Source organism: Gossypium hirsutum, chromosome D05 (genome assembly GCF_007990345.1).
Source record: "Gossypium hirsutum isolate 1008001.06 chromosome D05, Gossypium_hirsutum_v2.1, whole genome shotgun sequence".
NCBI lineage: Eukaryota > Viridiplantae > Streptophyta > Magnoliopsida > Malvales > Malvaceae > Gossypium > Gossypium hirsutum.
Genome location: NC_053441.1, coordinates 59,284,031 through 59,356,119, shown reverse-complemented (window position 1 = coordinate 59,356,119; position 72,089 = coordinate 59,284,031). Strand labels below are relative to the sequence as shown.

Below are 72,089 nucleotides of genomic sequence, written 5' to 3'. Positions count from 1 at the left end.
TTTGAGTTCTTTTTAAAAGGCCAAATTAAGAACTTATTGACAAAATGACCAAATTCCACGTTATAGCAAATAAATTTGAGACCATAATACTTGAAAACTGTTAAAATGAAAAAAGAAAAGAGAAAAAACCAAAGTAATCCAGCTATACGAAATTGAAAACAACTTATTGGGCAATTACAACAATTTTCTATACTAATTATTCGAGTTAATCAAGTTATAAATTTCAACTCAACTTGAACTCAAAAACCCAATTTACTTATTTGAGTTGATTAGGAAAATTGAAAACTAAATTCAATTAACTCGAAATTTGAAAGAGAAATCAACTTGTCAATTCAAGTCGAGTTCTACTCACCCTAAATAGATATGATGCTCCAAACTTATATATGAAATGTCTTGATGCTTCTTTTTTATTCTCCACAACAAATAAATAAATTATCTCGCTGATCCAAATCTAAAATATGAAATATATTAAAATTCCACTTCTGATATATGAGATATTTCCGATACTGAAACAAGATGCATGTGCTATGGAGTTACGCAATAAACGGAGGCTCGCAAGGTAGGGAATTCGTCTCAAACATTGTCACAAGTCACACATGCAAACAAATAAAGCATTAGGCTACCTTAATAAAAGACGCACCATGAGGGGAAAAAGTTGACAAGTTTCGAATTTCATAATGCACCAAATTTGAACTTGCATTGAAAACAAAGTTTAACCTTGAATTGTTACCTAAGTTATACCCTTTTTACATTTTGATACCTAAATAAATTTTTTTTTAAATCGGTATTTTTGTTAGTCAAACCGTTAGCCAAATTGATAAGTCTATTTCTAAAAAGAGTCTTAACTAATAAATTGATACCTAAACTATGTCATTTTCCACTCTTGGTGCCTAAACATTTTTTTAATCATAAGTAGTATCTAAACTATTTTTTTTTCATGTTGTACCTTTGTTAATTCAATAGTTACTCAAATCGTTAAGTTTCTTTAAAAAATGATAATCCATTAAAAATAGTCATACAATAAAAAAAATAAAAAATGTTATTTTCTTTATATATATATATTTAAAAATTATTAAAAAATCATAAAAAAATTAAAATAAAGAAAATCGACTTTATGCATTGTAATGCATATGAGACCATGGTACCATTTGGAAGAAGAAGAAGAAGAAGAGAGCAATTTATACTATATAATGCATGGTAACATTTTTGGTTCATTCTCATGATTTTCGTTCATGAAGGACGCCCAATAAGACGACGATTTTCATGGATACTGTGTGTTGCTAATGGGAGGCGCACGAAATACATTATATATATTTATTTACATGGAGTTTTTTTTTTTTGGTTCAATTATTTACATGAAGTTGAAATAGGTATATTTAAGAAAAAAAAATTGTCCTCAACATTTTGACCTGAATAATTAAAGGTGTCAATTATTTCAAAATTTCAACTAATCAATTATTTCAAAATTTCAACTAATCAATTATTTCAAATTTTCAACTAACTAATGATATTATCTAGTGGAACCAAATTTTATCAATTTAAAGAATAGATACTAAATTTTAAATTTAAACATAGTAGAGAGACTATAATCATAATCTGACCTAAAACAATATATGCCTAATATTATTGTTCGTCATTTTATTTAAAAAGGGTAATTATTTGGAACATAGGGTGAAAAATTTTAACTCCAAAAGCAAGACCAAGATTTTACCATATGTCCTATTGATATTTTTATAGAAAATTATTTTTAATTTAATTTAATTGGTATAAATTATTATAAATTTACCGGAAATGAGAAACTAAAAAATAAAAACTTATATATGTATATGTATATGCATATGCCTTGCAAGTTTAGCCCAAATATTTCATATTTTTGTTAATTAATCCAAATAGTTAATATTGTTAACTTTTCGATTAAAACGTTCTGTAATTTGTAGTTATATCTAATTTGAATACCTTAATAGTCTTAAAGACTGACATGCAGCTTCCAGTTTTGCTCTCTCTCTCTCTCTCTCTCTCTCTCTCTCTCTCTCTCTCTCTGCCTCTGCATTATATAGGAAAATGGTCATTTTTCAAGTTTAGCCCCTATCCTATACTCAAAATTAAGATTATAATAATGGTTCAATTTCAATTTTGATCTTTATAATACACTCAAATTTAAGATTTAATCTTTATACTTCAACTTTTGACATGATTTGGTACCTCAATTTTTACAATATGTCATTGATCAACTCAAATACTTTAATTTGATTAAAATGTTCATGTAACATCTAATAGTTGTCAACACTATTAAAATTATATTAAATTCAAGCCATTGTAATGTCTTTTTTTTTTGTTACATGACTACTAAGTGAGTATATTTTCTTTTTTATTTCAAAATGTCATACCATCGATTTGAGCATAAGAATTTGATGGTGTTAACAATTGGATCTAAATTTTTAAATTCGAAAAATAGAGAGATTGAATTTTTAAAAATAAAAGTATATGAAGACTAAATTTTAAATATTCAAAAAATGTAGAGACTTAAAGGATATTTTAATATTCAGTTATTTATTCTATAATTTAGTCCAAAGGAAAAACCTCTTATAATGCCATTAGGTAGTCTAAATACTTTATTTCGATTAAGATGTTGATGTGAATTTTTAAGAATTGCTAACACTGTTAAATTTTCTATTAAATTTAAGCCCATTACAATGTCATTTTATTACATGAATACCGAGTGAGTATTTTTTATAATTTTAAATTATCACAACAGCAAATTTAACAAATAAATAGAGGATATGTCTACTTAAAATTTAAAAGAAAATATCGTATAACATAGATAAAAACCATTACTAAAATCAATTACAGCACCATAAAATATGTGTATATTCTCCCCCCATTATACAAAAAATACATGTAGATAACGAAGTGTTATTCATAATCAAAACGGCCCCTAGACAAAGCATTTTCGATTGGCAAATATATTTTGATAAAAACCATTATAATACTTAGACCTAAGCATAACCACAAAATCCATTATCACACTGAACTCCAGACGAGCACTGATTGCCACACTTGCCACAGTGGTTGACGTTGTTAGCAACATTAGTACAAACTCCACCGCAGCAACGTTGCCCGAACTTGCACCGGTTGCCACATTTTCCGCAGTTGTTCCGATCACTAAGCACGTTACGACAATGCGTCTTACAGCAATACAGTAGACTGGTCCCGTTGTTTGCGGAAATACCCTTGCATATGTTTAGAGAAGGGTGAGGATCACAATCGGCACCTTTCCTGATCTTATCTTTCGTCGGCGAGGTCTTTAAGAACCGGCTTCTCGATCGAAGGTTAGGGATAATGACAGGATGATCGAGCACATATTCTTCGTCGCCGTCGAAATCTTCCATTTGGAATGAAATGGCTGGTTGAGGATACAAAGATAAGAGGATTGAGATGGTAAGCGAGAGGATGGCAATGAGGTTGAGAGTGTTAGAAGCCATTGTTTCTCAAATGGAAGGGAATATTTGCACAAAAGAGTACAAGCTAAGGGAAGGTGGAGAGGGTGTTTAATTTAAGCTGCATATTTATACTAGATTACCCCATAAATTTAGGGAAAGGAAGCCATGTTCTTCAATTACAAAAGTCTTTGATAAAAATAGTACTTGTTTATACTCGGGTTAGGGTTGAATTCTTATAATGGGAAGCTAGACACAAATTATCATATTTTTAGAAATTAATTATAAGGTTAAAATAATGGGTAAAGTACAAAAATAGTCTACTAACTATTTAGTTTGTTCTATTTTGGTCACCCAACTATTAATTTTTTATTTAATTAGTCACTCAATTTTTCTAAATTAAATATTTTAGTCACTCTTATCGTTTAATGAAAGTCTAATATGGGTTTTCTTATTAGCCTAATAACAAATTTAGCCCTCCAGTATTTACAAATTATTTCAAATTTGATCCTAAATCTAAAATTTTCAACAAGTCTAGCCATGAATGTTTAAAAAAAATTCATTTTAGTCCTAATTCTAAAAATTATAAATATATTTAAACAATCTTAAAAATATTTTTATATTTAATTTTTAAAATTTATATTTACTTTTTCTCATCAACCATGCTCATTTTCTCATCAATCAAACACATGAAAAACCCATAAATTAAAGATATTTTTTTGATTCAATCTCTTTTAATTTAGTCCCTTTTTCTTTTGTCATATTGTTTGTTCAAATGCCTAATCAAAACCTAGAAAGAAGCTCAAAATTAACAAATTTATAAACCCAAAAAAATGATTGGATTAATGACACTAACTTCGACAATCTTACTCTTTGCTACAAAAATAGCATTTAAGGACATGACACTTGATATTTTTCAACTTCGTCAATTGAATCAAAGAAAGAACAAAGTGGAAAATATTGTTGAAATTCGTTTTGGGTACAAATTTCTTTAAAATATTATTATATTTTGTTTTTGAAATATTTAAAATTTATATCTACTTTTTTACTTTTTTAAAATTTTTATAATTAGAATTAAAATAACAAATCTTGTAAACACTGTAGGGCTAAATTTTTTATTAGGCCAATAAAATAGAACCCATGTTAGACTTTCATTAAGCATCTGACGGAAGAATAGCTAAAATATTTAATTTTGAAAAGTTAAGTGACTAAAACGAAAAATTTAATAGTGAGATAACGAAAATAGAATGAACTGAATAACTGAATAGTAGGCTAACTATTCTCGTAATTTACCCTAAAATAAAATTTTAAGAAACCTCAAAAGATTTAAATGAAAATTTACAAATTCACCCTTGCTTGTAGGGAGGCATATATACATATTGATATTTCCGTTTAGCTTGATAAATGTTTTACCCCCTCTCTCTCTCTCTCTCCCCCCCCCCCTTATTTTGTAGTGTCCCAATGTGCAAAAAGTATAAGGTATATATATATGTTATATCATCATGCGGTTTAAAAGGTAAGTCACATTAAATTTTTTAATGGAACTAAACATGAGGGAAGTCAAAAAAAAAAATTGGGGTCGAAATGATAGTTTATTATCTTTATAACTTTTAAAAGATTAAATTAAATTTTAATAATTTTAGAGATGGCTAAAATGCAAGTTTAGATTTACTATTTTGAAATTTTGAAATTTTCTAAAGAGCTAAAATAATAATTTTTTATTTTAAGGGGCCGGGCCCCTACCATCCCTCCTACATTCTCCTCTGGAGCTAAAGAAAATATTGGTCAAAATATTGAATATACACATTTCGAAAAATAAAGCTTAAAAGCAATCAAATTATAATAGAAAAACTAAATCAACCATAAACAAATAGTATATATATGGAGCTTCTATACAAAGAGATATCTCGATGCTCCAAACCAACATATGGATGTCTTGATGCTTAACTTTTGATGTTCCACAACAGATATATGAAATATCTTGATGTTCTAATTTTGAAATATCGAATATCTTAATTATATCTAACTTTTTAATGCATAAGTTATTTGGATGTTAAACAAAAAGCGAAATCGCATGAAACGCATGCAAAATAATGCATGTCAAAGTGTCAAAGATTGCATGTGAGGCCATGGTAACATTTGGAAGATAGCAATTTATAATGCATGGATACTGGGTGTATGGCTAGGGACCATTAATAAATTCTTGCCCTAAGAATATATTTTATCTAGAAGTACGCTGCTTTGAATTGGTGCATTTCAATGACCCAAGTATGCTAAATTTGTATAATGGTTGGGTTGACAAATCTCATGGGGCTATAACTCCTACTCGGACTTTAAGTGAATGAAGCTTAATTCTTAATTAATTAACAAATAAAGCTAATATCCAAAGAAAGTCAAATTGAGTGGGATGGGCTTAATTCAAGTTGAAGTACAGAACCATGAGCTTGCTAAATTAGTTGGGGGGTTTTCAATACAATGTTCCTGTCATCATGGCAATTCATATTGAACAAAGGATGACGTCAAAAACTTTCAATATAATCAAGTGCAATGTGCACATGAAATTGTGATTCAAAAGCAAATCGAAATTTCACATTTCAAGATAAAAAGTATTATTTTCTTTATATATATTTAAAAATATCATATTTTTGTCCCCCACTCACCCATGTGTCCCACATGACCCAAATAGCCAGCTTGTGTGGTCCACACAACCTCACACACGCCCGTGTGATCCACATGGGCGAAATGGCCCAAACCATGTGTCATACATGCTTAACACATGACCTGTCACATGGTTGTGTGTCACACACGACCTACCACACAATCGTGTGGCATTGACAGGATGCCTTTTTGACTTTCATCGATCACTAATTTTCGGTTTTCTCATTACATATCTAGTTAAAATTCGATGAGAATGCAACCAGAAAACTCCTAAGACCTAAATACGACATATAATACGACTAATAACAGTAATGAGACACGAAATAACCAAGAATTGAACTCTTCCAATACACCAAAACACCTCCATACTCTTACCATTAAACAAGCAACAACCTCACAAAATTACGATGCTGAAGTAAGGCTAAGCGTTTCAGAATTATCACCTAACAATGAAAACCCTACTAAATTAATCAAGTCTCAACAAACCTCTAACCGAACTACAATCACTATCCCCATAAAAACAAAATTTCTACATCAAGATTTGAAACAGAACTCCCAAAATTCGAACTTACTAAAGAAAGCACAACAATTTACCTGACGAAACTCAAAAGTAAGAACAAATAGGAAGCAAGATCGTCAATGGAGAATAGAGTAGAATCCACGAATAAAAACACAAAGACAGCCCAAAAGATTAAAGGAAATTCAAGCAAGAAACAAAAGAAATGAAGAAGAATAAAATCAAATAACAAAATTATGGATTGGTAGCGTGGGTTTAGGGGAAAATTAGAAGCAGGGAAGGTGGGTTTTGTTTTCAAAAATAAAACAAAATGAAATTTATTTCAAAAGTAGCAAGATAAAAACAACCTATTTTATTTATTTTAAAACAAAACCCATTTAAAACCAATTCAGAATTTTTATAAAAATCAAATTTTTTTCCTACAGATAGAGTTCAATTAGACCACAACAGTTAAATGATCAGCCCAATCAAAAATACCAAACAATACTACCAACTTGCTCACACAAAGAAGTAAACACAATACCACAAAGTAAACTAACAAACACTTTACTACCCAAACCAACAGGCTTATTCTAATATAAGTCAACTAAAAACAACATTTAAGCCCAACGAACAAAGATAGGCCTAGATATAAAAAAAATTGAATTTTGAGATTTTAACCCAAGACCCTAAACACATAATTAAAGCCCTCAATCACCGAAACAGATACTTACTAATAATAAAATCTAACAAACCATAAATACTAATTTTGGGGCGTCACACTAATTTTGATTGAGGGACATGTTGGACAATGACTACCCTTGTGGTCAATTTTTGTTTCCCTTCAATAGTGATATCACGACCTAGAGCCTGGTATCACGATATCTACAACAGTCTTGAAATGGGGGTCCTTGAAAGTTTTGGGTATCACGATACCACAATTGGCAACTCAATCTTCCTTGTTTTCAACACTGTTAAGGGTATCACAACTTTCATGCTTTGATATCGCGATATGCTACAGCCCGATTTCAACCCTAATCGAACATAGTGGTTTCAGGACCACGAATTTGAATCAAAAAATATTTTAATACTATTTTCTGTGTTTATTTTGTGTTAATTTGCATGTGTGAAAGTTTCGTGAATTAATTTTATTGTTTGTGTACTTAATTTAATAAAAGGAGTTAATCGCGTAAAAAGTGAAATTGACTAATTAATGTGTAAAATGCTAACTTGCTAATGTCTTTATAATGTGAAGTCCTTAATAGGAAATTAGGCCATTAATCAAGATAGTGGACGGCATTATGCTTATAAATTATAGTTTTTATATTATGTATAAAGGTTATAATAATATATTATATTATAAAGTTAATATATTAAAAGACAAACAAATTAAAAGCCACATTTTCATCTTATTTTGACCGAAACTAGAGAAAAGAAAAAAAAAAGGAAACCTAAGCTAGGTTCAGCCATCTTTTGAAGCTTAATTCAAGGTTAGTTTTTGTTTGGTTTTTGATGATTTTTACTTTTTTGAAATCGTTGCTTTGAATACTTCAAAAACCATGTCTTAATTTTGTGAATTGTTGATGATTTTGAAATGTGCCATTGATGAATGCTTGCGCTTTATGATAGTTGATGATGAAAAATGAAAAATATGTGAAAGATTAATATGTTTTGTCTTTGAAATTTTGGTGAAATTGAGTAATTAGGGCTAAATTGTGAAAATAAATTTTTTAGGGACTAAAATGTGAAATAAATAAAAAGTGTGGACTTTTATGAACACTTGGAACATTCGGCCCTAGTATGGTGTGATTAAATTTTGTGTATTTTGTGTTTTGTGCAAAAAGCTCTAAATTGCAAAAAGTGTAAAATGTTAGGGGCAAAATGGTAATTTTCCCATTTATGTATTTTTGGATTTAATTGAATCATTTGATGAATAAAAAGGATAAATTTGAATATGTTTAGATCAAGAAACGAAGAAAATGGAATTTGATTGGGGAAAAACGAAAGTAGTCGAATAGTCGAACGTGTCCGTCGATATCCGAGGTAAGTCAATTAACAATTAAATGTTATCTAAATTAAATATATACTTATTATATTTATTTTACATATGATAAGCTGAAACTTAATATATTCAAATTGTACGAAACTTTAAATTTTATTATTGATAGCCGAATACGAGAATTTACTTTGGTAAGTTGATATTAATGATGCAAATTACATGTATGTTAGCTAAAGTTTGTTTAAAGTTAAATAATATAGAACTACTAGTGGATAATATATGTATATACATGTATAAGTTCTTGAACTTAGTTAAAAGTATGTATGTTATATTTATATATATAAAGTTCGGATATATATGTATATACATGAATAAATTCTTGAATTTATTTAAAAGCATGTATGTTATATTTATATATATAAAGTTCGAATATATATGTATATACATGAATAAGTTCTTGAATTTAGTTAAAAGTATGTATGTTATATTTATATATATGAAGTTCGGATATATGTGTATATACATGAATAAGTTTTGAATTTAGTTAATGTTGAATGTTATATATGTTTACAAGAGGTTTGAATAGGTATGTATATACGAGTATAAATTCTTGGATTTTATTAAAAGTATGGATGTTACATATATATATATATGTATAATATATTTGTATATGTTTGGATTGAATTAGCATGTATATATATGTATAATTGCTTATATTAAGTATAAGTATGACATTATATATGTATATGTTAAATTCAAAAATGTATGTGTATACAAGTATAAGTACTTGTTTCGAATGTAAGTATAAAATTATATATGTATATATGTTAGATTCGAATGTATATATGTACATGTATAAGTTTTTGTATTGAAATGGGGTATGAATTTATATAGGTATATGTGAGATTCGAATGTTAAATGTACATAGTAATAAGTTAAATAGTATGATATTAGTAGTAGTATCTAAAGTATGAAGTCATATATAAATGTGTTCGGTTGAATCATTGAGATATTAATGTTGGGTTTGGTGATTGAACTTTATATATATCCATGTGGTTCAAGAATATAAGTTACAAAATTTGGGTTGAATTTTTATGTATGGATTTTATATACATATATAGTTTGAATATGAGTTACGACTTATGTGAAATGAGATTTCAGGCTCAGTGTCTAGAAGGTTTATCGCCAGTGAGATAATTCAGACTTTATGTCTAGCAGGCTTGATGCCGGTGAAACATTTCGAACTATAAGTCTAGTAGGCAAAAAGCCGGTGTACTGAATCAGGTTTTAAAACCTAACAGGCTAAGTGTCGGTGATCTGAATTAGGTTATAAGCCTAGCAGGCTAAGTGCCGGTGATCTGAATCAGGCTTTAAGCCTAACAGGCTAAGTGCCAGTGAATCTGTTTAAATTAAGTGATTATATACATTGGGTATATATATGATTTTGGTTATATGTGATGGATAAATATATGAACATTTGTTTCTGTGTATTTGGTGAGTATATAAACGTTCGGATCTTTGTGTTTAATGAGTAAGTACGTATATTGGTTGTTATGAAATTGTTGGATATATATATATATGTATGCATTCGGCATATGTGGATTATAAGTATATATGTGCATTCGGCACATGTAATTGATAAGTATAAATATATGCTTTTGGCATATGTATTTGAATAATTATATATATAAATGCATTTGATGAAGTGCAATCAACAAGTACACTAGCAATTAGTATATGCAGTTAGTGAGTATGTTTATAACTTGGTTATATGCATATAATGAATATACATATGTTCGTTTATATGTATTAATTAAATATACATTCTTTTAGATATCAACAAAATGACTTAAGATAGCAATGTTTGAATAGTAATTATATTTGGTATTTGTGATCTCAATAAATTTACTTAAGGAATTATATGATTCTTTTATATGTATTATAGATATGCTAAATACTTAGTAAGCGATAAAAGCTTACTTTGTTAGTTTACGTCCATTTGTTTTATAAATAAAAACAAAGCTGCAGGCTCGGGGATCATCAACAAAGATCATCACTCTATCTATTGTATCGGTATTGAAATGTTTAAATTTTAACTTATGGCATGTATAGGCTAGATAATGTTTTGGAAGTCGTACTTTTATGTACTGTATATATAATTAATAGTCATACGAAAATGGCTTATTTTCTTATGGTTTAACAGGATTGAAATGTTATGTTTTGTTTTAAAAAGGTTAAAGTAGAATTTATAATTATACTTACTTAAAATTTGACTAAGCTTAATATATTTCAATTTATATATATATACAATGCTTATATTTTGATTTGGAAATAGTTTATTTAAACTTGTATTCAAACGAATTGCATATAAATGTTAAATTTTTGAATTTTATTGAACGTCTGTATTGAGTTGTGTTTTGTCCAGTAATGCCTCATAATCCTAATTCGGCGACAGATACGGGTTAGGGGTGTTACATGATACCCCCTTCTCGGTGATTTCCTCGCTCTGTTCGGGTCACCGTGGACTCTCTGCATCACTCACCAACCTTGTTAGATGCCCTAGATGCCAATTGGCCATCTTGGTTCTCAAAATAGCATAAAATGCAAACTAATTTACTTATTGGTGCAAAGAACTAAAACTAACTAAAAATACGATAAAGACATTTAAATTGCTCGAAAGCAAGCTTGTTAAGTGTAATGAGGAGCCTAATTTGACATATCAACTTACGACAGATAAATAACAAATTACCTCTACTCTATGCCAGAATAACAATATTGAAAACTTATGTTAAACTTGTTTTTTTTTTGTTGTGTTGGTGTGATTAAAGCCCTACCAGTGCCATTTATTTATAAAGAGAGATGGAAAAATCCTAGCTGAACTAGTAGAATAAAATAATGTTTATTTTTGTATTATGATCCGACCACGTAATATTGCTTAGTATCAATTAAATATTAGGTAATCAATGAGTCAGTATTTATTTTAATTTTTCTTTACGTACAAAAATCTTTGAGGACTATATATTGAGTATATTAATGAAATTGATGAATATTCTATTAAATCAATTTGTTCGAAAAATACATATAGATGAAACTACTACACTAAGGGCACTAGATCCAAACACCCATGCATCTCTCTCTCTCTCCCTCTCTCTCTCTCTCTCTCTCTCTCTCTCTCTCTCTCTAATTTATCATCCTAGCTTATTTGAATTTTTTCGAATCAAGTCAGTTGAAATGAAATTTAAGTCGAGTCGAGTCAAATTGACAAATATGTTTAAGTTCTTTTTAAAAGGCCAAATTAAGAACTTATTGACAAAATGACCAAATTCCATGTTATAGCAAATAAATTTGAGACCGTAATACTTGAAAAATCTTTTAAAAAAAAGAAGAAGAAGAAGAAGAGAAAACCAAAGTAATTCAGTTATACGAAATTGACAACAACCTGTTGGGCAATTACGACAATTTTTTATACTAATTATTTGAGTTAATCAAATTATAAATTTCAACTCAACTTGAACTCAAAAACCCAATTTACTTATTTGAGTTGATTAGGGAAATTGAAAACTAAATTCAATTAACTCGAAATTTGAACGAGAAATTAACTTGTCAATTCAAATCGAGTTCTACTCACCCCTAAATAGATATGATGCTCCAAACTTATATATGAAATGTCTTGATGCTTCTTTTTGATTCTCCACAACAAACAAATAAGTTATCTCGGTGATCCAAATGTAAAATATGACATATGTTAAAATTCCACTTCTGATATATGAGAAATTTCCGATACTGAAACAAGATGCATGTGCTATGGAGTTACGCAATAAACGGAGGCTCGCGAGGTAGGGAATTCGTCTGAAACATTGTAACAAGTCACTCATGCAAACAAATAAAGCATTAGGCTACCTTAATAAAAGACGCACAATGAGGGGAAAAAGTTGATAAGTTTCGAATTTCATAATGCACCAAATTTGAACTTGCATTGAAAACAAAGTTTAACCTTAAATTGGTACTTAAATTATACACTTTTTACATTTTGATATTTAAATAAAATTCTTTTTTCAAATCGATATTTTCGTTAGTCAAACCATTAGCTAAATTGATAAGTCTATTTCTAAAACGAGTCTTAACTAGTATATTAGTACCTAAATTTTCTAATTTTGGTGCCTAAACATTTTTCTAATCATAAGTAGTATTTAATTTTTTTTCCATGCTGGTACTTTTGTTAATTCAATAGTTAGTCAAATCGTTAAGTTTATTTAAAAAAAAAGAATAATCCATTAAAAATAGTCATACAATAAAAAAAAGATAAAAAGTATTATTTTCTTTATATATATTTAAAAATTATTAAAAATTCATTAAAAAATTTAAAATAAAGAAAATTGATTTTATGCATTGTAATGCATGTCAAAAGTCAAGGTGGCGAAGTGCTAGGCGGGTATACATGGTTTAATCAAGTATGCATATGAGACCATGGTAACATTTGGAAGAAGAATTTTAAATATGCAAAAAATTTAGAGACTTAAAGTATATTTTAATATTCAGTTGTTTACTCTATAATTTAGTCCAAAGAAAAAACCTCTTATAATGCCATTAGGTAATCTAAATACTTTATTTCGATTAAGACGTTATGTGAATTTTAAGAATTGCTAATTAATTTTTTATTAAATTTATGTCCATTATAATGTCATTTATGTTAAGTGAGTATTTTTTATAATTTTAAATTATCACAACAATAAAATTAACAAATAAATAGAGGATATGTCTACTTTAAATTTAAAAGAAAATATCGTATAACATATATAAAAACCATGACTAAAATCAATTACAGCACCATAAAATATGTGTATATTCTCCCCCCATTATACAAAAAATACATGTAGATAACGAAGTGTTATTCATAATCAAAACGGCCCCTAGACAAAGCATTTTTGATTGGCAAATTTATTTTGATAAAAACCATTATCATACTTAGACCTAAGCATAACCACAAAATCCATTATCACACTGAACTCCAGACGAGCACTGATTGCCACACTTGCCACAGTGGTTGACGCTGTTAGCAACATTAGTACAAACTCCACCGCAGCAACGTTGCCCGAACTTGCACCGGTTGCCACATTTTCCGCAGTTGTTTCGATCACTAAGCACGTTACGACAATGCGTCTTACAGCAATACAGTAGACTGGTCCCGTTGTTTGCGGAAATACCCTTGCATATGTTTAGAGAAGGGTGAGGATCACAATCGGCACCTTTCCTGATCTTATCTTTTGTCGGCGAGGTCTTTAAGAACCGGCTTCTCGATCGAAGGTTAGGGATAATGACAGGATGATCGAGCACATATTCTTCCTCGCCGTCGAAATCTTCCATTTGGAATGAGAAGGCTGGTTGAGGATACAAAGATAAGAGGATGGAGATAGTAAGAGAGAGGATGGCAATGAGGTTGAGAGTGTTAGAAGCCATTGTTTATCAAATGGAAGGGAATATTTGCACAAAAGAGTATAAGCCAAGGAAAGGTGGAGAGGGTGTTTAATTTTAGCTGCATATTTATACTAGATTACCCCAAAAATTTAGGGAAAGGAAGCCATGTTCTTCAATTACAAAAGTCTTTAATAAAAATAGTACTTGTTTATACTCGGGTTGGGGTTGAATTCTTATAATGGGAAGCTAGACACAAATTATCATATTTTTAGAAATTAATTATAAGGTTAAAATAATGGGTAAAGTACAAAAATAGTCTACTAACTATTTAGTTTGTTCTATTTTGGTCACCCAACTATTATTATTTTTTATTTAGTCACTCAACTTTTCTAAATTAAATATTTTAGTCACTCTTGTCGTTTAATGAAAGTCTAATGTGGGTTTTCTTATTAGCCTAATAACAAATTTAGCCCTCCAATATTTACAAATTATTTCAAATTTGATCCTAAATCTAAAATTTTCAACAAGTCTAGCCCTGAATGTTTAAAAAAATTCATTTTAGTCCCACTTCTAAAAATTATAAAAATATATTTAAACAATCTCAAAAATATTTTTATATTTACTTTTTTAAAATTTATATTTTCTTTTTTCTCATCAACCATGCTCATTTTCTCATTAATCAAGCACATGAAAAACCCATAAATTAAAGATATTTTTTTGATTCAATATCTTTTAATTTAGTCCCTTTTTCTTTTGTCATATTGTTTGCTCAAATGCCTAATCAAAACCTAGAAAGAAGCTCAAAATTAACATATTTATAGACCCAAAAAAATGATTGGATTAATGACACCAACTTCGACAACCTTGCTCTTTGGTACAAAAATAGCATTTAAGGACATGACACATGATATTTTCAACTTTGTCAATTTAATGAAAGAAAGAACAAAGTGGAAAATACTGTTGAAATTCGTTTTGGGTACAAATTTCTTTAAAATATTGTTATATTTTGTTTTTGAAATATTTAAAATTTATATCTACTACTTTTTTACTTTTTAAAAAATTTTTATAATTAGGATTAAAATGGCAAATCTTGTAAACACTGTAGGGCTAACAAAAGAGTAGCTAAAATAAAATAACGAAAGAGTAGCTAAAATATCTAATTTTGAAAAGTTAAGTAACTAAAACGAAAAATTTAATAGTGAGATGATGAAAATAGAATGAACTGAATAGTTGGGTGACTATTCTTGTAATTTTCCCTAAAATAAAATTTTAAGAAACCTCAAAAGGTTTAAATGAAAATTTACAAATTCACCCTTGCTTGTAGTGAGGCATATATACAAATTCACCCTATTTTGTAGTGTCCCAATGTGCACAAAAATATAAGGTATATATGTTATATCATCATGCGGTTTAAAAGGTAAGTCACATTAAATTTTTTAATGGAACTAAACATGAGGAAGCCAAAAAAAAAATTTGGGATCTAAAAGAAATTTTAATTTTTAATAGCCTATTATTTTTATAACTTTTAAAAGATTAAATTAAATTTTAATAATTTTAGGGAAGGTCAAAATGTAAGTTTATATTTATTATTTTGAAATTTTAAAATTTTCTAAAGAGCTAAAATAATAATTTTTTATTTTAAGGGGGCCGGGCCCCTACCATCCCTCCTGAATTCATCTCTGGAGCTAAAGAAAATATTGGTCAAAATATTGAATATACACATTTCGAAAAATAAAGCTTAAAAGCAATCAAATTATAATAGAAAAACTAAATCAACCATAAACAAATAGTATATATATGGAGCTTCTATACAAAGAGATATCTCGATGCTCCAAACCAACATATGGGATGTCTTGATGCTTAACTTTTGATGTTCCACAACAGATATATGAAATATCTTGATGTTCTAATTTTGAAATATCGAATATCTTAATTATATCTAACTTTTTGATGCATAAGTTATTTGGATGTTAAACAAAAAGCGAAATCGCATGAAACGCATGCAAAATAATGCATGTCAAAGTGTCAAAGATTGCATGTGAGGCCATGGTAACATTTGGAAGATAGCAATTTATAATGCATGGATACTGGGTGTATGGCTAGGGACCATTAATAAATTCTTGCCCTAAGAATATATTTTATCTAGAAGTACGCTGCTTTGAATTGGTGCATTTCAATGACCCAAGTATGCTAAATTTGTATAATGGTTGGGTTGACAAATCTCATGGGGCTATAACTCCTACTCAGACTTTAAGTGAATGAAGCTTAATTCTTAATTAATTAACAAATAAAGCTAATATCCAAAGAAAGTCAAATTGAGTGGGATGGGCTTAATTCAAGTTGAAGTACAAAACCATGAGCTTGCTAAATTAGTTGGGGGTTTTTCAATACAATGTTCCTGTCATCATGGCAATTCATATTGAACAAAGGTGACGTCAAAAACTTTCAATATAATCAAGTTCAATGTGCACATGAAACTGTGATTCAAAAGCAAATCGAAATTTCACATTTAAAAATATTATAAATATGATTAAATCTTGAGACAGCATTTGTATAGGAAGAATTTTTCAAATAAATTATTAAGCACAACTTTACGAAGTGCATAAGTTGACTGAAGAGAAGATTTTAATGACTAGAAGCTATCTACAAAATCCCAAGAAATCTGTAAATAAATAAAGGAAGAAGAAATTCTAAATAATTCTCAAAAAGGTTGCTCTCAATTTTTTAGGTCTTATTTCGACCTGAAATTTGTGTGTACATTAACCTTAATGCTCTATTATAGTGAAGAGAAATTTGAGCCAAATTCTATGATTTTAAAAACATCTAAAGAGGTGTGCAATTCTTTGATATTATTGAAGTCTTGGAAGGTAATTTCATATAAACTATGTGCACCTAGTAACAAACAATTTCGCCTTAAATACAAACGGTTCAATCCTTGGCAACAAGGCTTAGTTCTCAATCATTCAAATCTTTTATTGATGAGTACTCATCATATAGATGTAATTGTATACATTTAACTTAGATTTATGTGAGTTTTTAAGTAAACTATTGCATTTAGTTATCACTAGGGCTTTTCTACAAGTTCAATTATTAAATTAGTTATTTTATTTTATTTGTTTTTACTTATTTACTTATTTTATTTTCTTAATGATTGTTTTATCTCTTCTTAGTTAATTATTAGATTTATATTAGTTTAATTATAATCTTGTGTTGAAGTTGTAACACCCTGTACCCGATCCGATTCACCGAACCCGGATATAGAATGTCACTATACTTAAATACTTAACAAAATTTTACAAGCAAAAACCATATTGAGCATATACTTCTTATTTATTTATTTTCTTTTCTAAGTCAAAGGATTTTGAAGAAAAATTTTATCAATTACAACATATTCTCAAAAGCAATATAAGACATTACAACTTAATTTCTTTTTGTAAAACAAACTTAATTGTGGCGTAATATATTGTTCATCATATTCCTAAGAGTGCCCCTCTGTATGCATAATATTGCTCTACAAATGATCATATTGTCTGAATCTTGACTTGGTCCCTTTCAGTGTGTTGGCCCAATTCCAAGAACATCCATTACAAATAGACGCCTGTAAGTTCATCAGAACTTAGTGAGTCTCAACTAATATTACCTTTAACATTGTTGTTGAATTCCTCTACTTGAAGATTCTGGACTTCCTTTCAGACTTTGATGGATACTTTTCTGATTTTTGGTGGATAACTATACATCCATCTCTCCCCTCAACCACCTTATACACATTTTGCCTAATGAGTTGATCACAAACTACACACCGTAATGCGTATCCTATTTCACAACCCCATTTGAAGATAGAAGTTGGATATATTTCTCAGAATGATATACATGTGATTACTACTCTTGGTGGATTCTTATATTGGCTCTAGCAGCTAATAGAATTCCAGTCACATCGTATCTTTAAGTCGATCCAGACAACAAACTAATTTCGATAAATGTAATGTTTTAGATCATCCAATAGAATCCCAGATGACCTCATACATTATGTAAGAACTTCCAAGTTTGGTAAGCACTTACACCACCTATAATCACAGATATGCCAAGCTCTCTATCCTAGCGGGTTACTATGGGGAGATCGCCCATTAGGTAAACTATCGAGAACTCTTTTAGAAAATGCCTCAAAGACATATCCAGATCTCACCACAAAGGCAGACTAACATCTCACACTTAGGTGTTACAAAATTTACCATATAAGCTTTCCCAATAATATGCTATTTCTAAGATTGCATGCAACTCCACTCAATTAAGCTGGATTTACTCTTAAACAATGACTTTTGCTCCAATAAATTAAGCACATTAAACATGAATTAATATCCCAGAAATACTAAAACAAGAAATAAGTATACATAATTGAGAATAAGAATCAAGTATTTATCGCGTAAATTAAAAATCAAATAATAAGATTCATCATAGGTTTCATCTTCCCTAGGTATCTAATAAATTAGTTCATAATCCTAAATGAAAATATCTTAAAGTCAGAATAACCACAAGATATAAAGAAACTCATAAAAATTTTGAAAGAAATTAAAAAGAGATCTTCAATCTTGATGGAGATTCACTTTTGAGTTGGCTTTGATGGTATTCTTTGAGTGTTTTCTTCGATCATCTTTGATGGCTCCCTTCTCTCTTCTTCTAATTGCTATTTATAGGCTTTAGAATGCTCAGAAAGCTTAAAAATTGTGTTTTTCCATGTATTTGGGAAGCAGGGTGCGAAATCAACACGGGCTGGCATGGGCTGGCACATAGGTGTGTCCAGCTGGTGTGGAAAGGCCCAGGCCATGTGATTCATGAAAACAACTCTATTTGTCTGCTTTTGGCTTATTTTTCGCTCCTTTCACTCCCAAATGCTCTTCTAAGTATAAAAACATAAATTTTAAATGATTAGGGCATTAAATTAACTAATTTGCATAATTAATCATCCAAAAATGCATTAAGAATAAGATTAAAATATGTTACTTTTATAGCTTATCATCCATATTTTAAGGAAATTAAAGTGATCAACTTATTGAAGCTACACACTACTTATAAATAGAAAACTTTATTCTTTAGTGTTTTGTATAGGTTGAGTGAGCTTAATATAGTTCATTGTTATGAACATTTTATTTGTGCAAACCTTTTATTATATGGGACTGAGTTTTTACAATTCTCAGTAGGAAAAGCTGAGTAAGGGAGTGAATTCACACTAGAAGTGCAATTGTGTGATTGGTTGGGTTTCATTTATTGTATTGTGTTTTAGTAGAAATTTATCTCTAGGTATGTCTCTCTAAAAATATGTTTGTACAAACTATTAAAAAATCATTGGTGTTGGTCTTGTGTTTCTTCTCTTTTTTATTGTCACACATCATAACACCTTTAACCTATATCTGTCGCCGAAACAGAGTTACAGAGTATTACCAGACTAACAAAATAATAAATTATTTAATTCATACATAAATGCAAACATAATCCAATTATATTCAAATACATTTATAATGTCCCTTAATCGAGCCTTCAAGGTCCTAAAAATACATTGAAAATAGTTCCAGACTAAATCGAAAACATTTGGAAATTTAAGAAAAAATTTAAAAATTTTGAACTGTAAGGGTCACACGACCAAGAGACACGCCCGTGTCTTAGCTCGTGTGGGCATTCGAAATAAGGACACAAGGTCGTGTCCCAACCCGTGTGAGTATACTGACTTAGGTCACATGGCCAAACCACACACCTATGTGCCAAGCCATGTGAGTATACTGACTTGGGTCACATGGCCAAGCCACACTCCCGTATGCTAAGCCGTGTAAACATATTGACTTGCAACCCTTTAGAAGCTACAACAGACACACGGCCAAGTTGCATGGTCGTGTGTCACACACAGCCGTGTTGTATGGCCGTGTAAGCCTAAAATGTACCTTTTTCAACAAGTTTACCATTTCAAGCCTACTTGGAACCTAAGCAAACCATTTACCTATCAAAATACCCATTCAATTTGACTTTATTCAAGCCGAAAACATACCAAAATCAACATAATTCAATGCTTAACCAATGTACCCTCATTGGTACCACAAATATATGTATAATTTATATTAAAACATAGCATTAATTCAACCTATTAATTCATTCAAGACATCAGCTATCAACACCAACTCAAGCATGTCATAACTTGGCTACTTAACAACCAATTCATCACATACTTTTTTAACCATTCCAACAAGTGTCAAATGACCATATACACATATAAATAAGGATCAAAAATACTGAAAGAAGATCAACCAAAGCAATTTGTACAACCAATTTCATACTTAACTATTTACATATCCAAAACATTAGTAACATCACAACCTATTACATGTAATATAATCTGATATAAATGTTTCAAAAGCTACTGAATTAAGCTGGATAGTGTGACTTGAGTGCTGATCTGATTGTCCAACCAGCCGATTATCTACAATGACATTAAACAACACAAATAAGCTTAATGAAGCTTAGTAAGTTCGATGAGTTAAACGATAAATCTTATCGAATTAACTATAATAATTCAAACAATAATAACCATCCAAAAGAACTACCTGTCGTTCACAACTTCAATCAATAAATCCATCTATATTCAGATTAATATGAAATAAACAACATATCTTTCAAATTCATAACTAAATTACCATACCGAGATTTTCCATTTGAAGAACAACTTATGGGTAAGAGTACATCATCAATAGAAGTTCATAAAAGTTTATCCTCCCGAGTATTCCAGTAGAAGCTCGTAAGAGCTTAACAGAAGCTCGTAAGAGCTTATCCAACCGATTTACTTGGGTAAAATACCGAAATCTCCTTCTGATATCATCTCCGAGTCAAACACCAAAACACAAATGTACTCAAATCTCGCGTTCAATTCAAATCAAGTTTTTAAATCAATAGTATAAATCCAACAATAATTCATTTCCAACCACATAATATACATAATATACATTAAAAATTTATAAAAATGTTACATTTAACCGTACGAACTTACCTTGACCAAATTGTAGAAGTTGCAAAAGTGCAGGGGCTATTCCATAATTTTTTCTTTTCCACGAGTATCTACGAAATCTTGATCTAAAATGTAAAATTATTTATTTATGAGCATATATTTCAATCCTAATTCATTTTACAATTAATACCCTTTTATTTTCCAAAATTACATAATTACCTCAAACTTTTACAATTTTTACAATTTTATCCCTTAGCCCCAAATTCATCAAATTAACCATTCTTTTCTCAAAAAAATATTTATATAAATATACTATGCAAAGATAAGAGGACTGAAATAGTAAGGGAGAGGATGGCAGTGAGGTTGAGAGTGTCAGAAGCCATTGTTTTTCAAATGGAAGGGAATTTTTGCACAAAAGTGTATAGGCTAAGGGAAAGTGGAGAGGGTGTTCAATTATTTATAATAGATTACCCCATAATTTTAGGGAAAGGAAGCCATGTTCTTCAAATACAAAAGTCTTTGATAAAAATTGCAAGTTATGTTATTAGGATACTAAGTTTAAGTGTCGGATACTAAAAGAAATTAAATTAGGTCCATTTTTGCTGTGAATAATGAGAAATTTTTCCTCATTTTCAACGTCAACCTCAATTGTTTATACCTTAATTCGGGTTGAAGATTAATTCTTATAATATTAATTTAAAATATACATTAGAAAAAATTAGATTTCCAAGCTATTTTTTATACAATTTTAGGTAGAATGGGGTAACACAATTTGAACCTATGTTAAAAATAAATGTGTAATAAGAGCTTTAATCACTACTCTATACAAATCATGACAATAACTTAATTTCTATTTGCTCTTATAACATGAATTTCTCAAGCTTGAGCTCAACTAAATAATAATCGAGTTGAATTCAAGTTTTTTTCAAACTGAATTTAAGTGGTTTGTGAATATTGATATCTCATTTACACCCTTCATATTTCACTTAGAATCTAAAGTGTGAACTAATGGGCATTGTTTTTGTTTATTATTTTTCATTGTTTGAGGAAGATTAGTGTGGATCATGTCTTTTTTATATAATCACGAGTATGTTCATTCATTTTATGATTTGAGTATAGTTATGGTTGGACTGAATTGGTATTTAAATAAAACCTTCCTAATAATGGTGACTTCAACATTCAAATTCAGTCCAAATATTTAGAAATGTGATGTGACTTTTTTTCTTTTCTTCTGTTAAATTCTATAAAAGAAGGCTTTGTAATTTTTTTTTTTTGTAAATTTAGCTTTTCTAAGTTAAATTAGAAAATTATATTTTAGACCCCAAAATCTATAAATTTACAAGTCAATATAAGGTAAATTATAGTTTTGCCTTATAAAAGGTTCTTTTGGTAAGATAAAGTAACGTTACAACCTAGCAAAATGAGAAGTCGTGGAGAGATAATGGATAGAAAGATTGGAGCAGACCTTAGAAAACAAGTGTTGTGGTAGGCGATGGTGATAGACATAATAAGGGGATCATGAGAAAGATAAGAGCTACGGTACCTGTTGTGTAAAAAAAAAGTTACGGAGAGAATTTTGCAATGCTCAATTTGCCCAAAAGATCGAAAGTTATACCCATTAAACATCTTGACAAGAGAGGATTTAAATAAAGTGTATCACTCGTTTAATGAAGAAATAACGAAACACTTATATTTTAAAGAAAGATTAAGAAATTAATTTCTTAATTATATCCATATTTAAACTTCCAAACCATAGTCTCTAATATATCCCAAAAATACAATAGTATCATTATATTTTAGATGTGATAAAAATATATAACATAATCCGGCAGGACCGCTAAAAAAATTTCTCGCTTCCCCCAATTTCTAGTATAATTTTGTAAATTGTAATTGCTAGTTCAAAATGTGTAATTTGAGTCTTAAAACCAATTTTTTTCAATAATTTTGTCAAACAATTATATGGTATTTTAAAAGAATGTGGTGATGTTGCATATACACATTAATTTTTCTCTCTTTTTTGTTTTTGAAAAACGCAAAAAAAATGCTAAACAGTATATATTACATTATCATATATTTTAAAAAATAATCATGTTAAATTATTTAACAAAATTAACGTTAATATTAAAGATATACATTTTAAAAAAATAAAAAATAATTAAATTATAATAGAGAGACTATATCCAGCAAAACCAAATAATGCTATAACTTCGTTAGAATTAGATTTAGTTTCAAGGGTTACTTTAGATGGACGTTGATTTTCAGTGCGGTACGTTTAGTTTTTTATTTTGTCTTATGCTATAGTATTTAATCTCATCACCACTATTATTTTTACACTAACCGTAAATAAACGCACCATCCATCTAAAAAGACCCTAAATGAGAAAAGATTCCCTCTATTCTCGATTAAGGCATACTATAAGCCTTACAAATGACTCGTAGTGATATTTATAAATCTTAAGATTTTTTTTTATAATTTTGTCAATTACGTTATTGGATATTTCTACTTGTTTTACTTTTTAAAATGTTTATTTTTAATTTTGAGATTAAATTTTTTTATTAATTTTATGATTTATTTTTTAAAACATGAGGTGATGTGGCTTTCACCCCATAAATAAAAGGAAAAAACGAATTTGAGTGCATTCGAATGATCGAATCTATATCTTCCTACAATGACAACAATATTAATGTCAACCGAACTAAAACTCAATCGGCACAAAATAATTTTTTAAATATACAAGAAAAAGCTTTATTGTATATGTCAACTTATTATATGTTTTAGAAAAATAAGTCAATAAAAAAGATATCTCAATAGTAAAAATACATATCTTGAAAAATAAAGAATTTTTTTTGAACAATATCTCATTATAAGTTCTGATCGTATTTGGGGTGTTTTTTTTTTGCATAATACCTAGAACTACCTATAGCCCCTCCCCATCCTATAAATAGGGGATAATGCGTTTTAGCGCACTCGAACCCACGTCCTCCTACATTGGCAACCATGCCCATGCCTCAATCCGCAAAAAATAAAGAAATTAGACATGGTCAAGTTATAGTAAAAAACTAAAGGATAAATTTTTCTATTAGTCCTTATATTTTACAAAAAAAACTTATGGGTTTAATAGCTATATTTTTTGTCAATTTAGTCTCTATACTTTTTAAATTTTAAAATTTTAGTCTTCACCAAACAATACATATTAAATTCATTAAGTTATGTTTTGTTATTTACAAAACCTGATGTGGTAAATATATTATCATATGTGTAATGTCATGTCAGCTTATTATTCCACATATTAGTCACTAAAATCATGTTAATGAATTAACGATTGTCATTTGTATCAACACTAAACTTTCAAAATTCGAGAAATATAGAGACTTAGAATGATCCAATTGGAGAATATGGGCTAAATCTACAATTGAACGCATATTACAAGACTAGTAATTGAATTTAACCAAACAGATTTAATTGCTATTGTTTGGGTCATGATTAAAATTTCAAATTTTGAAAAGTATAGGGACTAAATTTGACTAATTCAAAAAGTAGAGTGACTAAACTTAATCAAATTAAAATACAATGACTAAATTCATAACTTTCATAAAGTACAAAGACTAATAACAGAATTTAACCAAAACTAAATCCTCTAACAATACATAATATAGAGACTTATTACTTGAACTTTCATTTTAGCACATTCGAACACAAATTTTCTCATATTAACAATAATATCTATACCAGTCGAATTAAGACTCAATAGCAACCTTACAGAAAATTTTAAGTACTTAAAATTGTTTGAAAACTTCTCAAAAATGAAACTATCGTATATAAAATTCGAATAATGTATATAAAAACAATGGCTAAAATCAATTACAACAAGCTCAAGATCCACCGTATAAAACTCGTTTTTTACATAAATATATATGTGTATAATCTACATATATCCTTCCCCTCATTATACAAAAATATATCGATAACGAAGTGTTATTCATAACCAAAACAGCCCCAAGTAAATTTGCCAATATATTTTGATAAAAATCATTATAAATACTTAAATCTAAGCATAACCACAATACCCAAAGTCACACTGAACTCCCGGCGAACACTGCTTGTCACACTTGCCACAATGGTTAACATTGTAAACAACATCCGTACAAACCCCACCGCAGCAACGTTCCCCGAACTTGCACCGGTGGCCGCATTCACCGCAGTTGTTCCAATCACGGAGCACATTACGACAATGCGTCTTGCAGCAATACAATATGCCGGTCCCGTTGTTCACCGAAAGGCCATTGCATATGTTGTGATAAGGGTCGGGCTCGCAATGTGCACCTTTCCTAATCTTATCTTTCTTGGGTGAGGTTTTCAAGAACCGGCTTCTCGATCGAAGGTTGGGGATGATGACAGGTTCATCAGGCACGTATTCCTCCTCATCGTCGAAATCCTCCATTTCGAATGAGAAGGTTGAGTGAGGATACAAAGATAAGAGGACCGAAATAGTAAGGGAGAGCATGGCAATGAGCTTGAGAGTGTTAGAAGCCATTATTTTTCAAATGGAAGGGAAATGTTTGCACAAAAGAGTGTAAGCTAAGGGTGGGTGTTTTAAGCTGCATATTTATACTAGATTTCTCCATGATTTAAGGGGAAGGAAGCCATGTTATTCAAATATAAAAGTCACACTCACATATACAATAAAAAGTTTGAGTTATTTGAATACACAGTTGAGTGTCGAATATATATATATGTATTATATTTAATGGTAAGTTATATTACACTCTTAATAAGGGAATTTAATTTCGACAACCACGAACTGTAAAAATCACCAAATTGTATATATAAATATAGATAGAAATCACCAAATTATATATATAAATATAGATAGGGCTAAAAGGGTCTGTTTAATGGGTTAAGTAGGTATAAGTGAATTAGATTCTTGTTAATATGCCATTAAATGTTTGACCAATGAAATCAGGAAAAAAGATTAAGCTTAATTAATGTAGTTTTGAATTGACAGTAAGATCTGCATCTAAGCCGTCCTAATTTTTTAAATAGCCTAATAATAACTGCACTTAATTTCTTTTATCATAAATTTTAAATGCTTGTATCAAAATAAATTATTAAATATAAGGAAAATATTTTATATATTATTAGTGAAGTTTATAGACTTCATAAATAGACTTACAATAATAATAAGTATCCTATAAAATATTAAAAAAATTAAATAAGTATATAAAATAAATGGGACACCTGGTAATTTTAAAAATCTACTTGTAAAATTAAAAAAAATACACCAATATACCAAATACTAACCTAAATATAATATATTATCTTTAAAAACATCAAATTAAGCATCCAATTTTAGGGTTTCTTAACAAAATTACAAACACCAAAAAATAATATCATTTTATTTTTTTTCTATATTATGTCATGAATATTAATCATTTCGGAGTTCATGGCTATCGCTTTTAATAAAACCATTTTGTATAAGATAGGATTTTTAGTTTTGACTTAACATGATTTAGATTACTGTTTACTTATTAAATTATTTTTTATATTTAATATTTTGGATATCTTTTTAAGTTAATGGTGAAAATATTTAAGTATCAGTAAAAACAAAGTTTTTATATTTTATATTATTGGCATAATGATAAATTCGACTCTCAATTTTTACATCTCTTGTTAATTTGATTTTTTTTTAGTTAAATTTGATTATTAACCTTTTAAAAAGAATTAAATCACTTTTTTTTCAAAAAAAAAATATTGATTAAAATATTATTTTTTGGGATAATATTTAATGCACGGTTAGTGCATAAGCTTCATGCACCATTAGTGAATAATAATGTGACACAACATCATTAATTAAACAAAAATATGGACGACTTGTAAATAAATACCAATAATTTTTTAAACATAATTTTCTTTTTTTGTGAATTACAATATCTGAACCATCAACATGACTAGCGTGACTTGAGCCCAGACCACATCTAGGGCGGTGAACATTAAACATTAATCGTAACTATTATAAATAAATATTAACAACTATCATATTTCGAATTTTGGGTTTAAGGGTCTAGAGTCTAGAGTTTAAGTTTCAAGATTTTAGTATTTATTTATAATTAATTATGTTTAAGTAAAGTTATCAGTATTCATTTATAAGTACTTCACTATTTTTTTTGTTTTATTTAATGATGAGGTGTCATGTTATTATTCACCAACAGTACACCAAATATTCTCCCTTACGTTTTTTTAGCAATATTAGCGTGACAACTTGTGTGACCGTTCACATATACTTAATGTTAAAATAACACTATTTATCTTCTATATCACGTCAAAAATTAATTTAAAAATTACTAAATTTCCCATTATACTCTTATTATTCTCACAAACACCTTTATTTCGAAAATTATATGAAATAATTGAGGAATGATTGAATTTAAGTGTTCACATGACATCGATATACCCACATCAAGTAGGGAATGTATATATATATATATATATTAATTAAAGAAGTCTACCGTCAAATGTGTCTCCTTGATTGGTTCAATTGAGATAAAAATTAGGGTCAATAGACTTTGGGATCATATTGTCATATAAAAAGCCAAAATCAATAATAATAATAATCATAATAATAATAATAATATAATTATTATTATTATTATTAGAAGCAGGAGCGGCAGCGGGCCGATAGGGGCCTTAACTGTCCTTAATTTAGGAAAATTAGATTTTAGCATCTTATAATTTATAAATTTATAACTAATAAAATAATAAAATTTATGTTTTGGTCCCTCTAGAAAATCACTATTTAAATTCAGTTCTTCGCTATAAATTTGTTGGCTTGGACCCTGCTTAAAAACTTTTTTTTTAAATGTAATATAAAAAAATCAGTGTGTGGTATTTTTAGTATACATTTATAATTAAATATAAATGAAAATAGCTTTAATTAATTAAATAATATAAAAATAAAAATAGTAGAATAGAAGGGAAGTGGAAGTATAATAATAAAAAGGTGTGAAGTCAAGTCAAGGAGAAATGGGGTTTTTTAATGAAAGCAGAAATCTAGCAAAGCAGACAGCTAGCTATTGTAGGTGGAAATAGAATCGTGAAGAGAGTCAAAGGTTGGAGGCATGAAATGTTGTAAGAACACGTGAAGCCGATCCTGTTTTCCGGCATCAAATACGACGTCCAAACCCACACGCTTTCACCCCGGAGTACCTCATTTCACGCCTCTCTTTTTTAATCACACTCTAAAAATCTTTGATTTGCTATACATGTTGACACCATTTTTTTTTGGATAAAAACGGGGTCGACTTGGATTTTGAAAAAAAAGAATGAAAACGGGAGTCGCCACCAATCCTTTTTTGACGAGGTGTGATTGGGTCACCTCAAAAAGTGGTTGTTTTTAATAAATGATTTAATTTTATTAAAACAACGATTTTGGTCTACGAAATTCAGAAAAATGAGTTCGGGAGTCGGTTACGCACGAGGAAGGATTAGCACCCTCGATACGCCCAAAATTGGTACCTAGTTGATTAATTAGTGTCTTAGTGTCGAAAATTTGAAAACTTGAAAGAATCTTAAAAATATGATCCCTCCTTATATCGTGTTATTTTAAAAATACTCGAATAAATCAAAATGGAAAATGCCTCTTTATCTCGAAGTAACAAGATGTTACATCCAGTAAGTTAGGACACGACACCTCGTATTTTTGAGAGTAAACTTGCCTTTCATTTTTTTATTTAAACCTCATTTATTTTAATTTTAAAAGGATATTCGATTACTTAGAATCAACGAGAAAAATTGAAGCTCAGTAAGTTAGGGCACGATTTTCTCGAATTTTCTAAATACGGAATATTGTCTTTACTTTCGAAAAAAAATTCTCATATCGAGAAAACCACGTGTCATATCCAATGCGTTAGGACACAACATATTGAAATCCCGATAATGAGTTTTTATTAAAGAGCATTCTCGAGCATTTAGATTCAACAGAAAATTAGAACCCAGCACGTTAGGGCCCAATTCTCTCGAAGATCCCAAGTATCGAGTATTGCCTTTATTTCCAAAATTTTCCCTTTTTTACGAATTTGGGTAAAAATTGATGTGACGGAATAACAATTACGATAATGCGAGTAAAAATAATACGAGCGAAAATAACAAAAATAAATATATAAAAAATCAATTATATACAATAATAAGTAAATAAAAAAACTAAAACATTTTTTAAAATAATAATGGACACATAAATAAAAAAAATAAACATAAAGTAAAACAATAATAATAATAAAGAAATGAATAAAATTATAAAAGTTTTAAAAATGTATGTATGAATTTTAAAAAATTTAAAATACAAAAAAAACTATATAGGTATATATATAATGTAAATATGTATGTCTATACGTATATATATGTGTATGTATAAGAATTATAAAATATGAAAACATAATTACATATATAAATAACATGCGCATGTATGTATATATATTACATAAAGACAAAAAAATGTGAATATGTATATTATAACAATAAAACAACGTAAGTATGTACATACATTTATAAGTATATGAATTAAAATATGTAAATATATAAGTATATATATGCCTGTAGAAAGTATGAAATATAAAAAATATATATTTAAAATAAATAAAGAATATGTACATGTATATATATAAATTATAATAAAATATTAGAATAAAAATGAAATAAAAATATTAAATATGAATATATATATATGTATACACGTACATAATAAAAATATATACTAATACATAATAATAATAATAGTAATACTAATAATACTAATAATATAAAAATAACAAGGATATTTAATAAAGATATAAAAATAAACGAAAAAAGGACTAAAATTGAATTAAAAACAAAGTTGTGGGGCAAATGTGAAAGGAAATAAAGAGAAATGGGCTTATTTGAGCGCGTACAAAACATAGGGGGACCGAAACAACAATTATTCCATTCCATTAAAACACAGCACATCAGCGGGGACTAAATCGAAAAGCGCGAGAAATTATGGGGCCAAATTGGAAACAAGAAAAATGACTTAATTGCAAAACCTTGAAAAAGCGGAAGGACTGCGCGCATAAATATCCCATTCAAACGAAAACACGCGGATCCTCTAGCGGGTCGGGTAGGATGGGTCGGGCAATGGTCAAAACGACGTCGTTTTGAGGCTTAAGTGTAGCCCCCAAAACGACGTCGTTTTGGAGGGCTATATAAGGCCTAAAATAGCCAAAAAAAATCATTTGGGGAGAGGGAAAGAAAAAAAGGAAGAGAGAGAGAAGAGAGAAGGGAGAGAGAAGGGAGGGGGGAAGGGGAATCCGGCCGGGGGGGCCGGTCACCGGACGGCCACCGGAGGCTCGCCGGCGCCGACCACCGCACGCGGTGGCCGGAGAAGGTAAAAAATATTTTTTTCTTTTTTTCTTTTTTTTTTGCTTAATAATGCATATATTTTTATGTTTTAGTATTTTTTAGTATTTTTATGTAGAAAATAAACTCAAAACAGTAAAGAAAAAAAAGAAAGAGTCACCTTAGGTTTTAGATTTGATTCTCCGATTTGGTGTTAGAGCCCCTGATAGTATATATATTTTCGAATGGTTCTTGTATTGAATCTGTTAATATTGAAAGAAAATCTTTTGTTTTCATAGCAAAAAATAAAAAATCCCCCCTCCCCTCCATAATGGTGAGATTTTCGATTTTTTATAACCGATTACAAATGTTTATTTTCTATTTGTTTATTTCTACTTGGCTTCTTGCAGGTGGCCATGGCCGACAGTGGCATGGTGGTGTTCGGCGCAAGTGGGCAAGTGGGCAAGTGGGGGGTAGGTGGCTAGGGTTAGTGGGATTAGGGTTTCTGAATGCTGAGTTTAGGTTAATGGGCTGGGGTAGTTGGGTTTCGGGTTTATTGGGTTGCTATTTGTATTTTCTGGACAATGGGCCCAGCAAATTTGGGCTTCTACAATACACTCTTCAAATTCCTTCAACCTATCTTATATTTCTTTTTTCATTCTTGAATGTTAAAATTACTATTATTTAGGCTCTCCTATCGTTAAAGCTAACAATCAACCACTATAGAGTAACGACAATAATTTTCTTTACGTGTTTTTGTCACATAGCACGTTAGGATTGTACCACATGATAAAATTGGTATTATATATTTAAAATTATTAAAAGTTTTAAAAATATATAAAAATATTAAAGTGCAAAAAAAATATAAAAATAATTAAACTTACAAAAAATTAAAAATATTTAAAAATAAAAAATTAGATAAATTATGAAAAATATAAAAAAATTGTAACAATTATGAATTTTTAAAACATAGAAATTATTAACTTTAATGTATTTTTATAATTTTCTATTATTTGTTAATGATATTAAATATAAAAAAATCAATTTTCGCTATTAGACACAATCTTGGCTTGCAACGTAGTGAAAATACCTAGAAAAACATCTTTGGTTGTTAATTTTAATGTTCAATGGCTTAATTGGGTGCAAAAAAGTGCAGGGGCTTAATTGATTTTTTTTGGAAAAGTTCATGGGCTTTTAAGACCCTTTTAGCCTATTTTATTATATAACTTTATTTGGTTAAAATATGCCACAAGCCTTTATACTCTTCACAAATTTGAAATTTAGTCTCTATACTTTTATTTTTAAGAATTCAATTTCTCTACTTTATAGATTTTGAAATTTAGGCCTAAACTGTTAAAATTATTTTATTAAATTCAAGTTCATTATAATGCCATTATTTTAGTTACATTGCTACCAAGTGAGTTATTATTATTATTATTTCAAAATGTCATACCCACAAATTTAACAAAAAAAAAATTGTTAGTGTCAACAATTGGATTTTAAATTTAAAATCTTAAAAATAGAGGGACTAAATTCCTAAAAATAAAAATATATAGATTAAATTCTAAATTTATGAAGATTACGTAAACCTATAACATATTTTAACTTTATTTTTTTTTTGTATTATATCCCCATTGCATAATTTAATACCCTTTCCTTAAATTTTAAAATTTGCAAATATGTATTATATTTATATTATATTAAATTGAAATTAAAATAGTATAATATTAATAGACACTTTAAAGTAAAAATAACTTTTTCATATCTCTCAATTTCGATTATACATTTTGTTAATTTGGTCTTAATTTAACAAATTTAATCTGTAACATTTATACAGGATATATAAACACTGAGAGCTAATTTTATTATTATACAAATCAAAATTATGTAAAATTTATGAAAAACATTAACACTGGAATTAATTGTCTTGAGCTGCTCACTCTGAAATTGACAAAAAATTAAATTATTTCAAATTTTTTTAAAAGGACTGATTTGCTCAAATCTAAAAATTAAGAGAGATTGGAAAGTTAATTTTGCCAAATTTTAATACTTTAATCATAATTAATTTAGAAACCAAATCACACCCCCCCCCCAAGAAAAGGGGATAAAAAATTGGTTGACTTATTATTTAAAGTGGGAGTAATTCCATTTTCAGCTTACAGATCATTTCACATGTTTCCTTGTTCTCTTTAGCATGTTATATTTTCTGCCATAAATTCATTACTTTGTTGTGTTTTGTTCCATCCAGCATGTGCTTTTATAGGTTCATTGTTTCTTCTTTCCATAAGAATAACAATTTATTTATGGAAGTTTTAGGAGGGTTTTTAGTCAAATAAAATCATAATTTAATCCAATTCATATAATCATAATAACTCTGGAGTTGTTCATGGGTTGGATCTGCCGACCCAAAAAATAAATAATTTTGAGCAAAAATATAAGCTTAAAAATAGATTTGAGCAAAAAGAATAAGTCTCAACTATGATTTTTTTTTTTTACTTTGGCCCAACCAGAATTTTCAATAATTGTTGTTGTTTTCCCACTTTTTTCCATTGTTTTACTATCATTCACTATTATATTACTACTATTTTATTATTAATATTTGGATATTATATAACAATTGTTTTATTGTTAATTTTCCTACTATTTTAGAGACATTTGCTTGTTAAGTTACACTTATCCTAATATTGTTTAAGTATAAAGACTTTTTTTTAATTTATTTTCATTTTGTTGAGAAACATTTATTTTAATATTTTTAGTATATTTGATGTATTATATAAAAATTAACACGGCCTAGGCCGGATTCAAATTTTAACATTTTTATTCATATTGAACTTAAACAAAAATTTAGACCCATTTTACGGACCAAACCTAACAATCAAACCTAAAATTCTGTTAGGACCAAACCCAACTCATAAACAACTCTACTCCTCCCCATATGAAAAATATTCACTAACTATTCTTCCTTTCGTCAACAAATATAGCATAATAGCCAAATAAGCACCACTTGTTAGTATATGTGATATCATGTATTACTTACAAAACTTACAAAATATGTAACGCCCTGATTAATGTATTCCTGTTTCCATAAATATTTGACGCAAATGAGTATTTGTTTTAGTGGTTAAGTGTTCTGGGAGTGTGAGAAGTCTTGAGTTCAGTTCTCATTTTTGGCAAAACTTTGCTATTTTAGATCTAAGCCCTTCCCTTGTTGAATAGGCTTATATAAAATTATTTGTTAATCCATATTAGAATGATCTTGCTGGTTTGAGTGGTAAAGGAGTCAGTGTGTTAGAGATCTTGTGTTTGAATCCTTGTGCAAGCGATGGATGTAATTTTTGCTTCTATGTGTATCGATTGTGTGGTGAAATTTGGATGGAGTTGAAATTCTGATAGTGGATGAGGGTAATGGACGATTTTTAGGGGATTTGGTGGTTAGTGGGTTGTGGGAGTTGTGTTGGACTGGGAGTGTTTCAAATTAGATGAAATTAATTCTTTTTCTCTCTCTTTCAAACTTTCTAACGCTAGTTTCCCTTCTCCTCTTTGCTTTACACTTTATTTTTGCTTCGTCTTTACTTTTTATTCCTGATCAAATAATCCATTGACCTTTTCTTGGGGAATCCATTAATCGTTGTTTTTTTTTCCGTTCGTGTGGGTAAGTGTAATCGATTAGTTTCCTCTTCTTTTTAGTTGAATTTTCGTAACGGTGTGAAATGGGAAAGTTGATTTTCTGTGTGCGTATTGCGTTGGAGTAGACAGTGAACCTGTGAATTTTGCTCCAACAGTTTCAATCGTGATAGTATCTATTCGTGACAATGGTAAGTGCGTGCGTTGTTTTGGGTTGTGTTGTTGATTCGTAATTTGATTGCTAAAATGGTGTTATGTAATCTATTTTTAGGTGCTGGTGATCTTGGGAGTGGTTTTGCATCAAAACGGTACCAGGTATGTACCCTATACACGAAATCAAGCTTTGGTGAAAGTCAAAATTGCATTCTGTCAACGCCACACGGGTGTGTGCTTGGTCGTATGGTTGGTCGTGTGTGAGACATAACCGTGTGTCTAACGATGGTGCGGCTATGCATAAGACACGACCATGTGGTAGTGTAAACAGAGTTGCTAAGCAAAATATAGACACGTTGTTGAAACTGGTCTTACTCTCTTAGCTCAAGCCAATTTGCCCATGGATTACTCGGATTATGCCTTTTGTAGTGTTGTTCATCTCATAAATCGTCTACCCACCCCAGTCCTAAAATGGCAGTCTCCCTACTAAGTTCTTCATAGTCGTGAGCCTACATATAATCATTTAAGGGAATTTGGGTGCTGTTGTTTCCCATATTTGCAATCATTTGCACGTCACAAGTAGATTTTCGTTCTCAGCCATATATATTTTTAGGGTATAGTTCCCAACATAAAGGTTATCACTGTCTTACACCAGATGGTAAAATAATTATTTCTCGTCATGTTGATTTTAATGAACAACGGTTCTTTTTTTTCATCTAACATGGACCGTGTTAAACCTAGTTCATGTGTCTCAACATATGTTCCTCTTGTTCAGTCTACTGCCTCCCGCCCTGTTACAACATTCGAGAGTCCCACGGGTATGACATCTTCTCCTCCTCACTATAGTTTCATACAGTCTATATCAGGTGGTTCATCGACTGAGTTAGGTCTGCTCATGAGGAGTTCTGGCTTTCAACCTCAACAGATGTAGGTGGTCTGTCTACTCCCAGCATAGTTCCTCGACTCCACTGACTGTTCTGCTGAGAAATACTTATACTATGATTACTAGGTCTAAAGATGGGATTTTTAAACCTAAGGCTCTGTCTATTGAAGTTGTTGACTATGAACCTCGCACGGTTGAAGAAGCACTTGCTGATCCAGAGTAGCAATAAGCAGTCCAAGCCGAATTTGATGCTTTCATAGCTAACTCCACTTGGGAACTTGTTTCTCTACCTCATAGACGAAAGGTGATATGGTGTAAGTGGCTCTTCAAAGAAAAAAAAAATCCTGATAGGACTATTGCTCTGCGTAAGGCTTGGTTGGTAGCAAAGGGGTGTTTCCATGTTTTCGGGTGTGATTTCAAAAAAACTTTCAATCCATGATCAAACCTGCTACTATTAGAACCATACTCTCGATTACTATCTCTCATGGTTGGCAACTTCATCAGGTTGATGTCAACAATGCCTTTTTAAATGGTGATATCACTGACGAAGTATTCATGCAACAACTTCTAGGTTATGTTCAGTCTGGTCCAACTGGTAAGCACTTGGTATGTCGTCTGACGAAGGCATTATACGAGTTACGTCAAGCTCCACGTGTGTGGTTTGATAAATTCAAAAGATTTCTTGTTTCTATCGGGTTTATCGTGTCCAAATCTAATACGTCTCTATTTGTTCGAGTAACGACCGAGTCCATCATCTATGTTCTAGTTTATGTGGATGATATTATTATTACGGGGAGTATGGCTGATAGTACAGATAGATTTGTTAAGTAGTTACATAATGAGTTTTCCTTAAAGGATATGAGAGACATTCATTACTTCTTAGGCATTGAAGTCACTCGATCCTCCACTGGAAGTTTTCATTTATGCTAGTGCAAGCACATCTAGGATCTACTTGACAGAAGTTCCCTGACTAATGCAAAAAGTGTCCACACACCAATGGTCAGTTCGTCTGCGTTCTCTAAGGATGAATGCGATTGTCTTGTTGATCCTACAGAATATCAAAGCCTTGCCGGTGCACTTCAATATATGGTTCTGACCCGACCTAATATTGCTTATGTTGTAGATCATGTGTTCCAATTTATGCATGCACCTACTTTAGTTCATTTGGTGGCTTTAAAAAGAATCTTACGATATTTACGTGGGACTATTGATCATGGGTTAATTTTTCGTCCATCCAACAAACTTTCTCTCATCGGTTATACTAATGCTAACTGGGGATTGGATTTTGATGATCGCTGGTCTACAACAGGATATTGTGTGTATTTTGGTGATACGCCTGTTTTGTGGTGTTCTAAAAGGTAACAAGTTGTTTCTCGGTCGACAACAGAAGTTGAATATCGAAGTTTGGCTACAGCCACTAATGATGTTACATGGTTAGTTTATCTGCTAATAGAATTACAAATTCGTTCTGCCAATTCACCTGCTGTCTAGTGTGACAATTCTAGTGCAGTAGCGGTTGCTGCCAATCCAGTCTTACACTCCAAATTCAAACGTGTTGAACTTGATTTGTTTTTTATCTGTAAAAAGGTGGCTGAAGGCTCGCTTGTTGTCGGTGAAGTCCCAGCTTGTGATCAGATTGCTGACATTTTCACAAACTCAGTCTCCCTGTTTACTCGGTTTCACAATTGCTTCGAATCCTACCTATTGAGAAGCTGGGTGAATGTTAGAGTATAAGATTACGTTAGGTTGTTAGTAATCAGTTATACAATCTGGTATATTGTTATAGAATTCGTTAACAGCAGTTAGTCATACTCACTTATGTATATAAGTTCTATTTCTTTACTGATCTAAGTAAGTAAAAATAATACTAGAATATTCAGTCGTTTTCATTCTATATTACTCTCTGTTGTTCTATTTTCATACAGTTACTAACATTACACCATAATTTTTATATGAAGTGAGATAGTATAAATTGCAACTACATAATTACTTAATTTTAAATTATAAAAAATATTAATTATTATAAAAAAATTATCAATAATTCTTGAAAAAAAATCAACAGAACCTAAAATCAAATCATTATGTTTATTATATTAATCCAATAAAGAATTCAACAATACAATTACTAATAAAATTAGGGTTAAATTAGTCAAATATGCCAAAAAACATTAATTGACAAAATAGGCCAACTTTTTTGAAATTTAGGAAAATAGATTGTTTTTAAAAAGAGTGTGTCAAAGCATATCCAATTGGACATGTTTTCTGATAATTGCAAATAAAGCACATTCAACTAGGTGCGCTTTAATTACAAATAAACATTAGTTGTTTAAAACATGTAGGTTTGAACTTATCGAGATGTCATGGTGTTGGCTTGGGAGCGTTGCATTATCCAACAAGCTTTTAAGGTTATAATTCAAGTGTTTAAATACCATTTGCATTGGATTATTGGCATGTATACAAAGCTTAGATTAGTCGAGCAATTGTAAAGTTAAATGATGAACTTGAGCCTCTTTTGCATTTCTATTAAACAAATATGTATCATTTGTTTTGGATGTGTTCATGCTAAGTTTTTAAGCTTAAAGGAGTTTACGTACCTCAGAATTAAAGTTGTGTTTGATAAACTGAAAAATTAAGTTCTGAATTTTTACTACTAAATTTTATAAGTGCTAAATTTATATTAAAAAAATTATTTGGTAAATTAGTAAATATAAGTACTTAATATAATTATGGTATTTCATAAAAGTAATCATTGATTTTTAAAAGATAATATATTTTTGAGTAAATTACACTAACAGTCACTCAACTTTGGGGTAGCTGACAAAACAACCACATTAGTTTCATTTCAGTCACTTAACTTTGGCAATATATTCATATTTCTAATTTATTGGAATCCATTCCTTATTTAAAAAAAAAAGTTAAATATTGAAAACTTTCATTTCATCCTAAAATTGAACAAAACTAGCAAAATTTTCTCTCTAGAGACAATTTTTTTATTTATAACTAATTTTAGAAGAAAAAAAACAGAAAACTTGAAAGAATAAGACTAGACCTGTCCATGGGCCAGGCGGCCCGGCCCGGCCCGACGGCCCGCCTGAAATATGGGAGGGTTCGGGTAAAAATATATGCCCGAAATATGGGTTTGGGCAAAAAACGAGGCCCATTTAAAAAATGGGTCGGGCTCGGGCTCAACTTTTTTGGCCCAAGCCCAGCCCGACCCAGCCCGAATATAATAAATATATATTTTTATTTTTATTTTTTATTTTTTAATTTTTAATTTTAAAATACTTTAAAAATATTTTTATTTTTTTTATTTTTAAAATATTTTTTTGTGCTTATTAAAAATCGGACTGGGCCGAGCCGGGCTCAAGCTTATTATTTTTTCCCGGGACGGGCCTAGGCAAAATTTTAGGCCCATATTTTGGATCGGGCCTGGGCCCGGGCCTAAGAGTCAGGCCAAAATTTTTTCTAGGCCCGGCCTGGCCCATGGATAGGTCTAAATAAGACTAATAATTTTCATAGAGAAAATTGATAACTTTAATGTAATATAAATTATATTTATTATGGATAAAAAATATTTTAATTTATAAATTTATGTGCAAAATGTAAAAAAAATATTATTATTTTCTTAAAAAAATCGTAAATCTAAAACGAAAAGAAAAAAAAACCCAAAATTGTTACAAAATAGCATAAAACCCAATAACGCTGTGAGCGTAGCCGATGTCAAGTCCAGCCCAATCCAACCTATTTATAATCCTCGGCCCAAAATTCTTCAACGTCTATATTTTGAATTTTTAAATTCAAAATCTAAAGCGCCTAACTTTCCATCTCCTCCGTCTCTCAGTTTTCTCTTCAATGGCGACGGCGACCCCTACTCCAACTAAAACTCCAGTAGACAAATCTAGAGGATCTCACTCTCGCCACCAAGCAGATGATTCTTCCTCATCTCGGTCCCGTTTCGAAGCCTACAATCGCCTCCAAGCCATGGCAGTGGCCTTCGGAGAGAAGCTGCCGATCCCGGAAATCGTAGCCCTCGGCGGTCAATCTGATGGAAAAAGCTCTCTCCTTGAAGCTTTGCTTGGATTCCGTTTCAATGTGCGTGAAGTTGAGATGGGTACTCGTCGACCTCTCATTTTGCAGATGGTTCATGACCCTTCTGCACTTGAGCCACGTTGTCGCTTTCAGGTGGTTTTTGCTTTTGGAGTTGGGTGCTTTTGGTTTAATGACTTTATTTTTGGGTGGTTTGTTTTTATGTTTCTATTTAAAGTTTTGTATTGGTTTTGTTATATGCTGAATCGGGCTTTTATCTGTGTTTATTTAATTTATATGAAGTAATAACTGGATTTTGGATGGAAGAATTTCAAATTGTATAATCAAAAGAAATATTTAGAATTTATGATCGAAAAATTTAAGGCTTTTTCTTTATGATAAAATAGACGGATCAATTTTGTTATAAAGTTAGTGAAAATATCGATAATGTAGCTATTTACCGAGGATTTATTTTGTTTTAGATCTGAATAATCTTAAACTATAGGGTTAATGTTTGCTAGAAAAAAGTTTTTTCTGTAACATCTGGGTGTTCATTGAGTAAATGCTCCATTTCAGCAGCTTCCTATGTTTGCATTGTCTTCTTTTTCGTTGATACTTAAAATTGACAATTGAAAACAGGAAGAAGATTCTGAAGAATATGGAAGTCCAGTTGTTTCAGCATCAACAATTGCGGATGTCATAAAATCAAGAACCGAGGCACTTCTGAAGAAGACTAAAACTTCAGTTTCTCCTAAGCCAATTGTAATGAGAGCTGAATTTGCACACTGTCCTAACCTCACCATCATTGATACCCCAGGATTTGTTCTGAAGGTAGCTTGCTGATTCATCTGAAAAAGGAAAATTCAGACTTGGATTGATTGAAATCTTTGTAGTAAAATGATCTTATTAACGAATCACATTATATGGTTGGAAATTTTTTGGCAGGCGAAGAAGGGAGAACCAGAGAATACTCCACAGGAGATTCTATCCATGGTGAAGTCATTAGCTAGTCCTCCCCATCGTATTCTGTTGTTCCTTCAGCAGAGTAGTGTGGAATGGTGCTCATCATTATGGTTGGACTCAATTAGGGAAATTGATCCAACCTTCAGAAGGACGGTAATTGTGGTCTCCAAGTTTGATAACAGACTTAAGGTACAGATTCTGTTCCTTTACTTTTTGGCTTTGTCATCTATGAGATGTAACATTGAGCTGACACATTCACACTACGTTGACATAGTACTCAAAATATTAGGGCTGTAAAAACCAATGTTACTTGTACTTAGGTGTAAGTGTCCGATACGGGGAATATGTTCAATACGGGCATATTCAACTTGTTTTCAAGCTTTTTTTTCATGTATTTAGATGGTCTCTAGAGCCCCATATACCCATTATCCTACACTCATGTTTGAATATGCATCTGTAGCATATTTCTCTTGGAATGAACTGATATATCTCGAGCAGAGTCGCATTTAGACACTAAAACTACTTAGTTTGAACATCAATTTTAAAATTTTATTTTAACATAAATAAATTCATTTTAATTAAGTCATTTCTAGGTTTCTTTTCAAATTTTGTTACAAACTAGAATCATTTAAGACTTATTTAAGTCAAAATGGGGTAAATAGGGTCAATACCTCAACATTGGAAAATGTATGTCACGACACTGAGGATAGAATAACTCTAATGTCATTTAATATTGTGACACTAATTTTAAATGTTGCCACATTGAAGGCAGATTACCCAAAACATGTTTGAAATATATAAAATTAAATATATACTATCATCAATCATTCCATAACACTTTTAAACATTTTTAGGATTCAAAATTTGTCAAATTATCATTCAAAAAATTCATAAAAAAACGTATATATTCATCTAAGAAAAATCATCCTAACGCACAAAATGATATTACCAAAATCTAAATTTTACACCCTTAAAATTTTACCAAAATTCATATGGTTGTAATCCTATATACATTCCATTCTATTACCAAAATCTAAGTTCTATACCCTTAAAACTTTTTACTAAACTTTTCAGCTATTAAATAGTAATGAAATTGTTTATATACTTCAACAAAAGATTTTTATCAAACTTACGCGTTTAAAATAAACTTATTACACTTGGGAAAATTTATTAAGAGTTTTACCATTTGATTTAATTAACTAATTTAATAAATAAATAAGCATATTTATCTTTATTACAATAATTAAAACAAAGATAAAGTACACAGCAGCAATAAAGTTAATTTCATCATTCATTTATCAATCAACCATTATATCTTACAAGTTCAAAATTTGCCTACAAGAACTTTAACATTATTATAAAATCAATATTCGAATTAAGTTTCATAATTTCATAGTCAAATATAAGTTTTCAACATTTTATAATTTAGTTCTTTTTTTTTTTTTGCTGATTTAATCACATCAACAATAATCACAATCATTTATCACTTTATTGAATTATTCACATTTATTAACATGTTCATTAATTTATTATTTTAAAAAAATCTAATTAGGTAAAAAAGAAATCTAAAGTACTTACTAATTTAGCTAAATTATGCTTCTTTGGAGTTTGTCTACTTGTTTTCTATTGTCTAAGTTACTTATAGCTTTTTTCTTGTCTTTCTCTTAAAATATTAATTTTTCACATAATCTAAAATTTCTCTCTTCAAACATGAACTCCCTATCTAAAATCTAAACTTGCTAGGTTGTAGCTAAATTTGATAGTTTTTTTCTCTCCCAATGGTGGTAATGTGTATGGGTAAAAGTTGGAAATTTTCTCTATTCTTCTTCTAAAATATCTCTAATATTTAATAAAATAAAATAACATAATTCAATTTAATATAATAATAGTAATGATGATAAAAATAAAATATTATAACTAAGAAAAATCTATCTATTATCATTACCCCCAACTCTTAGTAAATTTATTCTCCATTTTTCACTAATTTCACCACTAATTCAATTTAATCCTTTTCTACTATTAACTTTTTACTTTGACCCCAACATTTTGTAAAATTTTACAATTTAATCTATACTCCGGATTATTATTTTTCATTACATCAGTTTTTAAATTTTCCCATCACATTTTGTCTATTTTGAAAATTTTGTCTACTACTAAAGGATTTTCGAGGATGTTATAGGGAAATATAAGCCTTACTTGTTGCTTGATATATGTGTGTAACTTCTGAGGAATTTGATTGTGGTAATTCAATTAAATTTAATGCAGGAGTTTAGTGACAGATGGGAAGTGGATCGTTATTTGAGTGCAAGTGGTTATCTTGGAGAAACTACTCGGCCATTTTTTGTAGCATTGCCGAAGGATAGGAGTACTGTTTCAAATGATGAATTCCGTAGACAAATATCCCAAGTGGATTCTGAAGTTTTAAGTCATCTGCATGATGGAATCAAGGGAGGTTACGATGAAGAAAAGTTCAAACCTTATATTGGTTTTTGTTCACTAAGGGAGTATTTAGAATCAGAACTTCAAAAGAGATACAAAGAAGCTGCTCCAGCGACACTGGCATTGCTTGAACAACGTTGCAGTGAAGTCAACATTGAGTTGGAGAGATTGGACTCCAAAATACAAGCAACTTCTGATGTTTCTCATCTTCGAAAATCAGCCATGATGCATGCAGCTTCTATCAGCAATCAAGTGGTGAGACATCTCTATCACACAGGTTTTCATTTATTGCAGATAAACAGTCTCATAATCATTTGCTCAGACTTGGGTTTGAGAATTCATCAAGCCCCAACTGATTGTTTTAGAATTCAACTGTTGCTTCTGTCATAAAGCCCTTTGTTTGACTATTTTTTTTGTTGCTTAAGGGAGTTTTGATTGATGGAGCAGCTGATCCCGCCCCAGAGCAGTGGGGTAAAACAACAGAGGAGGAAAGATCAGAGAGTGGGATAGGGAGTTGGCCAGGTGTCACCGTTGATATAAAACCTGCTAATGCTATTCTTCGTCTTTATGGTGGAGCTGCTTTTGAAAGGGTAATGCATGAATTCCGCTGCGCTGCATATTCCATTGAATGTCCCCCAGTTTCAAGAGAGAAGGTAGATACTTTAACTATGAAATTTGGCCCAAGAATGTCATGGTTGAGCATTTGATTTTGATAGTGGATGAAGTAGTAAATAGATTTTTTTTTCCTGAAACAGGTGGCAAATATCTTACTTGCACATGCTGGTCGTGGTGGGGGCAGAGGAGTAGCAGAGGCTGCTGCAGAAATTGCACGTACTGCTGCTCGTTCATGGCTTGCACCTCTCCTTGACACGGCTTGTGATCGGCTTGCTTTTGTTTTAGGCAATCTTTTTGACATTGCTATAGAGAGGAACCGCAGCCGAGAATCAGAATGTAAGGAGCTCTTGAAGTTTCTTTTTTCTTTTCATAACTATAGTTGATAACCATTTTCCCATTCAACAGAACTTTTAAACATAATTTTGTAGAGTAATTATCTTCCAGGAGTTGGTATCTACAGGGAGAAATCTTAATTATCCCACTCTGTAACAAGTTCATGAACTGCATGGAGCATTTACCTCCCTTATCTAACTCCTTTCTGATTTCTTTATAACATAAGGTTAGGGTGTATCCATAAGGATTCTCAACTTTCAAATATAGAAGAAATGTTATGCTTTTGAGGTGTCTAAATTCACTGTAAACCAGAAATACATGAGATATTTTAGCCATCATCGTTTTTCATGTGGTCTTCATACATCCACTAAGGAGGAAAGGCAAATGGAGACAACTTATGATCGTTTGTTTTTTATTATAGAAAAGAAAACTTATGATAGTTAAATCTTTGATCACTTGACAATTTTTGTCACACCTGCCTATAGTTAAATCATAAATCTCTGGTTTTAGAATGTTAATTGTTCCAAATTGATTGCAACTATGTTTTAGTAAATCATTACTTATTTATTTCTTATAACTGCACAGATGGTAGGAAAACTGGAGACATGGAAGGCTATGTTGGGTTTCATGCAGCTTTAAGACATGCATACAATAGCATTATAAAGGATTTAGCTAAACAGTGCAAGCAGCTAGTTAGACACCATCTTGATTCAGTTACAAGCCCATATTCTCAGGTTTTTTATGAGAATGACTTTCATGGAAGCTTTGGCTCAAGTGCAAACTCATATTTCAGACATAACCAAGCATCAGCTGGTTCAATTTGGTTCGAGCTATCAGACTGTGGGCAAGTATCGCATGATGAGAGGATGAGGGATCGGGAGAACATACCTCCTGAAAACAATGCACGGCAAAAAACTCCAGGGAAAGGCACAGAAGCTCGAGATGTGCACCGGGAAAGCCAAATGACTGTGCCCGAGACCCCATCTCCTGACCAGCCCTGTGATGGAGTAAAGGTTGATGTTGGACCAAGAAAGCGTATTGCAAGAATAGGCAATAGAAATCCTGAACAATTGATGAAAGTTCATAATGGTGGTAGTCTTTTATTTGGTAATGGAGATTGTGGTTCAAGATCAGCTTACACTGAAATCTGCTCATTAGCAGCACAACATTTTGCACGGATACGTGAAGTTCTTGTCGAGCGCAGTGTGACATCAACTCTTAACTCTGGATTTTTGACCCCATGGTAAGTTCTTTCATCTCTATTTTCATACACTTTATGAAGAACTACCATAAGACCGGATTCAGTTTAATCCATGGGACAGTTTCTCCTTCATGTGAGAGGCTGTGTTCTACCAACAAGTAGTTGGAAGAAGTGGAAGTGGATTTCTTGTCCAATCATTTGAACCAAGTTTGAGTCTTGGATTGCATTGTTGGGAGGGCTTTACTTGCATCCTCTCCTGGCCTGAATAGGACAAGTCTCGTACCGTAAATGAAGACACCTGTAGTTATACTAAAACTAAAAGTTGGGTGGGTTTTGTCTACACTACATAGGCCTTCATATTCATTTTTGCTGAAGTATTTTTATTTTGTACATATTTGAACATAGGAATGAGGTTATAATCTTTTTAAAAGACATGGAAAAATTGAGGATGCTCGTATCTTGCTAATGACTCACACTCACCCTAAAACATTTCTATTTGACACATTTAGATATAGGAATGAGGTAATGATCTTCCGAATATTGAGCATACTCGTATTAGACACATCCGACCCGCACCAAGCCCATTCAAACTTTTGAATGAAACCACATTTTTTTCTTCTTTCAATCTTTATCTAGGAAGTGAGTACTTTCATATCACTTCAGGTTGGAGCTAATCAACTTTGTTAATTCTTTACTTTTTATGGTACAGCCGAGACAGGCTTGTGGTGGAACTTGGGTTGGATTTGTTTGCTGTAAATGATGAGAAATTCATGGACATGTTTGTTTCTCCTGCCGCCATTGAAGTACTGCAACACAAACGACAATCCCTTCAAAATCGTCAAAAGGTACTTCAATCTTGCTTAACTGAATTCAAAAATGTTGCTCGATCACTCTGAATAAAACACAAGATTTTGGTTCTTTCAATCTTAATGTTCCAAGCACAAGGATTTCACATCTAGTGAAAAAAGAACAAATCATTCTTATATTTTGTTTAATGATGTTTGATAATGTATGATGTATCCACCAGTTTTTTTTTTCTTGTGGTGTTCATGAGCTTTGCTTTTATAATGGTGACTTTGGTAATTAGATTATGAAACAAATAGCTACTGTTATTGTATATGGCTTGCATCTGTAGTGACAATCAAATTTTCTTTCGGCTCAACAATTTCCTCCTTTTGTAATCATGTGAATCATTGAGCAATTGAAATTTTACTAGATCCTTTTTTAACTTTTATTTCATTACCTTTTGTAATCATGTGAATCATTGAGCAATTGAAATTTTACTAGATCCTTTTTTAACTTTTATTTCATTATTGTATTTTATTATTTCCTATTTTATTTTCTCATGAGGTTGATGATTACCCACAATTGTCATTATTGAGTAGTAATTCAAAGACAGTAAAATAGTGGAGGGCCATGCTACTCTGACTTACAAACCATGTAATGTAAGCCATGGATAAATTATTCTCTTTTTTTCATTTCAAAGTTATTTCTTTACTTTGTAATAAAATGATAGGACACAAAAGTCAAGGTCCCCAACCTTCACTTTGCAATCAATTTTTTTAATCCAACCAAAATAATCAACCACCAAGAAGTTTCCTCTTTTTTTTTTCCTGATGAAGGAATAAAAAAGAAAGAGATTATGTAAGTTTGAACTCAAGATTTAATCAATGCAAGGTCATATCGCTCTCGATGGGAGTTGTCTCTTGATTGTATAAATGTTTGAAAAATGCTTTGAAGAGATGAATAATTCACAAAATGGGAGTGTTATTGGGTATTTGAGAAGGTGAATCACTTTTGATTTTATTAGAGTTCGAATGTCTAAAAAGATGACAATTTTACGGAGCAAAAACAAGACCCAAGAGGTAGTGTAGTTACCTAATGCCTTATACGTTATAAGCATGGGTTTAAGTCTCACTAAGCAAAAATGTTGAGATTTTCTTGGCAGGTAATCGTGTGCCTTGTGCATGGTTCGCCTTCTTAGGCACATGATGAGGCACTCTTACTTTATTAACGTATTACTTCTTTTGACACTAAAGTTCTTGGTAGAATCTGAAAATAAAACTCCATTGGGGACAACACCAACCTATTGAGAAGTTCAACTCTAGGTGCAATAAAACTTTTCAAACTAGTGCAATAAAACAATAAAAAAAAATTTATAACAATTTCAAACGATAATGTTTAAGGTGTTTACTATTCATTTAGTTTTATTTTATAGGTTTAAATCACAAAATGGAACTTGATTTTGGCTACTGTATTAGGAAATTGTGTTACTAAGCTTGGAATAAGTGACAACGTTGTTTCATTTATTATCTTTCCAGAAGAATAAAAAATAATAATTATTCAAAATAGTTGTTCAGAACAACCGTTGTTTGAGAATAGTTACATTTGAAATAACTATGTTAAGAACAAGGCTTCAATTTAGAACAATTGTCATCCAAGGTAGTTGTCATTTGAGAACAACTCTTATTTAGAATAATGATGTTTCAAAAATAACTATGTTTAGAACAATCATTGTTTGAAACAACTTCTAATTTGAAAAATTTTGTTCTTCCAAAAAAGTAATTATTCAAAACAAGCTCTTCAAAAAAAGCATCACCACAAATGAACTCTTATTTGGGACAACTTCTACATTGAGAACAACTATTTTGAGAGCAACTCATGTTTTGAACAAGTTAAATAATTCTCATTCAAGAACAACCATTGTATTGCATTTCAAAAGATATTCCACGAAAGATGTTTCGCATGGTATCCTTCACCAAAGTAGAAGTGAAAGTAACCCCAGAATATGGTAGTTCAGGGGTTTGCTCTTAACCTTTTCTTGTAACATTGAGTGCTTCTCCCTTCTTTTGAAAACATAGTGAGCTCTTCTTTACTGCTCACCATTACAATCACCAACAATGCCCTTCACCATTCCCTTTTAATCATTAATGTCATTGTAATTGAAAATTAATTTCATTACTCCCATCAATTTTCAACTTTGTAGCTCCCATTCTTGAGACACTATAAATGAGAGTCCTTCACAATCAGCGAAGATTTTTGGCATTTTGAACTCTCAGAATAGTCTCTATGAAATTCTTTTAACTTGTTACTTTGCTTAAACTTATCTGAATTTGTTCCAATCTTCGTCTTTTTTTTTTTGTTACTCAAAATGGCTCCTAAACTATACCCCATTACCCAAATCACCCTGTTGTTAAAAGAATTTAGTCAATTATTTGTGAAATTAGATATGATTAGATTTGAGTACTAATCGAATTAGTGTGATGATCACAACACCAAGTTAAATCTGATGAACTTGAACATATACTTTGCATTTTCTTTGATTGAGACTTCCATTGTTTTCTTGAATCACGAGAACTCATTCATGACAATTTTTCAACCTAACAGAAACCTTCTGCTTTTTAAAAAAAAAATCTTTTTCATGTTTATATATTAGGATGTCAACTTAACTTCTCATCCATTACTCATCCCATGGCATGCATATATATAGATTTTACTGAACTTCATTCATGAAATTAACCATGATTTTTTATTTATTTTATTTAAATCTTATAATACAGCTATGATTGGCGATGTTTGAATAATAGAAAGTTCACACTGTGTACTGAATAAGAAGCTGGAAAACATTCCATCGGTACAAAAACAACTTATATGATAACTTTGCTTCTTTAGTTCCACTGTGAAATCATGATTGAACAAAATAACTTATATGACATGTAAGTTGGAGATCGTTGTTGGCACCAATTACATGGCTTGGAATTGTTTCTCCAAATGGCAAAAAAAAAAACTTTCATGAAAGATTGAAAGAAATTATGATGAAAAATGAAATTAGATTGCAATTGTTTCTTAAAAGATGAACAAAATATTGAATGGATCTCAATGAAAGAACAAAAAGCCAAATATCTCGGGAAAAGGGAATGATTAGCATAAAAAATATAAATTAGTTTACGGTGGAGATTAAACAGGGAAGTCAAAAGGGAAAAGGTTTCATAAAATGTTTTAACCTAAAATAAAGAAGTTTTAATTTAATCTCAACCGTTTATTTATTTCGATCTAAAATAGTGTGAAATTAATTAGTTTTACATCATGTAAGTGAACCCCTCTCCTATATATTATATAAACACGAGTTTGGAGCATATAATCTTTGTTATTCAGTATATTACAGAATTTATCATTTTAAATATTTATTATTTTTATTAAAATATTTAATTAAATAAATTTACTTGATAAGAAAATTTATCATACTTAAAAATAAAAATTTTGATTCTATTAAAAGATTTTATCATATTAAAGATTGAAGAATTACTTTATATTTAAATTATTATGTTTTCGTTAACCAAAAAATAAAAAGAAAAGAAATTATATTACTTTAGCTTTAAATAGTAATTTCTAATAATTTAAATAATAAGTGTTGGGGATCTGCCCGTATAAGCAACGAAATAGAGAAGGTAGAGAAAATCGAACACAAATTTTATGTGAAAAACTCCTCCAAAGAGGGTAAAAATCACGGGCAAAGGAGGCTTCGGCTTTTCACTAAATGAGTAGACAAATGAGAGTAAAATATGGAGAAAATAAACCTAAATATACTAAACGTACAAACCCAAACCTCGAAAACAAAACCCTAACTCAGGAACAAAATTCTCTCCATAGTTACCACGAAAACTTTCACCAAAACTCATCTGCGACTACATATTGTCACCCCCAAAAAGAAAAGCCGTCTACTATATCTTTAATTGTCTCTTAATTGACCTCTCAAAACAGGGATACAAGGCCCCTTTAAATAGGCTAATTAGAGGTTTAATCATACTAAAATATCTCTGAAATAATCATAATTTAATTGAGAGAAGAAACTTGATTTATGTGGGGTATACGTTGCCTCGTCACAACATCCCCATTTGCGTTGTCATGACGTTGTCCGTCGTCGCAACATCTGAAAACTTCTTGTCGTGACGTTGCCATCTATTCAGTCGAAAATACGAGGCACACTCGACAATAAATAACTTTATATTTCATATACAAAATTTTAGAAATAATATATTTATATAACCTAATCTAATATATTATAATAGTTGAGTTGATTGACTATTAAGAAAAGAAAAGAAAAGGTAAAAAAAAAAAACCTGTATAGTGAAGATTTTGATTTATCATATATTACAAAATTTTTTTATTAGCACTATATTTGAATGATAAAAATAATCAATCTAAATATGCTAGTTTTTATTTTGAGTAATGTTACTTTGTATTAATTATATGATGTAAAAATATTTTTTATATTAAATATAGTTAAAATTATTTAATTATGATTTGTAATTTTAAGCTAAAATGTCAAATAAGTCCTTCGAAATAATTAAAAAATCAATTAAACTTCTCTTTGAATCATTTAATCACGATTTGTACATATTTAAAAAGAAAAAAAAGAATTATGATTTATACTCAATTGAGCTCACTGAATTAATTTTTTTGTCAAAGCCCCTAACGGGCTGTTAAGTGTTGATATAGAAGGTAACATGGCAACTGGTATGAAAACTGATGGCGTAGAAACTGACATGGCAAGTAAATATTATAAATCATAATAAAAAATAAAAAATTTAGAAATTATTAAAAAATTCTAGATGTTAATAAAAATCCTACTAGTAGTGTGTGAAAAAAAGTGGAAATTTGTATTTGGAGATCTTAATAGATTGTGCAAATATAAAAGCTATCGAATGAAATTGGAAAAGAGATGTCATTCTTTTGAAAATCATAATCTTTTTAAATATAGTCTAATGCAAAATCGAATCAATATACTACAATGGAAAAAGTAACTCGATTTTGTGGCATTATAAATTATCAAATATACAATCAAGTGGATATATAAAATTGAATAGGAGAGTATATTTTAGATTTTTTTTTAAAAGGCATAATAATTTATTTCATCCTCTAATTTTATAAAAAAAAATTATTTTAGCCCTTCATTTAATTTTTCTTTTTGTCTTTTTTTAGTTTTTAAATTTGTGTTGTTTGTTAATTCACCCCAAAATGGATGGAAAAGTTAACGTTTGTTAACTTTGCTGAAGTCGCATACATGTGAATTTCTAAGTGGATACCATGTTAGTAATTAATTATTTTTTTAATTTAAAAATTCAAAAAAATTATTTTAAAAAACTAAAAATTATTAAAATATAAAAATATAAAAAATATTAATTGGTAACATGACAATCCACGTGTATACCACATCAACAAAGTTAACAAATTAAATAAAGGGCTAAAATAACTTTTTTGTAAAGTTGGAGGGCCAAAAAGATATTATTCCTTTTTTTTGGAAAAAGGAATGAACACACTGAATATAGTGAACTTAGGTGGAATGAGGAATTTGCTTGATATGGTAAAATGAACTTTGTAAGCATATTGATTAATATTGGGTGGTTTAATGCAATTTTGAAGAAATTAATGGGATGGTTGAAGTAATTGGAGAATGTTAAGCACACTCTACAATCTTATACTATATAATCATTTTGGTTTGAAAGAACAGGGGAATTTGATCCCTTTTCAACAATAGCAATTTGTAATGGAACTTTGGCCCCTCCACTATATGAAATATTTTATTTTATATAACTAATCATGTTTAAATATAATTACAAATATATAAAACATTTTTAAAATAAAATAACTTTAAAATTTAATTAAAGTAATTGTATAATATTAAAATAATAAAGACTCAATTGGCATAGACATTGTTGTCAATACAGGAAAATGTGAGTTCGAGTGTGCTGAATAGAGGTGCTCGGCCCGACGACCAGCCCGAAATATGGGAGGGTTTGGGTAAAAATATAGGCCCGAAATATGGGCTTGGGCAAAAAACGAGGCCCATTTAGAAAACAGGCCGGGCCTCGGACACCACTTTTTCGGCCCGGGCAATATATTTACTTTTTTAAAATTTTAAAATATTTTTTACATACTTTTTTAATTTTTTTAAATTTTAAAATACTTTTAAAATACTTTTTTAAATTTTTTAATTTTAAAATATTTTTAAAATACTTTTTTTAATTTTTTTTAAATTTTAAAATATTTTTAAAATACTTTTTTAATTTTTTAAAATTTTTAAAATAAAAATAGGCCGGGCCCGGGCTTAAGATTTTTTCCTGGGTCGAGCCTGGGAAAAATCTTAGGCCCATATTTCGGGCCGGGCCGGGCCCGGGCCTAGAACATGGGCCGAAATTTTTTAATGGGCCCGGCCCGAACCCGGCCCGGCCCAGCCCATGAGCACCTCTAGTGCTGAAACGTATTATTCTTTTATTTATGAATTGGGAAGAGGTTATGGGTAGTTTTAGGCATTCTATAAAAAAGAGCTTCTATGATTAATAATAATAGATTTTTTTAATTAAAATAAATATTATCTGTTAATATCTTTTTATTAAATTTTATTAATGATTGAAATTATCAAATTAATTATTACTTGTTAAACTTAATTCAAAAATTACAATTTAGTCCAATTTAAACAATTATTAATAAAAAAATAACCAATTAAAAGTAATTAATCTTAGAATATCTATTTCCATAAAAAATTGAGAATATCTATCATATTATTCTAAATATATATAATAAATTAAAAGCAAATTGAAGAAATTCAACTACCTAAAAATAATTAAAAAAATAAAATTTAACTTCAAAATAAAAGCTAATAATATTACAAAAAATATTTAAATATTTTCAATTTTGATATTGATGTTCGATTTATCATCTTGATCAACTAGGAACCTATTAATACCCTACCAGCGCACTGCCTCTATTCTCAATGAAACTCTGCTTGACGATGAGGCCAAAATAAAGAAAATAAAACGAAAGAGAAAGGAAAGTTAAAAGAAAAAGAATTAAACTACTTAAAACGAAAAGGTATAGGGACTAGTCATGCAATTTGACATAATTTTTTTGTCTAAAGTCAACTTTATATTACATTAATGACTGTGACCTAAATATAACAAACTGATAATATTAGAGACCATATTGTAACTTTTTAAAGTTTAATGACCAAAATATAATTTAAACTATACACAAGTGACTAATTATGTAGTTTATGCTAATAAAAATTTAATTAATTAAAATTAAATAATATAATTAAATAGTTTATACAATTCAATTCTAATTCTGTTAAAATCTTAATGATTTTACCCTATTAGAATTTATGTGCAAACTTATTTAATTATCTATTTTATTTTAGACTCAACTATTTTATTCATCCAATTAAATGATAATCAATTAAATTAAATTAAATTAATCCTAGGTCATTTATTGCCTTCCAAGAAGTTCAATTATTATAAACAGTAATACATGCAATTTATTTCTCCAAAATTGATTTATCTATGTGTTCAATGTTTTCATATGCAATCTGTACAATGTTGTAATAAGCTAGTAGAGGGACCGATTTGATATATATATATAATTAGGGCTAAAATAAATTGTAATTAACTTTAACTCTTCTTCTATTAATTATGCATATATTTAATTATGGAATCAAATCATTAAAAGTACCATGACTAAACTCTCCATTATATACCATTATGAAAGTTACTTATATTATTAAGCTTTAGTCAATGATCTTGTCCTATGTGTGTTACCCTCAGAGGATATCTATGATCCCTTAAAGTTAAATTTTTTGCCTAGTTGGATCACTTTTATATTATGGTCACCATTGTATCTACTATATTGAAAATGCATATTACTCAAGCTAGTAATAATTAAATCATTTGTTCCTGACAAATGACCTATGAATATGTTCCATTTTCATAAATCATACAATTTTAATGAGAGGATATAATTTATTATTTAATGAGTTAGGATTATACTTTTGTAAGTGAAGCAATGTCATGCATATGTTATATACCCAACTACCAACTTTCAACTTACTACTTTGAGATGCATAGGTTTCTAAAACATTAAAGTATATAAGTTATGCATATGTTTCACTTACTTAGGATTTAGGTATGTCACACTTCGAACATCACAATTGAGTTAATCGATAAAATGATCTAGGATTAATTCATCTTGGGTACAATCCAATGCATTGCTAGTCTAGAAAATTATATCTATGTCTCTATCTTGGGAGTAAATCTAGATCCAATAGTCAAGACAAGTTATCTCCTCATTTGGACTTATGAAGGACATAATAGTCCTAACATAAGTCATTTGCTCAATCATGAACCTATGGACTACGGATTATTTATATTATCTACCAATATAAGTTGTCTTTTGCATTACAAAAGTTATTTGTTATGCCACTTAATTTAGGTAAACATTAGGTAATCAATTAACCAATATTCGTTTAATAATTTTTCTTTTTATGTATAAAATTATTTGAGTACATAATATATACAAATATTACTGAAATTGATTCATGTGAAAATTTTATTAATTTGGTATTGTTTAAAACATACAAGTAATTATGACGAAAGAACTACCTTATGGGAACAAATCCTAAAAATTTGCCTCTATCTACTCTCATGTCTCAAGCTACCAAGAATATAACCAAAAGGCCTAATGTGCCCTTGACTTTGAAGTAAAGAAACAAGAGACTCAAGAAGATAGGTGTTGCAGAGATGCTCAAGGATGTGGGCTTCACTCTTGTTCCGAAGAATTCTAAGCTTATAAACACTAACTGTGACAAAAGGAAGTTGTTGGCAAAGAAAAGCTTCATTAATGATAGATACCTCAATACGATTGATTTTTAAGAGCATAAAATTGATGTTTTACTAGAGAACCAGAGATTATTGTATTCAGTAGCTTGTGTGAAGCCTTATGTCAATGTTGTGGTGTTAGAATTTTATTCTAAGAAGTCAACCATTGAACCTAATAATAGACAAATACATGCAAGTTTATGTTCAAGGGCATTATTTCAAGTTTAATCATTCTATGGCCAACAACTATTAGAAACATGGATGAGAAGTATACCCCAATTTATGATAAATTGCATTACATTATAGATTAAAGTTAACATGATCACGAGTCATTTGTTTTAGTGATAAATGATTTGATTATTATTTGGTAGTAATTAGCTTTTCATGAAAGAAAATATAATGATTACCATAAGATTATGAGAATAGATTTATTCCAAAGAGATTAAGGATATCCCATAAAAGTAATAAAAGAATGAAAAAATTGCTTCACAAGGTAGTCTATTCTATTCCTTTTTATTTGGGGCAACCTATTTTTAATGAAATAGTGAAGCATGTAGAGATTAAGAACAAGAGGCATATGTTTCCATTCCCTTCACTAACCTTCCAAATCCTGTTAAGCCAAAAGAATGTGCTCATTAAGGATTCAAAGATTAAGTTTTTTAATAAATGGTTGAAGGGAAAACACAATGTCAATGCTAAGTCTTGATAAGGAATATGCAGACTTAGACTCTAATGAGCTATGTGCTAATGGATCTCCACTTGCAATTGCAGAAAGAATTGAAGTATAATGTGCTCGACTATTATAACACTTGTGAAGAAATCAAGCATCTTACAGAGAGAGAGAGAGAGAGAGAGAGAGAGAATGAGTTGTTGAGTTTGAGGGGGAGATGGTGTAGCTATTTCATTTAGTGGTGGTCTTTTGTTGATTGGATACATTTTTTGGTTATTTGCTAAAGGTTTTTTATGGTAGTATGATGATCGAATCAAGGGTGAAGCCAGAAAATTTTTTTAGGGGTTAAAATTAAATTGTAATTTTTACTGTAACATCCTAAAAATTAAGGGTTAGAATTCTTAGAATTATTAAGAATTAAAACATAGCATTATTGGTTAGAAGCCTATGAGGAAGTCTTGAGAACATAGGTTCAAGTTTTATAAATGTGATTTTATCTCTTTAATTTTTCTACACATATAGAACCTAAGTAACATGGTTTATGAATGTATTTGTCTGTGTTTTAAACATGAATGTGGGCACTAGCTCAGTGGTTGAGGCTTTCCCAATTTTCCCTTCACAAATTTAGGTTCCAACCACGCCACTCTCTCTTACTTTTGATGATTTTTAGACCAATAGGCTATTTGCCCATAAGCCCTCAAACTCTTCCTCAACTCAACTTTTTAAGTCTTTTTCTAATTTAACTAAAATTCCCTATTTGTTATTCTATCAAATTGAAACCCTAACTCTCTCTATTTATACCTTAGCTTTCTCTCAAAATTCTCTACTTCAAAACTCTTCTAAGCCCTTAAACTTTGCTGAAAAATACTCTTAAAATTTTTGGAAAATTTGATGAAGTCCTCAAAAACTATTCTTCTCCAAATTGTTGAAATCCAAGTCATTAGATTGTTGAATCTATATCAAGATCAATAAGTATCTCCTCCCCTGTCAATTAGGATCTTTCAAATCTGGAAGATATCACGTTTTAATAAATCCTTCAATTCGATTATAATTTTTTTAATAGTTTTACCAAAAACCTTCGCAAATATTGAAAATTTGTTTCTGATTCTTGAATTTTGTCGATTGAAAAGACCCTTGTAGGTGATTGGATCAAACTTGAACGTGGGATAGTCCCTTAAGGTCTCAAAAAGTTAAGTGTGTGTCTTTTTATGAAAAATCGAGTCAAAATTCGAAACTGCCCAAGTACATATAGTCTACCACACGGGCATGTGGCTCGTCCGTGTGGGATACACAGTTCCTTACACAGCCTGCCCCATTTATTTCCTTTGCATTCACATTTCGCATATGGCATGGAGACTCGCACACGGCCTAGATACACGACCGTGTGGCTCTTACACCTCATTCCCTTCGTATCACACATGGCCTAGGGCTCCGCAGACGGTCGAACGCACGACCGTGTGAATCCATTGCACACAGCTTGAGGGCTTCACATACGGCCTGAACACACGGCTGTGTGTCTCCTAGTCCTTCACTCCTTCGCATCACACACGGCCGTGTGGCCCTTGCAACTTAAAAATTCCATTTTTTTCAGATCTTTAATTATTTTATACGAATCAGTCCCTAAATAGGTTTTTAATGGAATCTAGAGAACTAGATTATGCAATTAGGTCCTGGACTAGGATTAGAATGATTAAATATATGGATGAATGAATTTATGATTTTAATTGCTTTTGATTGATTACTTTATCCATGAATGATTTTATGTTATAAATGCCGAATGAACGTCTCATATGCCTAAATTATTGAACTATTGATTGATGGATAAAATCGTGAATATCATTATTATGCAATGAAATAGGATGTTGAAAGTATTAATGATGGAATGGATGAATGCATTAAAGAACGATTGCATTGCATATGTATGTTGGGGGACGATATGAAAGGACGAAGAATGTAACGCATATTGATTGCATATACGAATGATTGACTGTGTACCCACAGAACGACAGATTCCAACTGCAATTTCACTGTGCTACACGATCCCTCTGACAGCTATTATCTGCGAGCGGTCGTGACTCCACGGTTAAACAAATGTTCGCTGTATACTCATAGCCTCAGCAGATTCCAACTGTAACGGTCTTATTGTGTACTCACAGAACGATGGATTCCAACTGCAATGTTAGTGTTATGGGGCGTCCATGATCCCTTTGACAGCTTTTAACTGCGAGCGGTTGTGGATCCTCAGAAAAATATTATTATAGTTGCAAAGCCAATTGCGAAGAAAAAGAAGAAGAGAGAAAGAAAGACTAGTCTTCTTCTTCTTTGCAACTATAATAATATTTTGTCTATGATATATATAAAAATTTCGACTCTGATCTATAATATATATAAATTTGGAGAAACTTTTGAATTGATGCTTATTAATTATATTACTAAATTGATATTAGAAATTTGTTGGTATTATTATGAGATAGTAATAAAAATAACATTAATTAAATTTAATTCATATGATAGTATGTTAATATGAAATTAATTTGGTCTTATCTTTTAAAAGTTCTACTTAAAAAAATAACATAATTTATTATTAATTAATAAATTTATAATTCTATAAAATCATTGAACGTAATTAGATCAATTAAAAATGATAAAATTCCAAGTTTTTTTAATTAAATAAATATAATTTATAAATATGTTAACAATTAACAAGGATAAATATCAAATCTATACATGAACTTTGATTATGTGTAAAGTCATATATGAACTTTGACTTTGTGCGATTTTATATATGAAATTTTGATTTGATTCAATTTTAACAAATCACTAACAACATTATCAAATTAGCACAATTTTACATTGATATATCGTATGCACAAACTATTATATTAATCTAATATGAAAATAAATGTACGAATTCATTTCTTTAAACGTATACAATTGAATTAAAACCAAAGTTTCATGTATATGCATGAACCTCGTTTCAAGTTTCACGTGTATAATTGTTACAAATCAAAGTTCATATATCAAATTGCACATTGAATCAACATTCATGGATAAATTTGATATTTATCCCTAATTAATAATGTTAAAGTCATTTTTTTATAATTAATAAAAGTAAATGTGTAAGATTTAATATCTATTCATTTTGTTATAATGCCTAGAACTACCAATAATCCCTTCCTAAATAGAAGGATAATACGCTTTAACACACTTGAACCCACGTCCTCCTACAGTAGCAAAAATATCAATGCCATTCTATCTAACTCAACCTACTTGAATAATTAATTTTAAAATTGATATATAATATGTTTCATTTAATTAGTCATATTTGCTGAAATTTTAAAATTTCTTTTATAAATATATAGATTATAAATGATTTAAAATTGATTAATTTGACCTTCATCCCTTTTCTTTCGATGCATTCAAAGTGGAGAGAGAAGAGACAACTTCACATACATTGTTTAATCTACATAATGCCTCACAATAAAGTGTAATGCTTTAGAACAACAACAAAGAAATTGCCTCACTAGCCATTCTTATTTGTTTTATTCATTGTCATTCACCATGAAATCATGTACTATCAGGTATTTTCCTGCTATTTTTCACGTTGGAAACACTCTGTTCGAAAAGTATGGACGATGAATTCATGACTTTCACATTTTCAAGCAACATCAAAATCTAATGGAAGAATCACACTCTATCTATTAAGGGTGTCTTTGTTTTATTGAAAATATTTTCTGTGTTTTTTGTGTGTTTCTTGTAAAAATCATTTTGATGAACTTACTAGTGAATAAAAAATAAAAATGACTTCTTTTTTTTTTAAAGAATAAGTCATTTTTCAAAAACAATTCTTTATAAGTAACTCAATTTATATTCAGGGGCAAAGCCCGAATATTTTTTAGGGGGTTCGAATGAAATTTTAATTTTTTATAGTCTATATCTTTATAATTTTTAATTGATTAAATCGAATTTTTATAATTTTAAGGGGTCAAAGTGCAACTAATTTAAATTTTAAAAAATTTTAAAGGGCCTAAATAACATTTTTCTATTTTAGGGGCGAGATTTGTCAGCCCTCTAGATTTGCCTCTTGTTTATATTATTATATTAATAATAAAATCTTATTTCTAATTTTTAAAAACTATTTAAAACATCAACTATTAATCTAAAATATTATAATTTTTAATATTGTTGAATATGCATATTTATTTTTAATCATTTAATAAATTTTTAATATAACTATTTAATAGTAAATTTATATTTTAATAATAACTTTTAACATTAATAGTATTTTTAAATGTTAAGTAATTTTCTTAATAATTTATTGAAAAAGCTATATTAATATTTTAATAAAAAGTATATTACAATCTATAAATATTATTAATAAATATTTTATAGTTTAAAATATGAATATTTTAAAAATATAAATATGAGTATTTATTTAAATCCTTCATAATTTCATATATCACTTCCAGTTGATTAGATATTAGTTTTTTTTAAATTACTTTAATTTAATTCTAAATATGTATTTTTAATAATTTTATTATTGGGTCATATCTATTCTTTTTAATATAATACTTAGAACTACATATAGCATGCAACCCATAAATAGGAAGATAATGCGCTTCAGCACACTCGAATCCGAGTCCTACTATATTAGTAACAATGCTCATACCAATCGAGCTAAGACTCAATTAACTTAATTCTAAATATATTTTGATTATCAATTCAATCCAACTATAATAACAATTTTAGATTAATTATTTGATTTATTGATGATGGACAGTTAAGTTGAGTGGGTTGAGATCAAATCATTAGTATGTGTGCGGCAGTTATTTACCCAACGACTAACTCTAATCCTTACTTGATGCCACAACACAAGAAAACAAAACCAAGAAGCAACCTTTTATTACTTTATGACTCAATCCTTGTATTTCACTCCTCATCTCTTCTTTCTCTTCCATACCACACTACTCCCCCTTTCTGTTTTCTCTTTTGAGGGTTTGAGGAAACTGCTAAAGAGATCATCCATTCATGGAGAATTCAAGTTCAACAACAAGGTCATTTCAAGAACACTTCAACTTCCCATCATCTCCTTTAAACTCCCCACACAACAACAACAATGGGGCTGCCCAAATTCACACCCCACCGTTAACGCCACACCCGGCCAGATCTGAAACCAATCCTTACCCAACAACCTTTGTCCAAGCTGACACAACAACTTTCAAACAAGTTGTCCAAATGCTCACTGGTTCCTCAGAAACTGCTAAACAAGCTTCCCCAAAAGCCCCATCACCACCCCAGCAAAAACAGGATCCTCCACCACCATTGCTTTCAAAATCATCTTTCCCTATACCTCCCATGAAAACAAACTCTCCCAGAAAACAAAGTTTCAAACTTTATGAGAGGAGAAACAGTAACCTCAAGAACAGCCTCATGATGATCAACACCTTTGTGCCTTCTAGGAGTGCAGAGATGCTGTCCCCAAGCTTGCTTGACTTCCCAAAGCTAACACTTAGCCCGGTTACACCATTAAATGAAGACCCTTTCAACAAGTCTTCACCTTCTTTAGGGAATTCATCAGAAGAAGAGAAAGCTATAGCTGAGAAAGGCTTTTATTTGCACCCATCACCTATGTCTACTCCTAGAGACACCGAGCCTCAGCTTTTGCCATTGTTTCCACTCACATCACCAAGAGTTTCAGGTTCTTCTTAATGAATTGCTTATTGTAATTTTTGAGTGATTTGTGATGATGGGTATTGGCTAAAATTGAAGAAGAAAAAACACAAAGGTAAAACATCTTTCTTCAGTTGTATGATTTGATCTATGGTAAACCAATTTTCTTGGATTATATCAATTTCCCTTTATTTCTTGTGGTTTGTGATGATATTTCTTTTCCTTTGCATACCATATTTTGATTGTCCTAACATTTCTGCTAAAAGGGTATCAGATAAGTACCTGTATGAGTCTAATTAAATATTTTTTTTTACTTTTAAGTCCCTAAAATTAGGACAGCCATTAAAGTTTTTCTTTGATAGCAGCCCTTAAAGTAGTTGTAAGAATGTTGATTTCTTTCTTTGATAATTGAATTAATTTGTACAGCAAAACAGAAAGGAAAGACTTTTCAATATTTTAAGAAAAAAGTGAGGCAGTGTTGTTGACCTTTCACCATGAACACTTTTGGCTGCATTTAATAATTTATCCATTTGAGTCCAATTTACTGAAAATTGGGGCAGTTTTCTTTGGTTTAATTATGCTCTCCATCCCTCTATTCTTTACACTTTCTCTATTTTTGTTTCACATTTAAAATTTATATTGGAATATAGGGATTTAGCCTCTCTACCCTATTGATTTAATTCATAATATCCTCAAAACAAAATCTATTAAATTGGATTATGTTATATTCTTAAAATATATATATTCATGTTGCCTAATTTAAAGTGAAAGCCATTAAAAATAAAAAAATTAAATTAAATTAAATTAAATTATAAAAAATAATTAGACCCTTTTATTAATAAAAACCGTCAGTGATTGGTGTGACAGTTAACGAGCTGGCTAGTGACATGTCAAGTGGATAAATATGTTGATTTGCATGACACGTTAATATATATTAAAATTTTAAAAAATTATTTAAAATTTACTAAAAATATATATTTAAAATGTACATGGATGTTTAAATATATTTAAATGTGAACAATCATTTGTCTAGATTTATTTTATATAATTTTTAAATAAATAGATTAAAATTAATATATTTAGGGATTAAACTTATGTTTAATGGATTTATAAATAATTTTTTTACCACTACACCAATAATAATTCTTAAGTAAACTTAAAAAAAAATAACTTTTAACATAAAATATTCTCTCACCAAATTGGAGTTCATTTAATATTGTTAATACGATGTATTTATCTATTTTAATTTTCTTTTACTCACAAGTAGAGTTGCACATGCCTAACAAAATTTTAAGCCCGATTGATAAGTTTGGGCTCATATAATGAGCCTAAATTTTTTTTCAAACCCATCTCGGACGAAAATGTTAAAACCCAAGTCCGACCCATTTGTATTATTTTTTATATAAAAAATTTAAAAAAATATAATATATAAAATAAACTAAAAATATTAAAATAAATATTTTTCAACAAATTGAATATAAATTTAAAAAGTCACTATATTTAAATAATACAAAGATAAGTAGAAATTAACAAGTAAATATTGTTAATATTAATTAAAAATAATATTTAAAAAAATAAAAGATTATCCGCCCCCACCCCTCTCGGCTCCCTCCCACACCACCGCTCCCCCCTTCCTCTCCCTCTCCCTCTCCATTTACCGAATCCTTTGGGTAATACGAACAGTATAATTTTTATTGTTCCAAACCTACTTTATGGCTGGTAAAAGAGAGAAAGTGGTTACATATAAATGAAGTTTTATGAGAATTTATAGTAAAAATTATACGATCGACACCTCGAAAGTCCTGCGAAGGATCAATAAGTCAATAGCCGACGTTTAAAATGGAGAGGAAGAGGGTCGGAGTGACGGTGGGGGGGGAGGGAGGGAGGGAAATGTTCTTTGATTTTTTTTAATATTATTTTTAATTAATATTAATACTAATATTTTTAATTAACCATTATTTTTATTTTTCCCACTTTTTTATACAACAAAATTAAATATTAAAAATAACAGCTGGCCGGTGATTGTTAAGTTCTGATTGGGGAAATGCTTTTTTGACTAACGGTGTTAGGTGGTCGGGTGAAATAGTTAACAGCAACATTGTTTGACTACACAAATTCTCAAAATATATATATATCTATTTGATAATTTTTTAATTTTTTTTTCAGAATTTCTTTCTAATTATTAATATTTTTTATATTTTTTAACGTATCTAGAATGAATCTAGACAAATAAATGTCTACATTAAAATAAATTGGGACATTAGATTTGCCCATGTATATTTTAGACATGCATTTTAATAATTTTTTTAATAATTTTTTAAAAAAAATTTAGTTTTTTAAATATAAATGATCTGGCATGCCATGTCAGTATATTCATTCATGAGTCATGCCACATATCTAGTTCTCGTTACTACTATTAGTCATGTAAGTGTAAGTTAATGGTCAAATTTATCACACCCGTATGTGTGTGGAAATCACGCATTTAGAACTACATTTGTGTTTAAAAATAACATACAATAAATAATAAAATATATGATCTGAAACTAATTAATAATAACATATGAAATATATACGATATTAAAATAAAAAAATTAGATTAAATTGTAACTAAAACAAAATTTAAACACATGAATACATCAGGTTAAAATATGTATAAAAATATTAAAATAAAAATTTGGTTCAAAGGTAAAGTTAAGGTTTTGCTAACTCAATTGGCATGTGTTCAAATCTCATCATATGCATATTTTTATTATTTTTTAAATAAAAAGATCAAAATACCCTTAAATAATTTAATTTATTTTAAATACAAAAAGATATTAAATTAATTTTCCAAACTGAAATGAGACCCGAATGATTTTTTGAACCTAAAAAAAGTGAAATTTACGCTTGTGAAAATTATCGAGTAATTAGAAATCAAAAAGAGGGCCCTAAATTTTGTGAACAATGCGGAGTTGAATTTATTGATTCTCGAATACGAAGATATCAAATGGAATACATAAGCCTGGCATGTCCAATAACTAATGTATAGTATTTCAAACGTTTTCCTAGTTATATCACCACTCTTTTAGACAAACATCTTAAAGAATTAGAGGATCTAGTATATTGCAATGTGTGATTTGATTGAAATTATTATTTTACAGATTAAGAATGAGAAACTGTTATCTCATTTAATTGAATTGAGATACCCTCGATCTGACATGTCTCTTGGAAACGTATTCAATCCTCTCAAATAAAAAGGGAATTGGTGTATGATTGAGTCAGTAAAAATAAATAAGTAATTGAAATCGGCAAAGCTTTACACATTTATAAACCAAAGTGAAAAGCTCCTTTAATCAAATTGCTTTTAGGTATCACTGGTAGGCAAGGTTGGTGAGGAACTGTGAAGATAAAGAAATAAATGACCCACATGTGTTGAACTTCCATACATTTTCTTCTATATTTCTTTGTTTTTTTTTTTTGTGTGTCTTTTTGTTGTCTTTTAAGTACTTCAGTTTATTATAAAAAGGGAACATGCAAAGTAGGCTAAAGTGGAAATGTAAGACTTTTGGTGTGATTATGATTGAAAATGAAGTTCAAAAAAGAACAAAAAAAAAGGGGCAGAGAAAATGTGAAGGTGTTTAAAAGAAGTACATTGTCATTGGTCTGAATTCCCAACAGTTTTTGCAGCAGACAAAGAGCTGCCAACCAGTTCCATCTTTTGTTCTACCAGTTTGAGATGCAAGTGGGGGATAGTTGTTGGTTACCTCTTTTGTTCCACTTGGTTCACAAAAGCTAGTCCTCTAATTTAAGTTTTGGGTTTAGATTTAGTATGATATTTCGAGTTAGATCATTTTAAGTTTAAAAATGTTCTGATTTTATTATTCAAGTTTTATATTATTTAATATTTCTTATTCGAGTTATATAATTAAGAAAATAAGATAAAAATAATTTTAAATAGAAGATCTAATCGAATAAATTAAGGTGATTATTTAATTGGTACATGTATGTAAAAATGAGGTACACGTGATACGTCAGTTGTAACTATTTGATTATAGCGTCAACCATATCAGCTTTTAATAATAAAAATAAATAAATATTTAAATTGAAAGAATCAATTTACTCTTTAATATGAAATATAAAAAATAAAAATAAAAAATCCATACACATAAATAAAAAATAAAAAATCCAGACACATCTCTGTGTGTGTGCATATATATGATATAGTAAGTGCATGCATGCGATTCAACTACCTCATTAGTCATAAACAGGCAACCATTTATTGCTTTATATTTTCAAAGTTGAAACTGAATGCTCGTGGAAATGTATGACATTCAAAGCCGTATTAGATGTTAGTTGACCTATTTAATGTTTTGAAATTACTTTCTCATTTTTCTTACTATTTATATTTAGTAAAAAATACAAATATATGAATTAAATGTCTCATACAATATGAAAGCCATTAAGGTCATAGAGGAGTCCTCAAAGGCTAGTAACACTTGTCACTATATTAAGAGAAAAACAAGCCACCATTACTTGAATCTAGGGGTGTGCAAAATTCGGATAAAATCGAATTAATTCGATCGGTGTCGATTAATAATTTTTTAAGTTTTCGATTAACCATTAATTCAGTTCAAAACTGGTCGGTTAACCGAATTTTTTCGATTTAACCTAAAAAGTTAAAAAATAAAATTATAATATATAAATAGGCTCACTATTCACCCAAACCCAATCCAATATAAACCCAATTTAATATATATAAACCCAAGTACCCAACCCAACCCAATCATAAAAATTACAAATAATTTAATAAATAAAAACAAAATTCTAAAACTAAAAGTAAAAGTGTCTAAAGTAATAGACGACAAAAAAAAAACTTAAACTTCAAAATACCTAATTTAAACTTCTAATTCTAACCTAAAAAAAACCTAGAACCCTCTATATGTTTGCCAAATCCTCCCTACTGCCGCTTCGCCAATACTTGAAGGGGTATTGTTTTCATTTGAAGCCATTGTTAGCTAAACATTTTGAGATTTCAGGTAAGTTTTTCTTTAGTAATTTTATTCTTTCTCTTCTGTTAATGGTATTTTGATTAAGTTCATCATGTTGAAATTTGTTCCTTGAACTAGACCAGTATTAGTTTCTTCAATTCTTTTTAAGTCTCAACAAATCTCTCCTTGTGTAACACCCCTCACTCGTATTCGCTGTCAGAATAGGGTTACGAGGTATTACCGATCAATACACGTCATTTATTAAACACAATTCATACATTTATACATTCGTATTCAAATACCATTCAATACAAACACATTGTCCCTTATAAGGGCCTACGAGGCCTTAAACATGCTTTAAAAGTGGTTCGAGACTAAACCGATAACATACAAAATTCTTGGAAAATTTAGAAAATTTTCAATCATTCAAGGGTCACTCACCTGTGTGAACAGGCTGTGTGCCTCACGTGGCTCCAGACACGCCCGTCTCCCAGGCCGTGTGAAAACAGGGTATACATATTAACTTGGGTCACACGGTCGACCACGCGCCCATGTGTCCTTCGAAGTGGCAACACACGCCCGTGTGCCAAGCCGTGTACTAGGTCGTGCTAATCCTGTAGGGTATACTGCAACACGGCCAAGTCAAACACCCGTGTGTTAAGCCGTGTGCCATTTAGGGGGTATACTGACTTGTACCACACGGCTAGTCACACACCTGATTGTGAGATCGTGTGGAGCATACAAAATTCAAATTAATTTCAACACCAGGGGACACACGGCTGAGACACACGCCCGTGTCTCTGCCCGTGTGGACAAAAATAGGCCATTTGCAAAGCCAATTTGCCACCCTTTTTGCACACACCTAAGTAAACTCAATTGGTACCATTTTGAAACAAAAATATGTAGCCAATAGTCATCAACCAATACACAATCATACCAAATCTATTTCTGTAATGGCCTAAATTCAAGGTTATCGGAATAGTGGTTTCGTAGCCACAAATCCGGTTTAAAGATAAATATATTTTAATATTTTTTCATGAATATTGATATGATAGGAAAATCATATGAAAATATCGATAGAAAAATTTTACTGATTTAGTGGTTAGTTAGAAAAAGAAATTATTGAAGAAATTAGGTAAAAATAAGGTATCGAGACCTCGATCTCGTAAAACCGAGTCAAAAATATTTTTACAAATATTTATGAAATGTTAGTAATATGGTATTAAAATTTCGTTAGAAAATTTTAATGTTTGGGTAGTCAATTAAGTGAAAAGAACTAAATAGAAAAAGATGTAAAAGTTACTAGAAGGATTAAATAGCTCAATTGTTAAATGAGAAGGGACATAAATTGTAAATAAGCCCAAAAGGAGATATTTTGGGCGGCACAAGCTGAGAAAAATCAGGAGAATTGGTGAAATAAGGATAAAATGGGAAAATAACAAATTTTACTAACATAAAAATGGGACCAAATTGGGATATCTAGAATTCCCTTTATTTTTCTGCATTCTCATCAGCCAAAAACATCCTAAGGGTTTATTCAAGCTGTTTTTTCATAATTTTTGTACCAAGTGAGTTAATCCTTACCTTTTTCTTGTAATTTTTATGTTTCTAATACTTTTACAACTAGGTCCTATTACTAAATGCATTAGTTTTTGATTTCATGAATAAAATTGAAAGTCACCATGGTTGAGTGCTGTAATTTTATGATAAAATAGCATGAAATTGAATGTTTAATTTGTTTATGAGATGATTTTATTAGGTAATTTCAATAGAAATTGATTTGTAGGACCTAATTGTGAAAAGGTTTGGAATCAAAGTCTAATACTAAAATTCTGATTTCTAAAGGTTATAAAGTAGTTTAAAGTGATGGGATAAAGTGTTAATTGATAAAAAAACAGCTCAATTGAGAGGTTAAGTGAGCAGGGATGAAATTATCATTTATTGAAAGCTTAGGGAAAAATGGTAATTAACATCATGCACTAAAACAGTTTGGACAGCAGCAGTAGGTTAACTTTGAAAAATCACCATAAATTTTAGAGATCGAATTATAGGATTAATAAAATATTAAATTAAAGCTTATTGAGTCTAGTTTTTTATAAAAGAAACGATGTAAGCAATGGAATTGTAAATCATGAGATATAATAGATTTTGTAAGATAAGGTCAGAATGAATTCGGGTTCCCCTGTTCTGACTTCGGAAAATCATAAAAAAATTGGATAAAAATAATTAGGGGCTTAAATTTATATGTTTAAAATCTTTAATGAGTCTATTTTCAAAATAAACAAACGAGAAGATCATCCGAATTCTGTACGATAAGATAATTAATTTTTAGTGAAGAGGGGTCAGAACTGTCGAATAGTGAAATAGGAGAAACTTTAAAGAATAAACTGTATTTATTGGCTAAACAAAAAATTCTAAAAATTTTATGGTAAGAATATATGTGAGTCTAGTTTTGGAGAAAATTATCGGATCTTAATTTGGAGTTCCGTAGCTCAAGATATAAATAATTTAGTGACTATGACTCAATGAGACAGCTTTGAATGCACTATAAATAATAATAGGATTATAGAGAATATTACATATGAACATGAAATGTATTAGATTAATGATTAAATTTATTTATTTAGATCCAGAAAATTCAAATACAAAGCTAGATCGAGGAAAAGAAAAAGTTCGGGATTAGTAGATTTTTGTTTACGAACAAGTATCGAGGTAAGTTCATGTAACTTGAATTATATTCTTAAATGCTTGAAATATATTTTTCTTGATGTGAATATGAATTGGATGTTTATTGTATGATAATTGTATTGATATTCTTGATGAAAAGAGAAAATAAATCCCGGTTGAATGAAAGGAAAATTCGATGGATCTCTAAAAAGGAATTGACGGTAAAAAGGATCTAGCCCGGACGGGTGATCCTATCCTGATATAGCCCTCCCGAAGAATATGTGGAAAATAGATTTAGCCCGGACAGGTAATCCGAATTAGGGTCTGAATTTAGCCTGGACTGGTAATTCAGATCCAAGCTCATTAGAGTAATTGTCATTGCAGGAGATTTAGCCTGGACTGGTAATCCCGACAATACTCTACGAGTTTATATTACAGGGGATTTAGCCTAGACTGGTAATCCCGCTGTAAGGTTGAGGTTCGTGGGAGTGTGCTCTCTAAAATGGAAATGTGCACACATGAATATGAATTGACGGACCCGGATTTGTACACTTAGGTGTACCCCTGAAAATCCATCGAAATTTCGAGAAATTCAACGGGATAAATATGGAAAAATAACAAGGGAATGGAAATCATAGTATTGATGAGCTCATCAATCGTGATATATATTATTGATACATGGAAATTATTAAACTAACTTAAATGTTGAGTTTGTGCATGTTAGGGGAATAATGTATTGAATGGATGTATTAATGTTTATTGCATTGTATTGAAAATATTAGGTAAGTATAATTCTTATTACATGAGCTTACTAAGCACAAAGTGCTTACCCTGTTTCATTTTCCCCTATTTTGTAGTGTTAAGAGCTCGGAGGCCGTATTTGGTCGGAGACTCATCACACTATCAACCTTAAGATCTCGGTATATAAAGAAACTTTATTTTGGAAATCAATGGCATGTATAAGCTAGTAAAGTAAATTTTAATGTGAAACGAATGTATGGTTAGCCATTTGTATGGCTAACAAATTTTGGTTTTGGTATGTGATGAGGTTATCTTATGAATACGTTAAATTTAACTTGAAAATATGTTGAAATGGATTGGTTGTGTTGGATTGGTCTCGGTAAATTGCAGGGAAGATTAGATACTTGTAAAGGGGTTATATTGAGTTCAAAAAAAAACTTTGGGATTTTACGAAAAATTTATTCGGTAAAATCTGGTAATGCCTCATACCCCATTTCAGCGACGAATACGGGTAGAGGGTATTACAATTTCAACCATTTCGATACCCAATTCAATACCATTTACCTATTCAAATACTAATCAACTTAACTTGCTTTACTAAGCATAATTCACATGTATAATTCATCCAACTAAACCAATCCATTCCAAACATATATCATCCATTCAACTTCAATCATTCAATATAGATCATTTACCAAACTCAAAATATAACCTGAGCAATTATGAAAACATAGCCACATTTATACCAAACATACCAAAATAAGCCATCACTCATGGCTATACATACAAAACAAACATATACATTTACAAGCCAATTCTTATGGCTATATTCACAACCAACCTACCATAACTAGCCTATACATGCCATATACCATATATACACAACTCAAAAGTACCAACTTAGGTGTTTGATAGTGCGATGATGTTTTTGACGACTCTCGAATCCGAGCTAGCTTCAATTCACTATACAACATAGAAAAATAACACAAAGTAAGCTTCATAGCTTAGTAAGCTCATAAGTGAGTAACTCAGTTCATCAAATAAATGTAATTCAACCATTTACACATTACCAAATCAACATCACATTAACACAAACCTTTCTCATGTCTCAAAACATGATTAAATGCCATCTCATTGAACTTTCTCAATGTAATACTGGAATAGGTTCCGTACGTACCTGTATCACCACGTACTAACCTATTTCTCAACCACGTCATTCTTTTACCCATTGAACCATTTGGAATAGAAGTTGGATACTCAAGGATCTCAATCGATAAGTACCTATACCATGGCCTATAGCCAAATCAAGGTAACTTATCCTAGAGTACCTATACCATGGCCCGTAGACAAATCAAGGTAACTCCTCTCTGAATACCTATACCATGGCCCGTAGCCAAATCAAGGTATTATTCGCACCCAAAATGCCGATATCATGGCCAGAAGCCAATATGATAGCCTAACGACATGTCACTAGCATCCTAAACTATTCCTAAGGTTCAACTGGGAAGTTTCACTTGTCAATTTCATCGTCGAACACATCCGTAGAATCGTATTCACAATTCAAACAATATCCGTAATCTCATAATCACATTTTATGCAATATCAAAGCATTTAACATGCATTTATAATGAAATTACCACATACGAACTTACCTCGTATTCGGAATTAACGAATCAGATCGATTACTAGATAGCCTTGCTTTTTCCCCCGATCTAAATTCGAATTATTTCTTTCTTGATCTATATGTATTCAAAATTAACTCATTTAAACAATCATTCATTCAATTGAATCCTTAAACACATGTTTTTTCATTTTTACATATTAGCCCCTAAACGTTCACATTTATTCAATTTAGTCCCTATTTCACAAATACACAAAATTCACAAATTTTCATTAAACCCAAGCTTGGTCGAATTTCCTATAGGTCCCTAAAAGCCTAAAAATTTCATTTATTACACATTTAAACCACTCAATTTGCATTTTTCACAATTTAATCCCTTTTTGACATTTTTCACAAAAATCACTTTACAAATGTTGTTTATCTAACAACAACCATGCATTTTCTACCATTAGACATCACAACATATGCTTATTTATCAATGGCAAAACCCTATATTTTTAAAAATTTCTCAAATTAGTCATTGGGTTAGTTAGATTAAGTTACAATGATGCCGAAAACATATAAATCTTTAAAAACCGAGCAAGGAAACACTTACATGCAAGTAAGACAATGTTCGAACCTTCAAAATGCAACAATGGAGTCTTTCTTCTTCTTATTTTCGGTCAAAACAATGAGGAAGAAAGATGATACTTTTCTTTCATTAATTTACTAACATATATTTATCCAATTACTGTAATAACCTTGAATTTTAACCATTATAATTCACCTAACCATGCACATAAATGTCCACTTACATTATGAATGATTTAATATCATCAGAAGGACTTTTAATTTAATCTACCATAGCAATTAAGCACTTTTAACAAGTAGAATGTAACTTTTGCATTTTAATCAATTAAGTCATTTTATCAAATTAGACATCCAAACGATAAAATTAGCTCATGAAATTTTCACTCATATCAAATATCATGCTTTAAACAAATAAAATAATATTAAAATAATTTTTTGACATCAGATTTGTGGTTCTGAAATCACTGTTTCGATTTAGCTAAAACCGGGCTGTTACACCTTGCTTGTAAATGGGATACACTTCTTTGTTCATGCCAACACTTTTGGTTGGTTGAAATAATAAATCATTCAGTAAAACAAGTTGTGTACCTAATTCTCTGAAGTTCTTGAATAAAAATATCCTCAACTGTTGCAAAAATATCCAAAAATAAAAAATATATAATTTTCGGTTAATTCGGTTAACCGACCAAATTAACCAACAAAATTTCGGGTTGGTTAATTTTTTGAAAAAAATTTGGTTCGGTTAATAGTTAAAAATTTTGAAGGGTCATTTAATTCGGTTAATGCTATTTCGGGTCGGTTAACCGAATGAACACCCCTACTTGAATCAGGCTTCTTTGTCGATAACTGGGAGCAAGAATAGACTTCAGCAAGTTACATTGGCACACTCGGGCATCAAGGTGACCAGAACCTTGATGCGTGAAGTCTATGTTTAGATCGTTGCCACCATGGTAGTGGAAGC

General features: G+C 30.1%; 5 protein-coding genes across 5 annotated transcripts; 2 read left to right on the top strand and 3 right to left on the bottom strand.

Moving 5' to 3' along the window:
- Window positions 1-2,813: 2,813 nt before the first annotated feature.
- On the bottom strand, window positions 2,814-3,519 carry LOC107902920 (protein GRIM REAPER). The gene has a single exon (XM_016829028.2). It carries the CDS (start codon window positions 3,480-3,482, stop codon window positions 2,997-2,999), a length of 486 nt encoding a protein of 161 aa, XP_016684517.1. The 5' UTR covers window positions 3,483-3,519; the 3' UTR covers window positions 2,814-2,996.
- A 9,866-nt stretch (window positions 3,520-13,385) lies between these two features.
- On the bottom strand, window positions 13,386-14,086 carry LOC107902252 (protein GRIM REAPER). Its single transcript, XM_016828466.2, has one exon. The coding sequence runs from the start codon at window positions 14,045-14,047 to the stop codon at window positions 13,562-13,564; it is 486 nt and encodes a 161-aa protein (XP_016683955.1). The 5' UTR covers window positions 14,048-14,086; the 3' UTR covers window positions 13,386-13,561.
- A 10,952-nt stretch (window positions 14,087-25,038) lies between these two features.
- Window positions 25,039-25,524, bottom strand: LOC107902253 (protein GRIM REAPER). The gene has a single exon (XM_016828467.2). The coding sequence runs from the start codon at window positions 25,522-25,524 to the stop codon at window positions 25,039-25,041; it is 486 nt and encodes a 161-aa protein (XP_016683956.2).
- A 13,245-nt stretch (window positions 25,525-38,769) lies between these two features.
- LOC107903592 (dynamin-related protein 5A) lies at window positions 38,770-45,734 on the top strand. Its single transcript, XM_016829689.2, has 8 exons — window positions 38,770-39,177; window positions 39,661-39,852; window positions 39,967-40,173; window positions 42,250-42,678; window positions 42,849-43,076; window positions 43,179-43,374; window positions 43,957-44,614; window positions 45,282-45,734. Exons 1-8 carry the CDS (start codon window positions 38,848-38,850, stop codon window positions 45,466-45,468), a joined length of 2,427 nt encoding a protein of 808 aa, XP_016685178.1. The 5' UTR covers window positions 38,770-38,847; the 3' UTR covers window positions 45,469-45,734.
- Window positions 45,735-59,688: 13,954 nt separating this feature from the next.
- On the top strand, window positions 59,689-60,737 carry LOC107903594 (VQ motif-containing protein 4). The gene has a single exon (XM_041092331.1). It carries the CDS (start codon window positions 59,921-59,923, stop codon window positions 60,599-60,601), a length of 681 nt encoding a protein of 226 aa, XP_040948265.1. The 5' UTR covers window positions 59,689-59,920; the 3' UTR covers window positions 60,602-60,737.
- The last annotated feature ends 11,352 nt before the right edge of the window (window positions 60,738-72,089 follow it).

What these genes read in the sequence shown, in the direction of transcription:
- LOC107902253 (XM_016828467.2), bottom strand. Translation starts at nt 25,524, where the DNA reads ATGGCTTCTAACACTCTCAAGCTCATTGCCATGCTCTCCCTTACTATT.
- LOC107903592 (XM_016829689.2), top strand. Translation starts at nt 38,848, where the DNA reads ATGGCGACGGCGACCCCTACTCCAACTAAAACTCCAGTAGACAAATCT. An exon ending in CCCCAGGATTTGTTCTGAAG is followed by an intron (nt 39,853 to 39,966) that starts GTAGCTTGCTGA and finishes ATTTTTTGGCAG; the next exon opens with GCGAAGAAGGGAGAACCAGA. An exon ending in CTTCTATCAGCAATCAAGTG is followed by an intron (nt 42,679 to 42,848) that starts GTGAGACATCTC and finishes TTGTTGCTTAAG; the next exon opens with GGAGTTTTGATTGATGGAGC.
- LOC107902252 (XM_016828466.2), bottom strand. Translation starts at nt 14,047, where the DNA reads ATGGCTTCTAACACTCTCAACCTCATTGCCATCCTCTCTCTTACTATC.
- LOC107903594 (XM_041092331.1), top strand. Translation starts at nt 59,921, where the DNA reads ATGGAGAATTCAAGTTCAACAACAAGGTCATTTCAAGAACACTTCAAC.
- LOC107902920 (XM_016829028.2), bottom strand. Translation starts at nt 3,482, where the DNA reads ATGGCTTCTAACACTCTCAACCTCATTGCCATCCTCTCGCTTACCATC.